The sequence below is a fragment of the Limanda limanda genome, chromosome 14 (genome assembly GCF_963576545.1).
Source record: "Limanda limanda chromosome 14, fLimLim1.1, whole genome shotgun sequence".
Taxonomy (NCBI): domain Eukaryota; kingdom Metazoa; phylum Chordata; class Actinopteri; order Pleuronectiformes; family Pleuronectidae; genus Limanda; species Limanda limanda.
This window is the reverse complement of record NC_083649.1, coordinates 3,509,446-3,581,534: the sequence shown is the minus strand read 5'-3', so window position 1 is coordinate 3,581,534 and position 72,089 is coordinate 3,509,446. Positions and strand designations below refer to the sequence as shown.

At 41.2% G+C, this 72,089-nt stretch overlaps 3 protein-coding genes and 1 pseudogene across 4 annotated transcripts; 2 read left to right on the top strand and 2 right to left on the bottom strand.

The window, feature by feature from the left end:
• Positions 1-6,894: 6,894 nt before the first annotated feature.
• On the bottom strand, positions 6,895-8,636 carry LOC133019825 (protein sprouty homolog 3). The gene has a single exon (XM_061086394.1). It carries the CDS (start codon positions 8,619-8,621, stop codon positions 7,725-7,727), a length of 897 nt encoding a protein of 298 aa, XP_060942377.1. The 5' UTR covers positions 8,622-8,636; the 3' UTR covers positions 6,895-7,724.
• A 24,587-nt stretch (positions 8,637-33,223) lies between these two features.
• Positions 33,224-58,877, bottom strand: pof1b (POF1B actin binding protein). Of its 2 annotated transcripts, none has more exons than XM_061085610.1 (13): positions 58,144-58,877; positions 54,855-54,929; positions 42,011-42,288; positions 39,858-39,891; positions 39,494-39,574; positions 38,898-38,990; positions 37,273-37,386; positions 36,825-36,977; positions 36,588-36,707; positions 35,033-35,164; positions 34,387-34,457; positions 34,011-34,131; positions 33,224-33,251 (listed from the first exon to the last, which is right to left on the bottom strand). In XM_061085610.1, exons 1-13 carry the CDS (start codon positions 58,579-58,581, stop codon positions 33,246-33,248), a joined length of 1,716 nt encoding a protein of 571 aa, XP_060941593.1. In that variant the 5' UTR covers positions 58,582-58,877; the 3' UTR covers positions 33,224-33,245. The 2 variants fall into 2 exon arrangements, with proteins under 2 accessions (XP_060941593.1, XP_060941592.1); XM_061085609.1 differs by having other exon boundaries at positions 33,234-33,296.
• Positions 58,878-61,599: 2,722 nt separating this feature from the next.
• On the top strand, positions 61,600-63,431 carry LOC133019579 (zinc-binding protein A33-like; annotated as a pseudogene).
• A 3,100-nt stretch (positions 63,432-66,531) lies between these two features.
• Positions 66,532-68,636, top strand: LOC133019580 (E3 ubiquitin-protein ligase TRIM35-like). Its single transcript, XM_061086111.1, has 2 exons — positions 66,532-66,846; positions 66,934-68,636. The coding sequence occupies exon 2, from the start codon at positions 66,951-66,953 to the stop codon at positions 68,331-68,333; it is 1,383 nt and encodes a 460-aa protein (XP_060942094.1). The 5' UTR covers positions 66,532-66,846; positions 66,934-66,950; the 3' UTR covers positions 68,334-68,636.
• Positions 68,637-72,089: the final 3,453 nt, after the last annotated feature.

The following is a 72,089-nucleotide window of genomic DNA, read 5'->3' as shown; positions in this document are numbered from 1 at the left end:
TGATGCAAACAGAGCGAGTGAGAGAGTTTGTGTTAAGGACTCGACTGCAGCTCAAACAAACACAAACCTAAAGATGTTTGCACTAAAGTGAAACCCCGGTTTACAGAGCTCCAGGTTCCAGTTTGCCTCGTGGTACTTGTAGTTTTTTGGGGACAGCAGTGTTTGTGTTTTTCGGGAGCGATCACCTGACCCGACTTGTAATTCTCCTCACGTTCCTCCGGGTTCCTAGAATTCAAGAGCGAGCGAGTTTGGCCCCGGGAAATCCCCACAGATTTAGAGCACCATGAATTCTCCTCCATATTAGATTAGTTTTATTCTTTTCTGGGAACTCGTGTAATCCCCGGTATCGGACCATTTGTCTATCAGATCCCAAACAGAAGTGATGCATAATGTTCTGAAGCAGACTTCAGGAGCAGGTCAGCAGTTTGAAGCTGTTGTGTTGAACAGGACCTGAGGCTCCAGGACCTCGACCGGAGCATTGAGGTTAAATTCAACATTTAGACGATGATGATGATGATGCTGAACTAATGTGAATTGATAAGTTTGTCCTCCATCACACACACACATCTCTCTACAGTGATGACAATTGGCTCAGGTCAGGGTAGAGCTCATATAATTTAGGGGCAGATTCGAATAAGGGGGTTGATACAGGAACTTTGTTTCATTCTGTATATTTGTGCGATGCTGACTTCAATGCTGCTTTCCCCTCTAACTTTATAATATTGTATTTTACAATTAAATGTAGATAGCCTGTTATATATTTGAAGACCGATGTCCTCTGTATGAATATGAGAATGAAAGAACAAGGAAATGTTTTGGACAATCTGAAGTGGTACATAGCTGTTAATATTGAGGTGATATAATATATAGTAATTGTTGATTTTCAATCATGAATACTGACGTCTGTAAATACACACTTAAATATATTTCCCATGTTATAACACTTATTCTTGCCAGAAGTGCCTTTTGAGTACTTAATGCTTCATGTACTAATTTCTAGATTTTTTCTAGTGAAATTGTTGACAATTTTCAACAATTTCACTGTTTTACGAACAAACGATTAATGGAAAGAACTGGGGACTGATTTCTATGAGCTTTAGGTGGATTGAATTCACAAGGACTGCTAGTCGTTCATTCTACCCAGGTTGCACATTCTCACTCAGTTGGTAACTAATGTATATTGATGATGCAAAATCCAGTAAAACTCCAATAGGACGTATTAATGTGATAAACATGTCTACACAATGTGTTTCAGGTCAGAATACTAGTAACTCGTATTCTAAATACGTTTATTCAGACTCTTGTCTTCACCAGGTTAATATCGTGAGCAATTCATGACTCTCACTTACTTATTCACTGTAGATCCATTTAACTACAGGGGTCAGAGGTCGGGGGGGGGGGGCAGCCTGCAGAGCAGTTAACCTGCAGCAGTGGTCAGTCCGTGGAATTTAACCCACAACCTTCTGTTTACGAGAGGAACTACGAAACGCTCACATATCAGAGTCCAGGGCTGGTGAAAAATGGGTTTATTGGTAAAAGCTTGCAGGAGGAAACATTCATGTATTATTCATTTTCTTTATCACACTTTAAACACACACACACACACACACACACACACACACACACACACACACACACACTGTCTACAGAGTGTTTCTGTGTCACACATGACATGAGGAAAGTGTGTGTTTATTATTTTATTTGTGCACGTTTATTGTTGTGTTTAGTCATATTCATACAGTAGTTTCCTGTAGTATGTATGTGTGTGTATTTGTGTGTCGTGTGTGGGTGTTGTTGCTTTAATGCTCTGTGTTTTTTTTTCCTGTAAGACTCCACACGCAAAAAACCCACACACACAAAAACCCACTTCAGTCTTCTTCATCTAATAATCTAGCAGCTCACTCACACGCACTCACAACACATCTGTATTCACTGCTCTGAAGCCATTAGTGTGACCCAGCCTTGATCAGTTATTTATGAGCCCAGCAGAGTAAAGTGAAGGGAGTGGAGTACCAGGGGGCCTCAATTATAAAACTGTTGTTTGACTTCACCCAGATCTCACCACAGCTGATGTTATCGGTTCTAACAATGTCAGCAGAAAGACCGAGAGGCCGAACTCTCGTCTGGAGATGGAGTGAGGAGGGAGGAGGAAACAGAGGAGTGAGGAGGGAGGAGGTGTTGTGATGTAAAGGTCTAATTCACTCTCTGATGGACTGAGACGTTAAAGGTTTGAATCATCAGCTCAAGAGTCAACAGACGCGTTTGAAAATATCTGGTTCTTTAATAAAACGACAAAAGTTGTCGACTTAAACATGTTTTGAGTTTTGTTTATTCTTCTTTACGCATTACAGTTTTTTCCTTTTGGTAAAAATGCAATGGAGCAGTGGCTTTTATATTTCATATTGCACTAATGCTCCATTACTTCAATTATTTGGCTTGTTCACCGTTGTTTCTGCGAATTTGATTCAGGCTCTAATCTCAACCTACAATTTCCAGAACCCATTGAAAACACCTTTCTACTTATTCAACCTAATGGAAAGTGCCACAATAATTTATTTAGAGTTTATCAAATGTTTACTCAGATTTGGCTCCAAACTAATCAGAACAAATCCGATTTAGCATATTTCAGTATGGCTGCTCTTATAATTAGTTAAAATAATTTAAGTTATGATGCAAATATAAGGTTTGTATTCATCATTTATTTAGATTAATAAGGGAAGAAGGTGGAGGGCACTAGATTGAGTTAATCTAGAGATAACATGCAGATTGGATTTTGATTTGAAGAGCAGAGTTTCTTGTTTTCTAAGATAATTAAGTCTTGTTGTCATTTACTACAAGTTTGTAATAGAAGATAAGATTGTATGTTTCTGATAAAGCTACACATTTGATAAAGTAATGAAAGTAAATATGTTAGATGTTGATATTGGACCTTTATCCCAGCAGCAGTTTTGATATGAAGTCGTAAGTCCACATGGGTGTTATCACATTTAATTGTGTATTTAATCTAAATAGAATATTTATTGAGAGAATGTTATAGTAATAGTTTTTTCATCCAATCCCAGAATGCACCACAGCCTCTAACCCTATTTAAAAAGTGTTTTGAGTGTGATTAGCGTTCTGTATTTTAATAAATGTGTTTAAACAACTGTCTTATTGAGAGGTGAACACAGAAGTGAGTTTATTTATGGGTGAAGCTGCAGATTTAATCACTCACACGGCACAAAGTTTATTCCGTTTGGAAATTCCTTTTTATTGGTTGGTCTTTAGCCAGGAGGGCAGCAGCAGCCGCTCCACACTGAGAGGAAGAAACAAAAACAAAAACAAACAACAACAACAACAACGAGGTCGGCGCTCTTCATTTCCTCTGACCACTGTCAAATAAATACTTCACTCGTCCACATCCTCCTCCTCCATGATTCGTGTTCCCGCCATTGTTGTAACCGTTCAAATAAATATCAACGAAGCAAATATCAGCGATGAAACAGAAAGTGTGAAATGCATATTGTTCCATATATAATATATTCATTTTAGATAGGTTTTTTTTCTATATATATTTGTTCCATATACTCTCCTTAAATTCTCTCACGACAGACACGATGCCAATTTGTACCAAAAGCGACGCTAAGACACGAGAGGAGATGTGTAGTGTAACCATGGCAACACCAGACGGTTCCTGAGCAATGCTGGGAACATCTGAGGAATTTAGAGAATTTACATATCGGAGTGATTTATGTGTACGTACAGATACTCGGATAGTTTGGTCAGCGGAGGTGAGGTGTGGAAGTTGCACCCCCCTCTATCACTGCCAAGGGAAATATCTAGAATTTTGACAAAAGTCCTCAAAACAACCCTTAAATTACACATTTTGTAATAACAATTCATCATTTCCCCTTAAATCTTGTCATGATGAGTTTGTTTCTTAAATGAATTGATCCCAAATGAATGTTGATGTTTTGTTTGCAGTGTATCTAGTAAAAAAAACAACAAAAAATCGCATTTCAGCAAAAACACATTTGTGCTTCATTCGTTAATATTAAATAAAAAAAATTATGAGAATATAAGATATTAAAACAATTTGGTTAAACGTAAAACTGAAAAAACTTTTTAGAAGATGAATGAAACCTGGGAGTCGATGGAAGTTTGTTTGACATGTGGCCCACAATGCACTGCACGAGTCCCTATGCGTATCTGACGTACGTAAAAAACATTGCATACTAACGTGTTTACGATCAAGCTGTGACTGTCAACGTTTATTTAAAGTCGCTCTGAAAACAGATGAACCAGTTTAAAAAATGTGCAACGTCTTCGACCCGGGTTCGTAACGTTCCTTGTGTTGTCTCCGCGAGCACAAAGATCCGACTGAAGCCATCCAATCAACGAAGAGGAGACCTCTGGGAGGAGCCAATCAAAGGCAACGCCCACAGTCATGAGGTTAGGTATAAAAAACGTTCTTCTCCACGTCGTCGTCTTTTAAACACCACAAGAATTCAAACAAATTAAAGTTATATGCAGATGATGGTCTGTTGTTCTGCTCACGGCTGCCATTGGTTTCCTGCTGTTTTTGAAGCGTTGTCATTCACAGAGCATGCATGCAGTATAGAATGTGCCAGCGAGTTATCGTACATGACCGTGACAGGCGACGTTAGCATCTTCTTTAAATTCTTTTGATAAAAAAACACTTTGTTTGTGGTGTTTTAAAGATTTTGGGACGTGCGGATGAGAGAAAGTTTTCACACTCATCTGCATCACTGTGGACGGGCCGGGCGAATAATCCTCAATTACAGAGATAAGGATTCTGGATTGCCAATACTTCTTATTAGTAATGATAACTATAAAGTAACAGGTAGGACTCAAAGTGGATTAAAGTTACAAACAAAATTAAAATAGAGTTGAGCGTCTGCTCCATCGTGAAACCAGTGATGAGCACAGAAACATTTGGGGCAACATTTACACATCGTGGAACCAAAGAGCAGCAACACAAAGAAATAAAATAAAATGTTATAATGCTTGATTTCAAATAATAAAACTGTTTCCGCTTTGACATAATGAATCACAAACTTTTGATCAGATGGAGGAGTTCAACTCATGCATAATTTAATCTTCGTCCAATGATTGTTCTTGAAAAACACCCCCACGATCTCTTTATGGCTCTGAAACCCGCCCCCTCCATATTGGAATTTGGGACAAGGAATAACTTAAAAGTAATCTAAGGTTCTTCTCCACTGATGTTTATTCTAACTCGTATCAAACCGTCCGATGCAGCAGACGTGGAAATTCAACTTCCCTCCATGTGTAATGACCTCAGCTGTATTTGTGTTACACACCTGAGGATTGTTGGACGAATCCCGATTTTGTTCTTTTAAACCAGATGAAAGATCCAGAATTCACCTGATTGACGTCTAAGCAGCTTTAGAGGCTTTTGGTACCTGATGATGAAAACATATATTTGGTCTGAAACGTGTTTAAACCAAGTGATGACTCTGAGTGTCTGCACAATAAGGGGCGTGGTCATGGCTTTTCTCCTAAGTCCTTGTTCAAAGTTTTCTGAGTTGCCCCAAAAGTTCCTGAATTGGTCGCGAGTCGACGGTAAATAAGTAAATATTCCCGATAATGGAAAACAGCCATAATAATATCAATCTCATGGGAACAAAGTAAAGCAGAATAAAAATAGTTATAGAGTTAATAGCCCATATTTACATATAAAAATATAGCAACGTAACTTTTAACAAATCAGGTCAGTGTGTGTCCGTGTCTGTGCTTGCGTGACTCATCCTGTCACACGTGCACACGCACAGAAAAGCCCACATGCATCCATATCCACACATACATACACACACATGCACCCGCCTGACGCTGTGTGTGCGTGTGTGTGTCCGTGTGTGTATGTGTGTGTGTGTGTGTGTGTGTTATAACAGCTTTGAAGCCTTCCTTCCTGGCAAAGTGCTAATGTTGCACTTTACCGTTCACCTGAAGTTCTGAGGAAGTTCCGTTAATGTAACGACGGTCGTCACACACACACATTCCTCATTTTGTCAAACACGCTCTCTCTCCATCGGCGTCGACTCCGTCTCTTTCCTTTCATCCGACTTCTCGTCTCTCCTCCTCCTCCTCCCAGCATCCCTCTCTCTCCCCATCTGCCAAACACCACAGCCCCGCTCCATCCGGTCTTCCCTCCCTCCCACATGCTCCATTCTTCTGCGGCCCATTAAGAGCTATCATGGAGCTAATTGCCTGTTTGATCAACTCTCGGTGGACCAGGAGCTGGAGGCTTTTAGCCCTCTGAGCGTAAGAGGAGAGACGGACGGAGCAGGAGGGGAAATGGTGGCTGTGTGGGAATAATACGCCTCGAGTCGGTCGGCTTAACTCGGAATCTCAGATCCCAGTTACCTTCTCTGTTTAATGTGTTTTAGTCAAATCTAATTGTGAGTTCCTGACCCTGAACACATCGGTGCACTGTGCATCCCCGACGGTTCAGTCGGTGTTAACGTGAATCGAGAAATTGAAACCGGTGTTTTTCCACCTTGAGTCCAGCCGAAGATGCTAATGGGCCTGAACGAGAGTGAGATGGGGAGTTTGATTTGACAATGGGAGGATAACAGGGGAGAAGATTAGGTGGGCTGGAAACGGAGGAGGAGAGAGGGATGGAGGTGGGGTGGGGGGGCGGAGGAGGGAGGCTGGCGACAGACTGACTTCAGGAGGAAACCCAACCAGACCCCGAGAGCTCCACTGAAGCGACACGGCTAAAAATACAACAAGGGAGGCTTCTTCTGCTGACAACACAACATACACACAGGCTCTACAATACACAGCTTGTTGTACAGGAGGAGGACACACACATAGACACACACACACACACACACACACGCTGCCTCGTCACAATGGATGCACCCTCCCTCCAGTTAAATAATCCCCATTCAGCTCCTTGGCTTTTGAGGAAAACATGTCCATCTACCTCACAGTGCGTTTCCTTTACAAATGAGCTTCATAGCATGGAGGTTCACACAGCTCGTACAGTGCATGGTCCCTTTTTGGTGTCAGACGGTTGTTGCAAGTGTCTTTGTTCCCACTTCGTAGCTCGGTGCTTCGCTCAGAGTCCCGGTCAGACTTTCTCTGCAGCACCACGTCGGTGTCTTCGTTCGTTGGACTTCAGCCTTTGTGGAGTCGTCGGAATGTCTCTGTCTCTAACGCTTGTTCCGATTCAAGAGGACAGAAACTGTCGGGCAAAGACCGTACACACCAGCACAGGCGTCTGTCCATCCTGACTCGTTGCCTCACTTGTCTCTGTGCGTTGTCTTTGCAAAGGGTGAGAAGGACAGAGGTGCAACATTAAATAAATAGATTTTAAGACGTTCGCACTACGCCACAGAATGCAGAGAGAGGTGATTTCTGTCTGGAAGCCCTGGTTCAGGTTGACGGGCGGTGCAGCAGAGCACGACAGCTTCCTCCTCCAGGGCGAGTTCTAGTTTTTTTTCGGCTTGAAGTCTCCAATATGAACAGGCACAGTAAAGCTTTGGTCCCTCCTGAGGTGGAGAATAAGTAAATTCAAGGTACATTAGGTGAACAACACTTCACGGTTGATTGGTTAGTTGGCTTGTCATATCTAGGTAGGTAGGTCACAATGGCATTGTCGTCACAATGTCAGCTGTGGCACTGTTGATTGGCGACAGCGTTGCTTTGGCCACGGCTGAGGAGAAGCGGATTTACCTGGTCCCCATCCAAGCCTGTCATAATGGCTTCTCCAGTGCTTTGCTGCGGAGCGAGGGGTGACCAGAGTTGGGGTTAGAGGCAGAAATCTTGCGGCACACAGTGTTGGTGTTGCTGCACCTGCAGCCGGGGCGCGTGGCCCGGTCGTGGGCACACTGGCACATGGCAAGGCACAGCCTGGCGGGGTAATAGCAGCAGAGGCAGGGAAGGCAGAGCGCCAGCAGCCCCATCGTGCCCCAGCGGGCACAGGCATGGGCTGCCGTACAGGAGCAGGGCCGGTCGGCGCAGTTGTCCTCGTCGTCCTGGGCGGAGCAGTGATAGAACAAGCCTTTAACGCAACACAAGCAAGTGACGTACTCCACAGCGCTCTCAGCAGAGCACAGGCAGCGCTGCCCACAGGCCCAGCAGGAGGGCAGGCGGCGGGGGGCGCAGCACTCTTGGCACTTGCAGCGACCGCAGCTCTCGCAGATGAACTGATGAAGGCCGAGCTCGACCTCGCCCTCCGTCAGGCCTTTACCGAAGGAAGTATCGGGTTTGAGTTCTCCTTTGGGTTGAGAACGGACCACTGAGCCTAACCCAGAGTGAGACGGCGTCAGACCTGCCAGAAGCCGCTGGTCTGACGTGGCACTGGTCCGAGAAATGGACGAGCTTATGGTACTGGAACGGCTCAGGTGGGACAGGTGAGCGTGCTGCTGCTGACTTTGGCTGCGGGGGAGGGCGGAGTGGAAGGAGTGCTGGGGGTGATGCGTGTATACTCCATGAGGGTAACGGTCTTCATGGGCATAAAAAAATCCGGTCTGGGTCGCCGGTTCCAGCGCCACGGGCCGCTCCACATAGTCATTGTTGGCCCGGATGGCACGGATCTGGTCGAGCGACAGAACCGGGACCTGCTGGAGGTCCAGCCCGTCCAGCTCCATCCTGAAGGAATGAGCAGGGTCCCTCCTGGTGAGCCTGAGCCGGGCCGGGTGGCACCGGGGCTGCAGGCGGGGGGGGCAAGGAGCTCCCAACACTCACGGCACATCAGATAAACCTGCAAACACAGAGGAGGGAAGTGTCGTCAGGGATGAGAATTCACTTAGTAAAGTTATCCAGTGTTTCCAAAGGTTTGTTGAGGGAATATAAGAATTCTCTTAAAGAGTCAGTTTGAGACAGAGGCTGAACAGAGGAGCTGCAGCATGGGAACCTTTTCAACACTTATTAGAATTATCAAACTAAATATGAAAATGATCTTATACATTCTTAGATTCTAGAGCTTCAACACAATTGACGACAACATGAAACACAGAAAAGCAGGATGTTCTCAGCACAGGAGAAATTGATCCGAGTGAACGTTTCCTTTATATTCACATGTGCCATTAATTGAATGGGTCACTGCTTTCCATTCAGCAGAAACCTACGTATTAATTTAAGCAGCACTTGATCAAACATGGATATCTGGCAGCACAGCTCCTGCACGACCATCAGCCATGTCACCGTGACAGTGAGGTTCTCCACTGCTCGAGCTAACGCTATTATTAGCCTGCCAGAGCCGGAGAGATACGACCATGAGATGCAACCTGTAATTTAGCATCTGTTGAACACAGCTGCAGCGGCCGCAGAGGAAACCCACCTGCAGACCGAGTGTGACGCCACGTGCAGTCTGAGAGGATCTGGAGAAGTTTGCAGGTTTGATTCTGAGTTTATTCATAAATCAACGGACACGTCTCTTGTGTGAAGGTGTCTTCAAATCACCTGCAAGGTTTCACAAGCCTGCTCCAGTAGATGGATCGTTTCCCATTCACAAAAGTCTGGCTTTTACTTTTTTTCAGAAAACCAGAAGATAAATATAAAGTAGGCGACACAGAGTTTTGGTTTGTGGCTTCCACCACGGCTAAAGACTGAAGCGAGTGCAGAGATGTTTTACAAGAAGTTTCTCCTGTGGCCGTGCAGCAGTATCTGCTTTTAAAAAAGTTATAAATCAACTGGTTTTCGTTGGAAAACACTTTCCACCAAGTGTTGAGCTGTTGGAGAGTATTTTGAGAACTAATACTGAAAGTTAAAACTTTGCAGACACAGCGTCTTAAAACCTGAAGGCTGAAAACAAAAGTATCTGCTGAAGAGGAAACATCTTGCAGTAAAGTGGGTGAAGTGACACACTGGTCTTTCTCACTGAATGTGGTCAAGCCAGGCTTCCTGCCTTTTGGCCAAATTCGGTTTTCTGATAAAGATGAGATTTTGAATCCAAAGACAGAGTGAATGTCTTTCCATTCACCTTGTTTCATGACTGCAACTAGATGTTTAAAAGCTCAATATAAATCTACTTCTAAGTGCAGTAAATACATGAGGACAAAACTAAATGAAATGAAAGATCCAAATCCAGTGGAAAACGCAGCTGATTTGATTCTTTGTCCAGACTTCAGCTTTGAGCCTTGAATGAAAAGACAAAACTCTGAGAAAAACAAATGATTGCTTGATGTTTGTTGTCCACTTTGGCCGGAAAACATGTTGTGTGTGTGTGTGTGCATGATAGAGACAGTGTTGGACATGCACACACACACACACACACACACACACACACATACACACACACACACTCACAAAGGAACTGCAGTCTTGCCAAGTGGCCAAGGGGGAGAGATAGCTGGCTCGCTCCTCACATGGGGCCGGTCTTCTCAGGGAGTAATGAGGCCAAATGGAAATGCATTTAAAGCAGCTCCGATCATGAGATTAGATAAAGGAGGAAAGTAAAGAAGTCTGACTTCACATCCATGTGAATCATTTCAAAAACACCGTTAATGCACCGAAAGTCTGGATTGTTTTTCCGATCTTTTTTCCTTTTTACGGTCAACATCTAAACAGAGCTTCCAGAACAGATTGATTAAACAGGAAGAATCTGACCCTCTCCTAAGTGAAGATGTGATTATTAAGGTGCTTCCTCCAAAGCTCAGTGTCTGAAACTCCCTGAGTCCAAATATCTCCCGGGTCAGCGTTCAGGGTTTTCATTTCAAATCACTGTCATGCAGCGATGGATCAGATGCATGTACATAAGAAATTAGGAGTTTAACGTGATGGATATCTTTGACGAGGATCTGTCCCTCAGTTTGTGACTTTAACTGCACATGCTGCATTTCCTTCTCTCTATTAAAGGGATAGTTCACTGAAAAATTAAAGTTCCCTCATTGTTGACTGCACCACAATGCTGATGGATGGGGGGGGATGAAGTGTTTGAACACTTCTGGAGTCTCAGGGGTAAACAGTGCTGCACCCTAACCCTTCTTCTTCCTCCATTCTGCTAGTGTGGTGTCATCCAAGCCCCGACATTCACATTCAACTCAAGCCTAAATTTCATCAGTCATAATGTTCAGCTGCAATGTGCATGGAAATTGCTGAAGATCTCCAGGACATGTGTGAAAAGTGAGTGGTGGTCCGTTGCAGGGAACAGAAGCTGAAGGACGATACACTAATCTCAACAACGTGTGTGTGCAGCCATATGTGTTGAACAAGCTGAACCAGATCATTGGGTTGTGAAGAGGACGCTCACGTTATATGTGAATGTTCATATTCACCTTAATGATGTCATGCACTGATTCCAGATAAGTTCACTCAGTTCACTCTTGTAATGTTACTGCTGATAATTGCAGGTTGTGCAAGTTATCGATCTGGATCCTTGTTTTGTTTTGGATTGAACAAATTCAGAAGAACCTGATACTTGTCATGACACGCAGTGACTCAGCAGAAAAATAAAACGGAGATGAAAACAGAAACTCTGACTCTGACGACCCCGAAGAAAGTGTCGAGCGTCCGACCAGTCCCGGATATAGACGAGCCAGTATACTGTCAAACACAAGGTGGCGCCATCACTATTATAACTTACAGAGTAATAGGTCTGTTCAAGTAGAGGCTCTGATGTAGCGTGAGTTCAATTTTAAGTCGATTGGACAATGTTACAACAACTTCATTTTTACACTGATCAGTAAATGATTATATCTTCATCTTGTTGAGATGACACTCATCTCAATAGGCCACTAAAGCCAAAATGGCGGGCTTCCTGTTTGGTTTAGCATATCTATCCAAGAGACTTTTTTGTTTTTTATGTAAAAACACATGTTCCTACCAATTTTTGTACATGTCGGCCAATCGTGGTGCCGGGGCTGCACTTTAGGGGGCGCTAGTCAGTTATTTTGCCACGCCTATTCCTTTAAAGTTACTCTCTGGAAGTGTCTCTGCAGCCCTCCCCCCCCCCCCAGCAGATAAGAAGCTCCAGGTTGGTTATAGGCGAGGATGCATTTTCAGATTAGTCCCGAGGAGAGAGGAGAAGTCCCGGTGACTAATCTCATCAGGCAGCGCGGTGGCTCGCTCTCTGCCGCCTATCAGACCATCTAATTGTTAAAAGGAAGAGGCCTGCCGTCCATTTCCATGACCTCATTTTTTACTTACTGGTCGAGCAAACTCCAGCCAGCTCCCCCCACCACCACCACCACCACCACCACCACCGACGACTGTGACACAAATACTGCAAGTCATGTCGACAAAGTTAGGACACAACGGCGACTTGGGTGGAAATACGTAGAGAGTCTGAATATCTGAAATATGTGCAAAACAAACAATTTAACTTTTCTCGTATCTACAGTTATAATAATTTGCTCCTTCTCTGTGTTTGACATGATTGGAAATTTAATCTCTTTTATCTCTGGACCTTGGTCAAGCGAATATCCCAAAACTAAAATAAAGACATGGCCTTTTTATGGTGGCTGAGATGTGATGTTCAGTTCAGGGACACGTGAAAATAACTGGAATATGGAAATCTTCTGTCAAATCTGATTATCGTACAAGTCACTGTAATCTGAAGTGTTTTTTCTCGTTGGATCAGACTCTTTCCTCAACGCTCACGATGGTATTTCAGGGGAAAGTTGACGCAGGTTTATGGCAAACACTGAACTATCATGGCCGTCAGCACAGTGAGTGTTTTATTTAGTAGATAATCCATCTGGCTCCGAGGAGAGAGGAGGGAAGACGAGAGGCAGCCGTCCTCTCTCCATCTCTCTCTCTCTCCATCTCCCTGTTCCTCCAACCGGTGAAAACAGCATCGCACTGTCGTCCCTCTGCAGGAAAAACAGGAAACGAGGGAAACTCAAGTGTCTTAATTGTTGTTTCTCTGAAGCTACGGAAGATGTGGAAACGTGAAGATGGATGTGAGAGGAAGGAACCAAAGTGAAAGAATAACAGTCGGAGGGAGCTGGTGTTTCAGGAGAGCATCAGAGGTAACCTGAGGATGGAGCTCTGTGCTGTGGGAGTATCAGTAATGAGTGCACACACACACACACACACACACACACACACACACACACACTCCTGCTCCTGCTCCATCACTCTTTTCTGCAGAAACACTCTCTATACACTCTGTGTTTGCCGCCCAATCAACGCTCAAACTGTCGCGGTTTAGCTGATATTTGGCTTTGAGTCACTTTCTCAGAAATGTGGCGTTTCTATCAAATTTTGTTTTAATCTCAGTCCCCTCGTGGATTTAAGAGTTTCCTGGTTTCCCTCTAATTTGTAGATAAACTTTGAATTATTTTAGGATGGGATCTTTGTTTGTCTTCATCCGATGTGTTTGTGGTTTGTAGTGAACATTAACATTTTCTAGATTTGTGATAGAACAGAGATGAGAAACAACTCAAGCGATGCATCAGCAGTGAAACACACCTGGAGCTACATGTGTCCTGTTCTTTTTGTTTCCTCTGCAGAGAGTTTTCTATAAAGTTTACACAAAAAAAACTTAAAGGATTTCCACAAAACTGCAGAAGAACGAGTTCTGCATCTCTTCTTTTACTTTCATCATTTGCAAACTTCTCGCCTTCAGCTTAAAATTGAGTGAAACAACTTGACCTTTGTTACATATTCTGTGCGGACACATTATCCCACATGAAATAAATCCATGGAAAATAGTCCTCAACAAATAATTCACTAGTGTGATTATGTTATATTATGTTTGTCTGGAAATGCATTACAATAACACCAACTTTAAAAGTTGTATAGTAATTTAAATCAATAGGTTAATAGTCAACTACCTTCATAAAATCAAAATCATTTAAGTAAAAAGACGATTATTGTAGATGACGATTGTGAGATATGTTTTAAATTATCTTGTCATTTCAATATTTTTTAAGATAATGTAAAAAGTCGTCAAAGAGAAGAAGAATCTGCTGGTTTGGTTAAAAACTCCCTGATCCAGAGAATCCTCTGATCTGATCTCGACTCCCTCACTTCCGCTGAGTCTCGACCGCCCGACGCTCGATGGAGTTTCATGGACGGAGCGTCGCCGCATCTCTCGCTAATGACATCATGGTTTCAGGCTATTTTAGAACCGACTGCAGTGACCCTTCGCCTCGGAATGAGGAGGGGTTGCCCTCGCCGCTCCTCTTCTTTCCTGTCTTCCTCTCCTCCTCTCGTTTCTCCCCTCATCCTCTCGTCTCCTCTCTCCTCCTCCCTTCATATCACCTTCACCACCTCCCTTCGCGCTCTCCCGTCCTTCACTCCCCCAAACTTTTCCATCCTGTCCTGTGACGTATTTCTGCTCCTTTCTCTCCACAAAGTGAAACATGTTCTTAGAGGAGAACATGAAGAAAACACTGCAGCTCATCATCAGTGGCCGTTGTAGTTTATGAATCATTCCTAAAGTTTTGGGCCAGACAAGTTACAAATTGGCTTCAGCCCTCTCCTGACCTCAGTCGGAGAAACGGCCCAGTAGCACTATTTATTTTTCTTTAGTTATATTAGTTGTAATGATTTAAGGATGTAAGGATTTACCAGGTATCGGGGTGGGACTTCCCTGTGTTGTGTTTGTTTTAAAGTTGGAATCATTCTTCTCCAACGATTCGTGAAAGCATTTCTGTGAACTCGTACAGAGACGGATGTTGCAGGTAACGATGGGTGAAGATAACAACTTCCATTTTAGATCCTGTTACGTTATATAGATCTTAGTCTCTTCTGCCATTCACACAAAGTCAAGAACAACAACAACAACCGTGGAGGATTGTTCCAAAGTCGATGAAACGAGACCAAGAACTCGTCCTTCTCAAGTTATCAAACCTAAGTTCTTACTTGGTGGAAGGTGATTTAACCATAAGAGCAACGTGCAGAATCAAATGAAAAAAAACAACTAAAACCACCAATGATTTGTATGTTGTACTTGTTTTAAAATTACAAGACACAACAACGATGTTTCTACATCTTTGACCAAATGTGCAACTTCCTATCGGCCAGAGACTGTCAGTGAGTTTATCAACAAACAATCAGTGAGTATGAAATCTCCTTTTGAATGTAAATTTGAGTTTTGCAGATTCGCCCATTGTTCAAGTGCATTAGAGTCAATGAAAATACTGGAGTAGTAGGAAGCTGCATGAGTCCATCACCTTCTAAAGCCAAGAGCAACTGAAGTAATGGATTATTAGGTGTGTCACATTAAGCTCTTTAAAAACACGGCTCATGAAATCAATGAAATCCAATCAAGTCAAAGAAAAGGAGAATGAATCAGCAGCTGCACGAGGTCGGAGCAGCTGCTCACAGTCGAGCGTGAGCCGGGCCCGTCGGGCACTAGGACCCAGGGGCCTTCCTCCTCGTGCCCTCCGGGAGCACAGCAGGATTGAATGACAATAAACTGGATGAGATACCGGATGTGCCGAATCTGACCCCAACGGAAAGACTGAAATAGACACTGCAGACCAGCAAGTCCAGGCCCGGGGGGGGGGGAGAACAGGGGGAGTGAATGAGTGAGGGATGGGGACACTGGAAAGGATTCTCAGTATGAAGGAGCCTCATGAAGGGAGAGGAAGATGGAAAACGTGCAGAAGAAGAAGGAACATTGTGATGTTTGGAAGCTTTGAATAAAAACATGGATTCTTCTGAACTTTTGCACAGATTCAACAATAAATGTTTAAAAAGAACAAACCGACTTTAAACCCTTTTAGTTTATTAGTTCTGTGAAAGTATAGCTTCACATTTTAAACTAACTTAACTGTGCAATTCATGGATAATGTCTAATCCATGTCACTGTATTCTATTTACACTTTATACATCATTTCTTTTCCTTTGAAATTGTAATATTTCTGTTTATTTCTTTCTATTTCCTTGTGTTTATTACTTTCCTGTCTTTCATCTTTGCTGCTGTAATCCATTAATAAAGTATTTCCTGACATGCTCTCTTCACCATGCTTCAGTAAATTATGACACAATTTCTGCCGGTGTTTAATTGCACATATTTAGTCAAGGTCTTAACTTTCTTCTTGTACAATATCTGCTCATGGCAACTAGAGAACATAGCACAAATCTAATGTTAAGCAATTTAAAACTCTTGATTAAGGTTAAAGAGATTAAGATTCTGGGCCTGAGATCAAAAAATGGAGATTAACTTTTTTGTTTATTTAAATATTCAGTTTTTGTGCAAGAACAATAAATCCTCAATTGTTCTTTTCCGGTGTTTCTCACCTGATCCTCGTCCGGCAGCAGCAGCAGTGATGTAAGTCCCTGAAACCTGAGATCGACATGATTTTCCTTCTCACTTGTTCGTCAGGTGTCATTTGTCCAAGGTTCATTTTGTTTTAACATTCAGCTTTTTGTGATTCCGCTGCTTTGGTTTTGTTCATATTTAATAGAATATTGATTCTTCCTGTGAAGTAGTTGGTTGATTCTGTGCGGATGTTCCCGTTGGTCCCTTTAGGATTTAAACATTTAAATTGGGATTTTAAGATCATCATCGTCCAGAAGAGAGTTCAAATGTCAGTATGTGACAAATCTGTTTGTCAAGAACGAGAAACATAAACATGCCGTCTGGAAGCATTCCATTCTGAAACCAAAATGGGTGGAGCTACAGTCAGGACCCGCCAATCAAACACTTCCTCAACCATAGACTTTAGTGATCACTAGATTAATCGTATCAGAAAGTGGAGAACGCAGAATACGTCTGTTTTCGTTTCTGTATTTAACGTTAAGTGCAAATGAGCCTTCAGCCTTTATCACTTCTTATAAAAGCACCTTTTAAATCATAACCCAGAGATTATTGTTATTTATGAACCTCAGATTTTTTATTGCCCAACAGTCTAAAACCCAAAGATTCTCAATTCACATTCCTCTTGAACATAACGATAAATGACAAATAACTAGGATCAAACTATTCAATCAATAATCAATGCAGTGCAAGATGAGACACCTAGTGGCCTTTGGAGGAACTACAGTGACAACTCTGCCTTTTTTTTGTCAAGTAATGCTTGCGACTCCTTTTCGAGAATTTCTTCTGATTTAGGTTTTGAATGAGTTGCGACAGGTGGCGCTATCGACTCTGGAGTTTTGTCCTTTCAGCTTCACTGGATGTTCCTGCACATCCTGCTAATTATTGACCTTTTTAATGTTTCTACTTTCGCTCTCTCGAGTGGAAAAGACCAACAAGATCTTACTGTAGCTTTTTTTTAGCTGTAAATACTGAACCATAAATAAACATATAAAGAAAACCCTCTGTTCTGTTTCATATAGATTCAGCTGGAAGTTTCTTATTCTCTTACTGTGAGTCTTTCCTCTCACGTTCCACAACTTTGTGGTTCTTTAGTGCATTAGTCAAAGCATTAGCTCCCGTCTCTCCACCTCCATTCATCCCCTCCCTCTCTCCATCCCTCCGTCATCCGTTCATCTTTCCGCCTCAGTCCTCCACACATGTCGTCCCCTCCCTTCCGTCCGTCCGTCCCTCCCCGGTTGGCCCCTCCCCCTGACGCCACCGCTCCTCACGTCCCATTCACTTTCTTCCTCCCTCCCGTCAGTCCGGCCCATCATTTGCTCATCCGCCCGCCCCGCCCCCCCCAGTCCCACCCGGGTGGAGATGGGTATTGACATTCTGCATCCGACCTTGAGGACGATCAATCCCAACCCCACATGTCCCCATCGCAGCTACACACATGTACACACACACACACACACACACACACACAGACATTAACACACATCCCAACAGTGACTCATTACTCTCCTTCTCTCTCCTCAATGATTCATTCAGGTTAAAGTCGTGTAACTCTTGCTGCAAATAGCTGAAAATCACAAAGTGCATGTTTGTGTGCAGACGATCAAACCGTCAACTCGACTAATTCACCTTCACTTCTGATAAAACAGTTATCGGATCAGTCCGTCCACCAACACGTCTGCAGACACACGTCCAACACTTCATCCGTCCACAGGCTCAAACACACAACCAGATATTGGTAAAAACCCTCAGGAAGAATCCCTCAACTGTGTGAAGTGTATCCACCAAGTTAAAAAAGGTAAAACATGTGGTGAAGATCCTCGTTCCTCCACCCGGCTCTCATGACAAGAGGTGGAAAACCGGGACAAGACGGGAATGTATCTTATATTTCATGCATTTAAATCCCAAGATATTTAGAAATCTCTTTCCACATTTAATGCATCATATGCACAGGATTCATGAGGTCAACCGGGAATTGAATTCCAGTTTCCAACAGGGATCTTTGCACAGTTGTGTTCTTTTGATTCCACGTCTTTATGAGAAATTCTGTGTTTTAGAAACCAACTCAAAGTTTATAGTAACATTTCGGCCAAAAAGTCTCTAAAAGTAGATCCAATAAGACTAATTTTACAAAGTTAAGATATTCACTCGTACAACTGCATCAGGATTATGTTGTATTTCTGTATTTCCTGCAGCTTTACTGTATTTCCGTATATAAAACCTTTTTGCAGAGGTTTAAATAATTTCTAATTTCATCCGATGGAACTTTTTCACTTCAAGGTCGAACAAATCATCAATAGTTCCTCAGCAGATCGGATGGCGACAGGATGAATTGATGCTTACCTCTGACTGGTGGGAGATCCATGCTGCGGCGGCTGGTCGGGATGTCCTTGGTGTGTGTTTGTGTGTCTGTGTGCGTAGAATATTCCTATAAAATACCTTTAATGTCCGTTTAACAACTTATAACACTTTGATGAATGTGCCTTGTCCTTGTTGTACTTCTGTGAGTTTTCCAATCTTGCTTTTAGATCTTACTTTGTGATAATGCAGTTTATTCTGCTGAAATACTGGATATTTAATCAGATTACAGGAGCAATGTGCTGCTGAGGGCGTGTGAGTGTAAGGACGGATCAGGCAGGGAGGATGCTCTCTCTCAGCTCGACGCACCCTCCTCCTCCTCCTCCTCTTCTTCCTCCTCCTCTTCCCGGAGATCTTCCAGGAGCGCTCCGGTCCCAGTGCGTCCTCCTGAGGTCAAAAGAAAAAAGAAAAGAAAAACTGAACAGTCCTCTTTAGAGACGCTGCATGGAAAGGCTCCACGCTCTCTGTCCGAGCTGTGGAACCATTCAGGCTGGAGACTGATGCGTCTGGTTTAGATCCTTCTGGCGTTTGGAGAATATCTTCTGGAAATGTCCTCGGCTGCAGGGGAGGGACGTGGAATTATCTTCACCCAGCAGAAGAAGCCAGGGATGTAACAAAGACAGGATGATGAAGAGGAGATCTGCAGCCGGAGGTTAAAGTTCCTCAGTCGCAGATTTAATGCAGAACTTTGTAAAAGATCTTTTTTCTTTCTCCTCTCGTCCTGTTGTAGTTTCCTCTCCTCTCCCCGAGAGATGAATGACTGAGAGCTGGATGCACTCTCTCTCTCTCTCCCTGACACACACACACACACACACACACACACACCACTCACCCCTCCTCCTCTCTTCCTCTCTCTCTCTCTGTCTCACTCCTCTCTCATCCCTCCCTCTCCCATCATTCAGTTCTGCTTTATGAACATGACGGAGCAGCAGCTTCCTTGTCGATCGTATCAGGCAACGTTAAATTAAAAAGTGATTTATATAAATTGTTTTAATTTATTTTTAATTTATAAACGTTTCACCACACAAAACACAAACCAGCACAAGAGCAGGAAATCCAGTTCTAGCGAAGTGGAAATGTCCTTTATATAAATGAAAGTAAATTTAGAAATAATAACAGTTTTATTGTTTTACTAGTGTCAATTAATCTGATTTAATCTGATTTAATCTGAAGTACAGTTTTAATTTTTGTTTGTGCAGAGACTTCACATAAAGATGGACGATGCATCTCCTCTTCCTCTCGTTCTACCAAAACAGAAGCTAAAATATCTTGGATCTAGTTGCTGCCATCATCTCGTCAATCATCATCTTTTTATTATCATCAAATAACTGATTCAAAACTAAATTGATCAGAAACATGAACATCAGGCTGAAAGGAACGACATGAAATGACAGAAACCACCTTTTTTGTATTTGATTATATATTTTAGGTGTAGTTTGAGTTTTTAGTTTGGTCTGTGTCCCGTCCGTTAACATGGAGAAGACATAGATTTTGACCTATACCGTAGCCAGCCACAAGGGGGCGATCCACATGTGTTGGCTTCACTTTCGTCCATCTTTATGAGGTGAAATTAGGTTTGGTAGAAGTTTGTCTCCTCAGCATCGAGGGGTTGTAGGTGATGATAAACTTTCAACAGTGACTCTTTGTATCATGAGTACAAAAATACACTAGAATAAATAAATCAACGTATTAGTATTATTAGCATTACTTTTCTGCTGCTTCTGCAAACACGACCTGTGAACAGATAATGTTCTGACACAGTTTTTTGAGTCTTATGGCTCAAATATTCACGATACAAAGATTTGTGTAGAGTTTAGAAACATGATTCTGATTCATCCTGAACAAAACCTGATTTTACCAAGTAACCAACAGTGGTGTCATCAGTTCACTTGATGAGCAGTTTCTTTATATTTTAATGTGAAGAGTTCCATATCATCAGATTTATAGTTATAACATATGAAACGGTAAAAGATTTGTGACTCGTCAGTGTGAGTTTGAACCTTGTACAGTATTTGCACTGAGCTCTTGTACTGTAGACACAAGGGGGGGGGGGGGGTGGACTTTCATTCATCCTTTCATTGGTTCCATAAGGACGAGTGACATCACTAACATATTGCTGCACGACTGTAATATGAGCCTCCTTCCTTTGTCTCTGTGTGTGTGTGTGTGTGTGTGTGTGTGTGTGTGTGTGTGTGAGGATGCTCATGCGTGTGTGTGTCTGCGTGTGTGTGTGTGTGTATGTGTGAGGATGCTCATGCGTGTGTGTGTGTTTGTGCACGTGTGCTCTCGTCTCTTTTGGTCTGTGCTCTTACTCAGCAACTTGCAGCTACAGCGAGACACTGGTTTAGGTGCACAAACGTGCGCACACACACACACACACACACACACACACACACACACACACACACACACACACACACACACATTAAGGTGAGCGGATGGTCCCTAATGGTGCTGGAGTTTCCTGTTGAGGGAAAGAACGGAGATGAAACAAACTGCTGATAGAGAAACACACTGATGGAGAAACACACAAAGAAACACACTGATAGAGAAACACACAAAGAGACACACTGATGGAGAAACACACTGATAGAGAAACAGACAAAGAAACACACAACTCGCTCCTCACCGTCTGTTTCAATGAATTGAGATGCTGAGTTATGTTTTCATGTCATATTTAATCCTTTAGTTTATATAATTAAGCTAGAATAAGCAAATGGAGGTGTGTGTGTGTGTGTGTGTGTGTGTGTGTGTGTGTGTGTGTGTGTGTGTGTGAGAGAGATGGAGCGATGTTCTGGGTCAGGCAGGGATCAATGTCAAATGGCCTGGTTAACGGCATACAGCTGACAAAGTCATTCATTTCTGCCGGCGCTCTGAACACACTCTTCCTGTGTGTGTGTGTGGGTGTGGGAGTGTGTGTGTGTGTGTGTGTGTGTGTGTGGGTGTGTGTGTGTGGGTGTGTGTGTGCGCCTCTATGATCCGGTTGTGTGTCATTGTGCTGCAGTAACAACGCCTCAGAGATGGGCCGGGTGGGCGACCCACCCATGAAGCACATGGGTGTCAACTTACACAACACATTACAGAGTGTCTCTCACGTGAGCAACACTGCACACGCACACACACACACACACACAGACACACACTTGCTCTTGACTGAATGCTTTTATCTGAAGTGCTTGGCTGGACAGGCAGACAGGAAGCGAGAGGAGATTTCTCCTGACATGATTCGCCCTGAGGTTAGTTTTAAAACTGCGCTGACGACAGATTTAATGAATCGATGTCACACGACCGACGACTGCAGAGAAACTTCTGCTGGTTTCAGATCCACGGCTTTTTAAAGGTGTGAAATGGTGAAAGTGCTGAACTGTCATCGCCGGGGTTCCATTCGGTTTGTGGGGCGATGTTGTGATGTTGTGATATTGTGATGTTTAACCACCGACCACCTCCGACCTGGGCAGAGCTGGAGAGAGACCAGCACCCTGGTGATATCATGTTATTGTTTCACTGCAGATGTTCTGTGAGAAATGATGAAGACGATGTGCGACAGAGAAAGATGATGGATGGACAGGAAGTTAGGGATAAAATCTACACACTTCCATGTGTACTTAACATCAGATGTCGTGCATGAATACTGACAAAATAAATGCAGAGTACGGACAGAAAGCTCTGTTTCCGTATATCATATCCAGTGTTGCCACAGTTACTTTGAAAAAGTAACTTAGTTACTTTACAGATTAATTGATTTTAAAAGTAACTTAGTTGCTTTACAGATTACTTGATTTTAAAAGGAACTAAGTTAGATTACAAGTTACTTTTTTAGTTAAATTCAGCAGCTGCCGATAACACCCCCGTCGCCTCAACATAAAAATGACAACCGGTTTTGCCAACACTCACTTTATTAGAAGTGCATTTTTAACAGTAATGTTCACAACAACAACGTATAATGTATCTCCTGACATTTTAAGTTGAACTTAAAAACTATTTCCTGAAAAAATACATGTTTTTATAAAAATAAAATAAAGACAGTCTGTCTTGACCTGACATATTTAACTGTTAACACTGAAATGGAAAAACTTACTATTTATGATCTACATTGTTTATAAGTGTAACTATTGAATTCTTTTCAACATGTTTTATGAACATTGTACCTGTTGTTCACAGCATAAGAGAAGCAAGGAGTGGTTTTACAAAAAGCTGTTCTGTGAGGCAGCCTGGCATTGACAAGTAGGGATCTTGTTTATTATGGCACGAAACGAGGGCGATTCAACTTAATTGTCGCATAGGCTACATGACCTCACTCCCAGAGACGCAAGAAGAAAATCCAATATATTGTAACGTACTGGGTTTATGTTTATGTTTGGATTTGACGTATGTTCAGTAAAACACTGTGTTGAAGGAGCGTTCCGATATCCTGAGGGTCAGTGAAGGGGTCGGGGTGGGACATGTGACTGTTTGGACCAATAGGATGGGGTTGTTGGGAATGTCAGGCCCTCATTGGCTGGTTGTGTTGGGGATCGGGGAGGCAATGAGGAAGTGAAGGGTTGTTGATGTGTGCGAGTGACGGAGTGCGAGTGACGGTGCGAATGACGGAAGATGATAATAAAAGTAACAAATAGTAGACAAAATATTAACGCACAGTGACTTGGAGGAGTAACTTAAATCTGATTACTGGTTTGGAAATAGTAACGCGTTAGATTACTCGTTACTGAAAAAAGGGGTCAGATTAGAGTAGCGCGTTATTGGCATCACTGATCATATCTAACGTTGAGCATGAAGCAATGAAAGTTTTTCCAGACTGAAACTCAGAGGATGAATATAATTATATATATTCATGCATCACCAGTAGGTCAGACTTTTCTTTCCTGTGGAGAATATCTTCTATATAATTTAGCCAGAAAAGGTCAATAGTAATAACTTCAGAGTTCCATAATGTCAGTGAGATCTTCAAATGTACATGGAATCAACCAGTTGATTGTAAAACATGACACAAGATTCAGAAAATGATTTTAAAAGTGATCTTGCAGTTTGCAGCATTCTGCAGAAATATCACAACATCATCTGCAAAGAGACGTTTACAGTGTTTTACTTTATGAAATGGTCATAACTCTAATTTCTAGTTTTCCATTACACACTAAGATACTGAGCTGCCTCCTCGGGTCCATGGTGTTTGTAACAATGTTTAGAAAAGTGTTGTATAAATAAAGTTTCCCTTTTATATTATTATCAATGTTTTCACCCAAAATCAGAATTTCCTTGTGTTTTCACAAGTGCTATAATCAACACGCTTCTATGACTGTTGTTTTTAATTTAATAATCCATCACTGAGAAAATTATTTCCTCTGGTCAAATGGGTGAGATGGACTTTTACTGGTTTGATTCCTTTTTTTACTTAATGGATTTTAAATGCCACAGAAACAAAACAATCAATAATTAAAGTGTCACCGTATCGATTCAAAAGAAAAAGGACAAATCAATGCTTGATATTGAAGAAAAGTTAACATTATATATATTTTACTTGCTTTATTTGTCTTTTCACATGGATGTAACCGGCCAAATTATTAATCTATCACTGATGTGACTCTTTTCACCACAGCTCAGGTCGTGCTGGTTCGCACACACACATACACACACACACACACACATACACACACACACACACAAACACGGTCTAATTGTTGCTGATATTTAGGTGTAGAGCCACTGATCCATTAACCGACCAGGCCCGGTTTGATTGGCTCCGGACGAACCCCTGAAATAGCCGGATTGGCTGTCGGCCAAGGAACCATTTCCTGTGTCTGACAGGAGCTGCAGCCACTGGGGCTCAAATGCATTTCCTGACTGTGTATAAAACTTTTATTAATGACCAGGAGTGCATCAGTGGATGTGCCCGCTCGCCCGCACTCACCCACCCACTCGTTCACTCTCTCATCCAGAGAGAGAGAGAGAGAGAAAGGGATGATGGAAGTAAAAATGAGTTGCAAAGAGACATGATGTGAGAAGAGGAGGAGAGTGTGTGTGAGAGAGAGAGAGAGAGAGAGCGAGAGAGAGAGAGAGAGAGAGAGAGAGAGAGAGAGAGAGAGAGAGAGAGAGAGAGAGAGACTGATGGATGGATCAGGAGATGAGGAGATAGAATTAAGTGAGACAAACCAGAGACGAGAGAGAGAGAGAGAGAGAGAGAGGTTTTTCTCTCTAAGCTCACAAGCTCCAGTATCTCTTACAGTGTAACTCCATTACACACCTACAGGACGCAGGTCGCTCAGTTCACCTCCACTTCCTCGTTGTTCAAACATCCGACGACTAATCCTTTCTTTTCTTATAGAAGCTGCAGCAAAACTCTTCCCTGACCTGAGCTCCATTCAGGTGAAACCAAATCGTCTCAGTACTTTTAACCTGTGTGGATCCTCATTAGAGAACGTGAGCAGAAAACCTTCCTCTGTGTTGTGCAGGTGTGAGATTCAGAATCTGGTGCCATAGGTCATGTCTGAAATCGTCTTATGTCATTTGTAGTTATTAATAAAATGTCTCAGGGACTTTCAGATGGACTGCTTTTAAATTTGACACGTACGTCTATGTCAAGACATTGAATTACAATTACAAATCATTTCTCTTTTTTTATGGCCACCTTCAGGTCAAAACTTGTCCAATACTTTGGTTTATGACCAATATTTGGCCCTGTTTGATTGATTGATTATTTATTTAAGCCTCGGAAAACACATTGAGGAATAAGACCCTCATTTACAATGGTGCCGAGGGTACAATGAAGAGTTAATACAAATACATACAGAAAAAATAAATAAACAAGAATGAAATAAATATGCATATATATATATATATATATATTTGCTTGTTATGCTATTAATAAACATATTCATACACAGAACAAGCTTATTTTCTTCCCTAGTTGACCTCAAGATATAAATGTCATGGAGCTTAATAAAGTAATAATAGGTCAAACGAGTACTTTTACTTATTTTAGTCCAGAGACCGAAGCTAAATGGTACAAAAACTTTTTGAGATTAAATGTACCTGTGAGTAATATCAGTTATTAAAACCAATCAGGCTCATTACTCTGCAGGTCAACAAGTGACTCTGCTCCTCTGATGTTTTCTAATCATCACACTTAGAACTGATCTTTATAAAAAAAGCTGCGGAATTCATATTTAAGCTCCAAAATATACAGGGCGTCACTTCTTCTGTAACAATGAAGTTAAAACACTGTGTTGTGTCTTATGGCTCGAGAAGAGTCAAACATGGAAATGCTTCAGTTTGGATGAATGAGCAAAGTATGAGTTCCTCTTCCTTCAGCCGACTGTGACCTAATCGTGGCCTTAAGGAAAAAGTTTGGACGTGTTCACCATGAACGATACTGTCCACGAAGAACAAGAGGTTGGAGCAGCTGAGACAAACTGTACGTGGTCCTTCATCAGCCCATAAAACGTGAATGGAGAGTTTCAGATGCACGCGGAGGAACCGAAATCACATCAGACGGATGAAAGATGAGAGCTGTCAACACTTTCCTGGCAGGATGGAGAGACAGAGGAAGAGATGAGGGAGGAAGAGAGAGAGGGAGGAAGAGAGAGAGAGGGAGGAGGGAGCGTTCTGAGTCAGAGCCGGAGATGACTGGTGGAAAAGTGAACACATCCCGACTGATGAGATGGAACCTGGAGTCGCTCTGTGTCTCACCTGCAGCACATTAATTCAATAAGTGATATTTCACATTTTAAATACAGTTTTTTTCCCAGATCATACTGTTGATTGTTGCAGTTTCCATTGAGATGTAAAGTCTATTGTCACGGTGGATACTGGTGCTGCTGGTGTGGAGCTGCCTCCGTGGTTTCATGGTGGATTCTCATTAATACTTGTGGTGTTTGCTTGAGTGGTGGAAAACGTCTTTCAGCTGTGGTGAGCGGCCTGTGGGGGGGCGGGGCTTCGATGAAACTCTACAGCCACACCACAACCTTTTCATTTGAGAAACAGTGTTTTCAAACTCTCCGTTCTCCTTGTTCCCACATCTAAGAAATTAAACCTTAAATACAGTAATATAAAATGTTAATATCTTACTGCAACTACTTAATATAAAAATGATAAAGATTCTAAGATTCCAGAGCTTTCTTTAATCTCACCTGCCCATTTTAAAGTCATCTTTATCATTTTGTATTCATATTGTTTTGGTTCATTGTGCAGATAATAACAAAATAAGTACATCAAAGTTAAATTATAATTGTGTCACGACTCAGTTCTTTGTTAAGAGGTTTGGAAACCAGCTGCAGCTCCGGCTGGATTTGCATCGGTGTGAACTGCAGATTTTTTGGCTCAACAACTGCCTCTGCATGTGCCCCAGTGTGGATGTGACACACACTCACACACACACACACACACACACACACACACACACACACTCGCTTCCCGACCCCACAGCCAGGCAGGGGGCCTCAGTGGGTCACTGACCCCAGGCAGGGGGCCTGGTTACTGGGAGAGCGGGGTCGATAGGCCTGGCTGTGGGGGGGGAGAGGGTCAAAATGGATGACAAAAATGTGGTTTTCATTTGACTGATTGTTGTATTTAATCTATTTACTTAATTGCATACATTCATATACTTTTATATTTGAATATTTCTGCATTAGTATACTGTTCTCTTTATATTTTCAGAATATCTGAGAGCATCACAAGTTGTGTTGAAAGCTGCAGCTGCACAATAAATATAAAGAATCTTTAATCTTTAATGAATTATACATTAACTTTAATTTTAAGCATCTACATGTACTGAGAAAACCACTTGATAATACATTGGATATAAAATCCTTTTGTATTTATTATTTTATGCTTTCAGGTCATTGAGTATAGCTTCAATGCAAATAAATAAATATATATATATTTATATCAACAGTCTGAAATAATAAGGATCAGCTGTTTCTTAACCATAGAAATGTTGAACCATCTTTTTTCTGTGTCGCCACCTTCTCATGATGATTCCCCCTGTTTTTCTTTACCAATATTAATATCATACCTCCATTCATGCCAATAAAGTGTATTGATCTGATTAGAGGGGGAGTGGGAGGCTGACTGCCGGGTGTAATGGGCGAGCCATTGATTATGGCTGATAACTCCGGCTCTTTGATGTGGATAATGCAGTCTCTGTCTTCCTGCCTCTACACTCTGAAACCCCGGGCCTCAGAGGAGATTGGGTTTACACAGAGAGAGAGAGAGAGAGAGAGAGAGTTAGAGAGAGAGAGAGAGAGAGAGAGAGAGAGAGCGAGAGAGAGAGCGAGAGAGAGAGAGAGAGAGGGAGGGAGAGAGGGAGGGAGGGAGAGAGAGAGAGAGAGAGAGAGCATCTCACCATATACAGCCTCTGTCACAGTTAACCTCATGCACCTTAAAATGTGACGGATGTACACAGAGTATTTCTGATAGTATTTTGTATATAAGATCCAGAGTGTAGTATTTAAGGGATAAAATATAATATCCATAATTATGTTTTCATTAGTGTCGGATCACCTGACCCTAGGTACTCTGTACTTTCTGTGATACTCTGTGATGCTCTGTACTTTCTGTTATACTGTGTACTTCCTGTGATACTATGTGATGCTCTGTACTTCATGTGATACTCTATACTCTCTGTGATGCTCTGTGTTACTCATTACTCCCTTTGATACTTTGTGATACTCTGTACTTCATGTGATGCTCTGTACTTCATGTGATGCTCTGTATTTCCTGTGATACTCTGTAAATCATGTGATGCTCTGTACTTCATGTTGTACTCAGTACTTTATGTGATGCTCTGTACTTCATGTGATGCTCTGTACTTTCTGTGATACTCTGTACTTCATGTGATGCTCTGTACTTTCTGTGATACTCTGTACTTCATGTGATGCTCTGTACTTTCTGTGATGCTCTGTACTTCATGTTTTACTCAGTACTTCATGTGATGCTCTGTACTTCATGTGATGCTCTGTACTTCATGTGATGCTCTGTACTTTCTGTAATGCTATGTGTTACTCAGTACTTCATGTGATGCTCTGTACTTTCTGTAATGCTATGTGTTACTCAGTACTTCATGTGATGCTCTGTAGTTCCTGTGATACTCTGTACTTCATGTGATACTTTGTGTTGCTCTGTACTTTCTGTGATGCTCTGTACTTCATGTGATGCTCTGTACTCCCTGTGATGCTCTGTACTTCATGTGATGCTCTGTACTTCATGTGATGCTCTGTACTTCATGTGATGCTCTGTACTTCATGTTTTACTCAGTAGTTCCTGTGATACTCTGTACTTCATGTGATGCTCTGTGATGCTCTGTACTTCATGTGTTACTCTGTACTTCATGTGATGCTCTGTACTTCATGTGATACTCTGTACTTCATGTGATACTCTGTACTTCATGTGATGCTCTGTACTTCATGTGTTACTCTGTAATTCATGTGATGCTCTGTACTTCATGTGATGCTATGTACTTCATGTGATGCTCTGTACTTCATGTGATACTCTGTACTTCATGTGATGCTCTGTGTTACTCTGTACTTCATGTGTTACTCAGTACTTCATGTGATGCTCTGTAGTTCCTGTGATGCTATGTGTTACTCAGTACTTCATGTGATGCTCTGTAGTTCCTGTGATACTCTGTACTTCATGTGATACTTTGTGTTGCTCTGTACTTTCTGTGATGCTCTGTACTTCATGTGATGCTCTGTACTCCCTGTGATGCTCTGTACTTCATGTGATGCTCTGTACTTCATGTGATGCTCTGTACTTCATGTGATGCTCTGTACTTCATGTTTTACTCAGTAGTTCCTGTGATACTCTGTACTTCATGTGATGCTCTGTGATGCTCTGTACTTCATGTGTTACTCTGTACTTCATGTGATGCTCTGTACTTCATGTGATACTCTGTACTTCATGTGATACTCTGTACTTCATGTGATGCTCTGTACTTCATGTGTTACTCTGTAATTCATGTGATGCTCTGTACTTCATGTGATGCTATGTACTTCATGTGATGCTCTGTACTTCATGTGATACTCTGTACTTCATGTGATGCTCTGTGTTACTCTGTACTTCATGTGTTACTCAGTACTTCATGTGATGCTCTGTAGTTCCTGTGATACTCTGTACTTCCTGTGTTACTCTGTACTTCATGTGATGCTCTGTACTTCATGTGATGCTGTGTACTTCCTGTGTTACTCTGTACTTCATGTGATGCTCTGTACTTTCTGTGATACTCTGTACTTCATGTGATGCTCTGTACTTCCTGTGCGACCATGTGTGCAGTGAGCAGTAGATGAAGTGAACATGGTTAATGAGCAGCCCAGCGAGCCAAGCCCTACAGAGCTGAGATGACCTCATTCTGTGTCTCTGCTCCATCAGCTCCACTCATTGACCCCGAGCAGGGAGCGAGACAGAGAACTCTGGCTCCCTCTGCTGGACACGTATACAACTACAACCTCACCCTGGAACTGAGGACAAGTGCCAGAGTGTCTTTTACTCTGAGAAACTCCTGCAGTCCTATACAGTCTATGCAGCCGACATGTAAAGGACAGGAGATCAAAAGCAGTCGTTTCTTTTTGAAAAATGTTAAACATTAAAAATCGTGTTTAAACATTTTAACATAACTTTGTAATGTATCACTAACTGCTCTGATATAACTCAGCTTGATTCTTTAAGCACCTGCAATAGATCTGGATGCAGCAGCAGTTTTACAAGTGATTGGTAAGGTTTTCAGAAAAGTAGCTGTGATAACAACGCACATGAAGTTTCCAGAAGATTTTATTAAAATGTTTAAAACAGGTTGTGTTTACAATTTTATTTGAGTTTTTTTTCTTCCCTAATCTGACGCTTTAAAACGGCAAAACTAAAGAAACAGTTCACACAGTCGCTGCATGTTGAGGCGCAGCAGAGTCGATAAGAACGATTTTTAATAAAGAGGAGACAGAGTGAAGCATGAACAGATGTTTGTGTTTGTGAAGTAAAGATGGACGACAAAACATCTGGTTCGCCCCCTAGTGGCTGGTAGCAGTACCGGTCATAAACCACGTCCACAAATGGTCTAAAGTAAATGTTAAATAACTTGTTTTAAGATGGGTTTGGTTTTAATTAGTTATTTGACGATATAAAAACAGTGTGAAACGTCATGATTGATTGATTGACAGCTGAGGCTGACTTATGACGTCATAAGAAAGAATAAAATGGTGTCACCCGTGTCCCAGATGTTTTGGGACAGTGGGACGGAGGGAAGACGTGTCGTCCACCTTTACTTACAGTCTATGGTGTGTGTGTGTGTGTGTAGTATCAACATGATTCCACTGTTGTCGTCCGAACCAGTTACAAATATTTACATCTACTGCTGGTAAAAATTATAATGTACATATAGTGTTAATCTATTACAACATATTAACTACTTCATGGTGTAAATAATCAGGATGAAACCGGTTCAGGAGACAAGTGGGTGAAAGGTGAACTGTCAGGAAAGTGTCTGTGAGTTATTTTAGGCTCCGTGGAGCAACGATAAGAACTCAGTGTAAAGTTTAGAGTAAACTTCAGCTGCTGCAGCACCTGAGAGTGGCGCCCCCTGGTGGACACACAGCTTCAACATGCTTCCTTATGTGAACAGAGACAACTCAGGGAGAGAGAGACTCACTATACAACATAATATTGTGCTATAACATTTTCTTCCACCATCATAACCCCCATTAAATCATGCTCCAGTTCCACACGTCCAGCATAACTCGTAACCCCGCCCCCCCGACCCGCCCACTGCGATGCACGACACCCATGTGAGTCGAGAGCGCCCTCTCATGGATGTGAGACATGACGCAGCACCCCCGAGCCAGATCCCAGCGTCATGTACAAACAAACCAAAGAGAACATGTGACTGACACGCTCGCATGCACCTCCGAGTCCATCAGCACGTACAAACCACAAAGTAAAAGAATTAAAAACAACAAAATGACATAAATCTACGTTATAAACCATTTAGCACAAAGCAGAAGCAGAGGAAACAACCCGATGGGAACAGTTTCACCTGTTCCTCACACCACACAGCAGGAGGGCTGCTCTTCTGAGGAGAACATTCACTGAGCGAGCACCTCTCATCAAATATATATACTTCTACTATATAAATATTTACATGCAGAGTCGAGATCAGAGTGACGCGTCCACTTCCTCGTCCCCGGGGCTGACGTGGCTGTGGTGGCTCTGGGGAGGATTTCATGCTACATGCTACATGGTACCAGTACCTGTGCTAGTACCAGGACCAGTACCAGTACCAGTACCAGTACCAGTACCAGTACCAGTACCTGTACCTGTACCAGTACCAGACTCGGCTCGACGTGCGGTAGCAACAACTGGGAGTTGAGACGCTTCGGTAACATTTGGTTCCACAGAAGTATATCGTCCTCATATTGATCTTTAGTTGGTTCGACTCCTTACTTCCTGTTTTTATGTCACTAAGTTCTTTTGTTTGTGTTTGAAACTTGACAGATTTTGTAGATTACGTTCATATTGCTCAAAATAAGATAATAAGAAACCTGAGGATTTTGTATTAATTCTAAAAATCAGGCTGTTATTGTTTGATATGTTTAATGAAGGCGGAAGGAAAAACTGTTTGAACAGCGTTATATAAAACCAGGGATTATAAAATCCAGTGTCATCTGTCAAAGTGTGAAATCTGATATATCGCTTCACTTCAGAGAGGAAGCTCATGTTAGATCATGTTATCGTTGTCAAAGTGCAACTTTTAAATATTGACGTATATCCATCTTTTCCTTTACAAAATCTTTCTGAAGCCGTTTCATTCAGAACTATATTTTCCTACAAGACTTAAACTAATGAACATGCAGGATTTTACAGAATCATAATGAAAACTTGGACGAGAGGATTCGAACATCGCTGTGGAACCAAACGCAGCCGGAACTGTAAATTAATAACTTGATGCCGAGAAGGGAAGAGACAAATAATCCACACAACAATATATCACAACACAATCATCTGCGACTTTTTCTCTCTGGCACTTTGTGTTTACTTTGAATCTCAGTTGTTGATATAGGAAATAATTAAAACAAGAAATATCAGCTTTTTGAGAAAGGTATCACAGATGATTGTCTTTTAATATATCACAGAATCAACTCAAGTCAAGTGATTCAATCAAAAGAAACGTGTCTCAGTTCCCGACCCGACACAAAGCTGTGATGTTTGCACCTGTAAAACAATGTGTTTTACAATGAGAGATTAAAATATGAAGGAAATTATCATACTTGTATTTTAGGTCGTTAGTTTAGGAGCCAATCAAAAGCCAGTTTGAGACATTTGTTGAGATGTTTTAGACCTTGAAACATTTACTTCTCAAATTAGATTAAATGTTATTTAAAATAATAAATTAAAAAGATGAAATCTCGTCCAGTTCCCAGTTGTCATGACTCCCAGATCAAAGCCTCTTGAATCCATCACACAACCAACTGGCTGCAGGAGAGTCTGAAAAGACTTGATCCTTGTGTTTTCCTTTATTTTTTCCCCTTTTTATATATATTTTATATTTTTAAAAAGCCCAAACGACAAAGAATCTGAATCAATGATCCCATATTTAAAAGGAGGGTAGACCACCACCAACCCGTGGAGCCCTGAGGATGAGGGAGAGGAGACGAGGGGGGGGGGCACACATGCAGAGGGGGAGGGAGGAGGGGGGGGGGGGGGGCGTCTTCTTGTCGTTCGATCATGCCTGTCGGAGAGAAGCAGTGTGTCTTTAAGGTGAAGTAATGATTTCCTGTTCCGAAATAAACAGAACACAGATACAGCTGTTATGTTTCCAGTCAAAGTTCATAAACAGAAAAAAAATAATAAGAAGAAGTTGTGTTTTTATGATTTTTCAGCTACAGTTAAAGTTACTAAACTTACCTTCAATGTCTGAATCACCAGTTTGAACCCTCTGGTGTCTAAGGGCAATTTTTACCTCTTCTTAAATGTAAATCAGACCTAGAGCCTCGTGTAAAGAGATGATTTGGTTCTAAAGCTGAAAGATTGAAATGCATTTTATAAAATTCTGCAAATCTCTTGTGAAATTACACTTGATTTGTTTTTCAATGGGTTTCAATGTCTCAGGCTCCCTCGTTCAGAGAGAAGATGCCCAGGCAGCAGTTCCTTTATTATTCATTTTACATAGAACCTTCCACTCTTCAAAGTGTAAAGTTTTAATTTAATTAATATCCGACATGTAGAGAAACTGTAAAAAAGTTCAGATAAATTATGAGACATTTGTCAAGTTTTAAAACCTTTGTCGTCTCAGTCGAGACCCAGAATTATTTTATAACTGTTCTTTACCTCTGTGTTATTTCCTATTTGATCATCTCCTGTTCAAACGAATCAATGCTCCTCCTCCTCCTCCTTCTTCTCCTCCTCCTCCTCCTCCTCCTCCTCCTCCTCCTCCTCCTCCTCCTGCTCCTCCTCCTCCACCTCCTCCTCCTCCTCCTCTTTTGTTTACCTGTTTGATGATCTCTCCAGTTGTTCTCTCGATGACGATGGTCTTGTCCTCTTTGATCGGTGAATGACTCGAAACGTAGTCGTCGCCGAGCAGCCCGAGGATAGGGTACTGGTTCCTGTATCTACACACACACACACACAAAGACACACACACACACAATTTTAATTAATGAACAACCTGCAAATTATTGTCTCAATTAATTCAAAGGAGTTACTGGAGTTACTGTAAAAGACAAAGAAATTCAGCTGCAATTAAAACACTGAAACTAACAAATAATTATTAAAATATCTGTTGAATATTGTTTTCGACCAGTAGACTGATGATGTGTAGTAGATGACACCTGGTGGGATGACTGACAGTTGCCGTGGCGACGTACCTCTTGGTGATGACGGTCTTGGTGGTGTTCTTGGAGCTGTCGTTTTTGTCCCTCATCAGCTTCTTGATCTCCTGAAGGACGCAAGAGGTCAAAGGTCAGAACCTCTGAAGTCTGTCAAGTAACTTCTACGTATTAAAAGTTCACCGAAAAACTATTGTGAATTTAATTTGTTTGATTCACAATTTGGGACTTTTATTGAGTGTTTTTGTGAAATAAAAAAATATAAAAAAAAGGTCTTTCCTGTCAGCTTCTCTTTCCAGTTTTTGGAGCCTCGCTTTTTTTTTAAAAATCACTTTAAATGTAAAGTTGTTGCCTCCGATCGTCCGTTTGTGTGAGAGACCACAGAACGTGTGTGTGTGTGTGTGTGTGAACAGAACATTCCTGAGGTTTGAATGAACTGACGTTTCGAGTCGACGCTGTCAGAATGCTGTCGGACCTGAAAGGTGAAAACTCTGAAGAGGTGGACGAGCAGTTCCTCTGAGTTACTGCAGGACTGAAGTGTTTGAATGGAAACCTGTGGTTGTGTAAAATGTGTAGTTTGTCTCTCAGGAGCTGAAACGTTAAGACCGTGGAACAGGTTCTTCACGGTTTCCTTGATGATCCTATGTTAAAAACCTAAATGTTAGTGTGTGTGGGGGGTTCAGACCTCCTCCTGCCGGGTGATGGTGGTCTGCCGCTGCTCCAACATGACCAGCAGCTCCGAGATCTTCAGGTGGAGGCTCTTGTCCGACGACGACTGCTCGCTGGTCGTCTCAGTCTGGATCCGTGTGATCTGGGTCTGGAGGCAGAACAGAGACGGGACCAGGAGGGTTTTAAAAAACATTCAAGTGAAAAAACTATTTCGTCTTTTCAGCTGAAATCGTGTTTTCCTGCCAAAATGAAGCTACATGCTAACGTTGGCAGGCTGACGTGTGGCTGGTATCTCATCCATCATGTTAGTTTAGTGACTGTTAGCATGCTAACGTTTGCTAGATAGATAGATAGATAGATAGATAGATAGATAGATAGATAGATAGATAGATAGATAGATAGATAGATAGATAGATAGATAGATAGATAGATAGATAGATAGATAGATAGATAGATAGATAGATAGATAGATAGATAGATAGATAGATAGATAGATAGATAGATAGATAGATAGATAGATAGATAGATAGATAGATAGATAGATAGATAGATAGATAGATAGATAGATAGATAGATAGATAGATAGATAGATAGATAGATAGATAGATAGATAGATAGATAGATAGATAGATAGATAGATAGATAGATAGATAGATAGATAGATAGATAGATAGATAGATAGATAGATAGATAGATAGATAGATAGATAGATAGATAGATAGATTACTTTATTCATCCCCGAAGGGAAATTAAGTCGTCATAGCAGCCGGTATATTTGAATACAATAAAATACAAAACAATAGAATAAAATAAAAAATATTGAGGTAGAAAGAATAAAAACAGAAACACAAGATAAATACGTAGATAAGGTGCAGTGGCAAGATGATGGTAATAGTACTGATGATATGATGGTAATGTTATTGTTAGACAGTATATAAAAATAGTACAGTATATATAGTATATAATATAACATAATATATATTTATATATGATAGTAATTATACCAATATAACAGCAGTATATAGTAATAATGGCAGCAACAGTATATATAACAATAATAGTAAATATAATAATAATAACATGTACACATGTATAAATATGTGTATATAGACTTATATATACTAAGAATATACAAAGAGTATGATATAACATGATATGATATATAGTAGAGGTATAAATATAAGTATTTGACTATACAATAGATAATATAATATACTATGAGTGTAAGAATATGTAGACAGAGTGTGCAAAAGACAATATTGTTGTATAAAATGATATATAATATCAATATGGTTTATATGAACACATATCACATATGATGTAAAGTAAGTGTTCCAAAGTAAGTATTGAAGATTAAACTACAGCTAGTTACAGGTATATGGCAAAAACCTGCATATTAACAGTTTGGTCTGTTGACTGCGCAAGAAAAGTTTCGAAGATTTCATGGGTGGATGGATGAATAGATGAATAGATGGATATTTGGATATTTGGATGGATGGATGGATGGATGGATGGATGGATGGATGGATGGATGGATGGATGGATGGATGGATGGACGGATGGATTCTCACCCTGAGCCTGGTTATCTCTGAGTCCTTCTCTTGTCTCATGGAGCTCAGCTGGTCGTTGTACTGACGGGACAGCTCCTCCGTCTTCAGGTGCAGGGTGGTGCTGCTGCCCTGACCGGCCACCTGGAGGACGGGAGGAGAAGAAGATGGAACATCGTCACATGGCTTCTGTGCAAAGCCGACAAACACTCATGGTAACTAAGCAACCAAATGTTTTCCTCCCGCCCGTGTGAGTCTTACCTTGGTCCGAAGCATCTCGTTCTCTTTCTCCATCGCCCTCATCCTTCCCTCCAGCTCTTTGACCTTGAACTCGCGGCTGGAGTCGGTGTTTCTGCTGCTGGACAGCTGAGTCTCCAGGGAGCGCTGGGAGGAACTGGTCTCCTTCAGGGACAGCTGGGGGGGGGGGGGGCGGAGCACACACAGGAAGTCAGAGCGCTCACTTCAAATAGCAGCTTACAATATAATCTGCTGTTAGTTGTTATAAACCTGAATTTATCCTTTAATAAGCAGATTCTGATATTTAACAACAATCTATGAGTCACTGAAACTTTACTTTGACCCAGTTACTTTGAGGGAACTTGTCAATCTGCTTCATGAGTAGTGTAGCTACACCCACATTCCACACACACACACACCCACACACACACAGACACACACTGGGAGTATAGCCAGGTGTGTGTGTTTGTACCTGCAGCTGCCTGTTGTTGTCCCGGACGGCCTCTAGGAGGACGTCGTACTGCTTGGCCTGGTCGGCTTTGAAGCTCAGATCTCGCTCCAGGGATTCCTTCTCCATCTCCAGACGCTGCAGCAGCAAACAGTTTGTGTTCATGAGCCTCATCTCTATTTGTTTCTTTTTATCTGATCGGCTGATTGTGTCTCTTCGTGAATGTTATCACACGATCGGAGAAACTCCCTCACATCAACAGAAGCAGTTATTAAAATCTGGCGTGATGCCGGCACGTATCTATTATTGAAAACATTTTATTGACTCACACGACTGAAAAGCTCGTAATGTGATCTACAGGCTGCAGGAACAGCTGCAAACATCTGGATCTGTCTGCACACGTTTGTATCAATGAAACCTGAACATCCTCACGGATCATTTTTTTACTGGTGAACTTGATTTTTATCTAAAACACTGTCGATGTTCAAAGTGTTTCTCTTGTATTTGTGAAGGAAAATGTGACATCGATCCTTCAGAATAAGAATGAAAGTCACTCTGACAGATTTCAGACATGCACCGGAGTCTGGAGTCTTCCTGAAAGTTACTGGAGTTGGTGAGAAGTAGGGTTGCAAAGGGGCGGAAAGTTTCCATGGGAAGTTTGGCTTGGGAGTTTTGGGAATTTTGAAAAAAAAAAAAAAAAAACGCAAATTAAACGCTGAGCAATAAAAACGTCATTCAAAACTCTATTTTAAAGATGTATGGAACGTTGAGTTTCAACCCTCCACTGTGCATTCTTCCATCACATGCACAGATAACTCCCAGCATCCTTCACTCTACAGCAGGGCTACTGAGGCCTGCTGTAGAGTGCAGGACTAGTCAGGTAAGTTTCCATGATATTACTGGAGAAAATATATTAGCATGCTGATTGAGGATTGTTCATCTGTTCATCTAGCCTATTTCCATTCATTTATCCATCAATTGTAAAATATGTTTACAGACGATTCCAATTGTTTGGCTAACTATTCATATCTCTGGCATTGCATTAGTGTTTTTTACAAACGTTTTTCTCATCTTATTCTACAGAACAATGCCACGTGCACTCTCTCATGTGTGGAGACATTTCACCTCATCCAATGTAGAAGGAAAGGCTGTGTACATTTGCAAATACTGTGCAAAGACCTATGTTAAGAATGACACAACGATGCAGAAGCATATAGTCAAGTGCCCAAAGTTTCCTCAGGGCTCAAATCAGCCTATGACAAAACAAAATGTTTATATTTATGTCTGTATATGACAAGGTAAATACAGTTAGTATAAAATACCCACAACATTTCCAGTTTATTCCTGTATATTCCCATTAATTCCCGTTAATTCCCATGGAAAGTTTCCAACTTTGAATATTCCCGGAATTTTGCAACCCTAGTGAGAAGACAGATGTTCCTGCAGCCGAGTAACATGTCAGAGTGAGTCCATGTGAGGAACCAGCAGGACAATGTGTGGAAGCTTCCCAGTGAGCAAGTGTACGAGGTAACTGGAAGAACACAAACATCTCATGTCCTGGTCTGAACTGGACGTTAACGTGTTTGAATCTGACTCGTGAGGTTGGTTCTGTTTCCTCCTGTGTGGCAGCGGGGGGGGGGGGATCTTACCCGCAGGTCCTCGGACATGTGGAGGAGCTCCTCCCTCAGACTGCTGAAGGTGGAGAGCAGGAGGCGCATGCTCTTATCTGCAGTGAGACGAGTCTGACACACACACACACACACACACACACAGAGGACACACAAGGTAATGAAGTAACCACGTCTGTGATAAATATGAAGCTTTAGGTTTATATAGAAATTAATAAACATAACATTATTTAACTCCACCTCCATATTTATAATTTTATAATGAGTGAAGAGGAACATCACAAACAATACTGTAATAATGTGTTTGTAATGACACAAAACACCATTTAAATACAAAGCAGCTCAATAAATAGTTTTAAAAAAACACAGATTGACTGATGAAGAACAACATGGTACAAGTTTTAAAATGTATTAATATTTAATTAACAGTCAAAGCTTGTGTCAGTGGAAGATGTGTAAAGTAAAAACACTTCAGTTTGTCAACAACAACAACAGCAGCAAGTTATCATGATATGTATGAATACATATATAATATGATGATAGATATGTATGAATACAGAATCTGTCTGTGTTACAGATTTAAAATAAGTGAGATGATATTGTGATCTGTGTCTCACCTGCAGCAGGTAACGGATCTGCTGCTTGGTCAGTTCAGTTCCTCCTTTGGGAATCAAGGCCTCCACCTCCTCCTTCTCCACCTGAACACATACACACAGACACACAGACACACACACACACACACACACACACACACACACACAAAGAAAGGAGGAGGGACAAACACACAAGAAAATAATCATCAGCAGGTTTTAATGTGAAAGTGACGAATCAAACGACTAAACCAGATGTGAGGAACTTTTTAAACATTCAGCTTCAGAGTGAAGACAATTGATATCCCTCCACCACCTGCCATCTTTTATTATATTTCATGTTCAGGTCCTAAGTTGAGATTCATTCATAGGACGTGTGTTTGTCTCTCACCTTGTAGTCGTTGCTGGGATCCAGCTGATGTTTACTGTAACACACACACACACAGGAAACACAGACAATGAGGAGGTGGGCATGACTGCAGAGAGAGTGTGTGTGTATGCGTGTGTGTGTGTTTGCTGAGTGATTTAGAGCCTCATGTGTTTAGTCGCTGACAGAGAGGTGAAAGGTGGGAGGAGGTTTACAGTTTTATGGGTAAACACTCAATCAGCTGGGGAGACAAAACAGAAGCTGCTCATTGGCTGCCTCACACCACCTGACCTACATGTCTGTGACCAAGAGTGGAGGGTGAGTTACACTGACGTCTGTCTGCAGCACATTGACAACTAGAGCAGATCTGTACTGAGGTTTATTCTTTATCCCACCACATCAAAGTAACAAATAATAACTGTTAATCTGGAAATAAAGATGAGGACGGAGGTGATAAAGAATCTTCAAGACGACTCAGTCTTTTTATAGAGATGGGGACGATGTCGCTATCATGATATTCACAATAACATTAACCTGATAAAAGTTTAAAATGTGATTTATTTAATTTTTGGAAAATGTATCCTGCTCAAAAAAGTACCAAACTAAAACCTGCAGCTGTGAAGAGGATGAATTTATTGAGCACAGATGTTCCCATGAATACATGAAGTTAGTACTTTAATCATAGTTCTAGAATCTAGTTTCTTTAAGGTTTCTCTAAGGTTTCTTTTAGATTTCTTCAAGGTTTCTTCAAGGTTTCTTTAAGGTTTCTTTAAGGTTTCTTTAAGGTTTCTCTAAGGTTTCTTTTAGATTTCTCCAAGGTTTCTTTAAGGTTTCTTTAAGGTTTCTCTAAGGTTTCTTAAAGGTTTCTCCAAGGTTTCTTTAAGGTTTCTCAAAGGTTTCTCTAAGGTTTCTTTAAGGTTTCTCCAAGGTTTCTTTAAGGTTTCTCCAAGGTTTCTCTAAGGTTTCTTTAAGGTTTCTTTAAGGTTTCTCTAAGGTTTCTCCAAGGTTTCTCTAAGGTTTCTCCAAGGTTTCTTTAAGGTTTCTTTAAGGTTTACTTTAAGGTTTCTTTAAGGTTTCTCCAAGGTTTCTCTAAGGTTTCTCCAAGGTTTCTTTAAGGTTTCTTTAAGGTTTACTTTAAGGTTTCTTTAAGGTTTCTCTAAGGTTTCTTAAAGGTTTCTCCAAGGTTTCTCTAAGGTTTCTCCAAGGTTTCTTTAAGGTTTCTTTAAGGTTTACTTTAAGGTTTCTTTAAGGTTTCTCCAAGGTTTCTCTAAGGTTTCTTTAAGGTTTCTTTAAGGTTTCTCTAAGGTTTCTCCAAGGTTTCTCTAAGGTTTCTCCAAGGTTTCTTTAAGGTTTCTCTAAGGTTTCTCCAAGGTTTCTCTAAGGTTTCTCCAAGGTTTCTTTAAGGTTTCATTAAGGTTTCTCCAAGGTTTCTCTAAGGTTTCTTTAAGGTTTCTTTAAGGTTTACTTTAAGGTTTCTCTAAGGTTTCTTCAAGGTTTCTTTAAGGTTTCTTTAAGGTTTACTTTAAGGTTTACTTTCAGGTTTCTTTAAGGTTTACTTTAAGGTTTACTTTAAGGTTTCTTCAAGGTTTCTTTAAGGTTTCTTTAAGGTTTCTTTAAGGTTTCTTTAGGGTTTCTTTAAGGTTTCTTAAAGGTTTCTTTAAGGTTTCTTAAAGGTTCTTTAAGGTTTACTTTAAGGTTTCTTTAAGGTTTACTTTAAGGTTTCTTTAAGGTTTCTTTAAGGTTTCTTTAAGGTTTACTTTAAGGTTTCTCTAAGGTTTCTTTAAGGTTTCTTTAAGGTTTACTTTAAGGTTTCTCTAAGGTTTCTTTAAGGTTTCTTTAAGATTTCTTTAAGGTTTTCTTTTAGGTTTCTTTAAGGTTTACTTTAAGGTTTCTTTAAGGTTTCTTTAAGGTTTCTTTAAGGTTTCTCCAAGGTTTCTCTAAGGTTTCTTTAAGGTTTCTTTAAGGTTTCTCTAAGGTTTCTCCAAGGTTTCTTTAAGGTTTCTTTAAGGTTTCTCCAAGGTTTCTCTAAGGTTTCTTTAATGTTTCTTTAAGGTTTCTTTAAGGTTTCTTTAAGGTTTCTTTAAGGTTTCTTCAAGGTTTCTTCAAGGTTTCTTTAAGGTTTACTTTAAGGTTTCTTGAAGCTTTTCTTAAGGTTTCTTTAAGGCTTCCACACTCACTGTCCACGGATCTTGGACACGTGCTCGGAGATGCAGGAGTGGATGTCGCAGTTCTTCCGGTAGACGTCGGCCAGCAGCTCGCCGAAGTAGCGCGTGTCCATCTTGGTCGGCTGCTGCACCTCCCTCAGCTCGCTCCTCACCTCCGTCCGGGAGATCCTCTCTATCGCCGGCGGAGGCTTCTGCTGTATGATGTTGATGACCTCCACCTCCTCCACCTCTACCTCCTCTTCTTCCTCCTCTTCTTCCTCCTCTTCCTCCTCCTCCTCCTCTTCTTCCTCCTGGAAGAAAAAAGGCAGAAAACAGATTTTTACTCACATTCAAGTGCATGAACACATACATGTTATCCCCTCATCCGACACATTCAGTCATCTTTAATCTTGACTCACACTGATATGAATCTTCAGCTGTAAATGCAGATTAATCCGACTTTTGCACTCAAGAAATTAGAAATAAACAGCTCCCAAAACTGAAGCCTGATCATTGTGATCGCCCCCTAGTGGCTGGCTGTGGGATAGCTCATAAGACCCAGACAAGGACAAGTCAAATAAACGTTTCCCAAAGATGGTTTCAGTCATTTCAGGTCACAATGATGTTTGTTCAAGTTTTTATGTTCCTGATCATTTTGGGTTTGATTCGTTATTTGATGATGTACAAAAGCTGTGAAACCTCATGATTGACAACAGACTCTGGCTCGTGATTGGTCGGGCATGTGGACTGGGAAATTCTTTTCTTTGTGGATCTGGATCCAGGAAACTTCCTCACATTACAGATCCTCTTACACGCTCAATAGAACTGAACCACACAGAAGCTCCCAGGGTTTCCACCTGCTTCAGGGTTTACACACTCCACCTGCAGTTGATCGGAGCCACACACGCCCCTCAGCCGCTCTTATCTGCGTGTAGCAACAGAGTCGAGTCAAACATTCACTGCAGCAAACACTCACACAGTTGCATAACCTGTTATCTGAGGTAACGCTGATCTGAGCTCTGTGTGTGTGTGTGTGTGTGTGTGTGTACTCTTCACACAGAGAGCACCTTCACTCTCTGCAAACACTTGTCTGTCAAACTCTGACACACATGACAGGTCAACACCAGCAGACCTATATTTGTCTTTCTCATTTAAAGCTGCTCTTTCTGGTCACGTGTTGCACTTTAGGACGAAGCTGGTTGTTAAGAACCTCTTTTATAAATCCTTCCTCGTCAGTTCCAGAGTTCAACCACCTGTAGCAACACGTCTACCTCAGGTTCTATCTGTTGTTAAAGGAAATCCCCGGTGGGATTAGGTTCTATAAAGAGTAATGAGAAGTGTGTCAGTGGTTTTCTGTGTGAGAGACAGGTTGGCTGGGGTTGTTGATTCAAACGTTTGGTCTGATTTAACCTGCTGGATCTTCAACACATGAATCTGTGGGTGCAGCAGCAGCAGCTCCTTGTATCGAGGAGGCGTTCGGCCCGAGCAGGACTGGACCTGTCCCTCTGCATAATGTCTCATATGTGAAGAGCTGCCGGACGAGTTAGGAGGGTAATGATTTATTAATTGGTTGTTGTGAGTCACTGATGAGAGTGATTCATGTTTCTAATAGAAAGTTACTATCTGCAATACTGCGATAACGCCTCTCTCACTGCTACACAAGCTGGACCCGTCACGACAAAACCCAACAGGCCCAAACTCAAAATGATGCAACGTGCAGGTAAAATAATCGGCAGTGAGTTTGTGTTAAACTCCCGATTACAGATAAAAATCAGCCAAGAAAGTGTGAGCGACGCCAAACATAACACAATATCATTTCAAACGCTTTGTCTGAACCTGTCCACATTTTACAAGACAACTTTAGGAAAGGTTTGATCGTGTGATTCAAAGATCCTGAAGCTCAACTGCTTTCAGATCAGCTCAGAGCTGCGGTTCACTCCTTTTAGCTTCAGACACAATCTAGGATTCAAAGCTTAGCTCGGATATGATCTTAAAGATTTGGCAGAGACACAGAGACAAAGACACAAAGACACAGAGACACAGATACAAAGAGACACAGAGACACAGAGACACAAAGACACATAGACACAGAGACAAAGACACAGATGCAGAGATGCAGAGACACAGAGACACAGAGACACAGAGACAAAGACACAGTGAAACAGAGACACAGAGAAACAGAGACACAGAGACACAGAGACACAGAGACACAGAGACACAGAGAAACAGAGACTCACAGACACAGAGAAACAGAGACACAGAGACACAGAGACACAAAGACACAAAGACACAAAGACACAAAGAAACAGAGACACAGAGACACAAATACACAAAGAAACAGAGACACAGAGACACAAAGACACAAAGAAACAGAGACACAGAGACACAAATACACATAGACACAGAGACACATAGACACAGAGACACAGAGACACATAGACACAGAGACACAGAGACACAGAGACAGAGACAGAGACAGACACAGAGACACAGAGACACAGAGACACAGAGACACAGAGACACAAATACACATAGACACAGAGACACATAGACACAGAGACACAGAGACACATAGACACAGAGACACAGAGACACAGAGACAGAGACAGAGACAGAGACAGAGACAGAGACAGACACAGAGACACAGAGACAAAGAGACAAAGAGACACAAAGAAACAGACACAGTGAAACAGAGAAACAGAAACACAGAGACACAGAGACACAAAGACACAAAGAAACAGAAACACAGAGACACAGAGACACAGAGAAACAGAGACACAGAGACACAGAGACACAAAGACACAAAGAAACAGAGACACAGAGACACAGAGACACAGAGAAACAGAGAAACAGAGACACAGAGACACAGAGACACAGAGACACAAAGAAACAGAGACAAAAATACACAAAGAAACAGAGACACAGAGACACAAAGACACAAAGAAACAGAGACACAGAGACACAAAGACACAAAGAAACAGAGACACAGAGACACAGAGACACAGAGACACAGAGACACAGAGACACAAAGAAACAGAGACACAGAGACACAGAGACACAAATACACATAGACACAGAGACACATAGACACTGAGACACAAAGACACAAAGAAACAGAGAAACAGAGAAACAGAGACACAAAGACACAGAGACACAAAGAAACAGAGACACAGAGACACAGAGACACAAAGACACAGAGACACAAAGAAACAGAGACACAGAGACACAAAGACACAAAGACACAAAGAAACAGAGACACAGAGACGCTGAGGGGACATATTTCATCTGGATTCATGTCTTGTTAAAAACTGGGTGTGCACATTCCACAGGAGCCAGAATTTCACATCCAGAGAAGTTCTCACTATCGTGCTACTGGAGAAGCCTCAGGACCCACACAGACACGCAACGTTTCAATATACTTAGTTTATCTGATGATTCTCAGACTAAATCATATATTTTAGTTTTAAAGGCTTCACATTTAATACATTTACACCTGAAGTCCAAAGTACTCTGGAGATTTTGAGTTCCTTAAACTCAGAAATGTATGGAAACGTTCAGACGTGTGACAAATATCTCCTGGTGAAAAAGCGACGTCACACACTGATGAAGATGTAAAATCGGTATCAAGACAATCAGGTGATCTCCACCTCGGAGTTATTACATCACTTCCTGTCTCATGTCTGCTGCACCCGGCTGCTCCACCTCTCGCCTGAAGAATGCAGAGGATTTGTTGCTGTGGCAGACAAACCTCCCTCTGTGTTGTGCATGTGTGAAAAGCAAACACAACCTACATGATTCTCTGGAATTCACCCGCAGGTCATTTCTGAAAAAAGCTTATGTCAGACTTGAGAAACCTTCCCTCAGCATTTTGAGGCCGGTCTACAAATGTTGTTGCTTTCTTTAAAGATGGGAAACTGGATGTTTGTTCACCAACACTCAGTTCCTCATCTCCTGTGGTTCATGTTGTTTGTGAACTCCATGGCCCTTAATGCTTCCTCATGCAGCCGAACCAATGGAAGAAAGACTGAACCATGATGTCACCGCTACCAGGAAACACTGGCACAGCAGCTGCATTGTCCGAAAGAAAGAAAGAGACGCAGCAGACTGCAAAGAATAAAACAGGAAGCGGAACAAAAAGGCCTGAAAGCTCACAGATTAAACCAGAGAATAAAAAAACAGGCTGCTATAGGAATTTGATTCCTGCTGGAAACCTGTTTTTTGACTTTGGGCCCGGGGGGGGGGAAGAAACTCAGGTAACGTGTCAATTCTAATCCGGTGGTTTTACATGTGTGAGAGAAACCTGACTACACACAGTGTGTGGGAACTCCAGCTGGAGCGTGACCGTGAAACCACCACAACAACAAATGATTAACAGTGAATAAAGGTGCATGTTTTATACGGGAATAACATGTGAAGTTATATTTACTGAGTCAGAACTCAAAGTGCATGTTTGGATAACAGCTTGCGACTAAAATCACAAAAGTCAAAAGACGCAGAGCAGAGCAACATGAGGGGTAAGAAGCATACATGTGTGATCACATGGAGGTGGGCGTGTCCCAAGCCGCAGGGCTGTGGCTGCCACGGCAACATGCCGCTCATTCCTGCAGAGAAAGGGAGAGCGACTGACTGAGAGACGTGAAGCAGCCCAGAGAATAAAGGTCAATGACACCCGGCTGGATCGTGTTTGTTGTGTTGTCACGAGCCGCTGAGGTTCTTCAGGAACAACTTCTACATGTGATATTTACAACAAGAAAATAAACTAAATCCGCTTGTTTTCTGTGATTGTAATATTTGTTTCCTTTGAATTAGTCGACCACAACAATGGTGAATTTGTAAGGTCCCGCTCTTATCACATCCTCCTCAAACTCTAAAAGTTTGTCATGAACAAATTCCTCTTGTGGCCTTAAAATGACTCATGTCTTTTCCTTCCTTCCTCATTTCCTGAATGGATCTGTGAACATGTTCATATTCACTCACCCTGGCTGAATGAGCCCCTCCCACGAGACAGGATCGGCTTATTTGGTTAATATGTTTTACTCTTTACTGCAGTTAAGGTGGAAATAATTTCACTCAAAATATACCGTATTAAATAAAAGGCACAAGAAGGGACGCAATTGAATTGCACTTTTATATTGTACACACCTTGTCCACACTGACATCAGACTGTTAAGGTTTTGTTTTTTTAATTGGTCCAATTTGTAATACAGATTAATATGTTTAAAAAAAACTGGCTATTTAAAAATACTCCTTCTAAAGATGCCATGAGAGCGGCACCTGAACTTTTAGGGAAAACAGCTGTTGTGCATCTTCATTGGTGACCCCCCCCCCCCCCCTATGATATAAAATCAAACTTCCCACGCTTTAAATCCCTCTACAATAAAATCTGATTCCATATTGAAGTGTCTGCAAAACTCACGTAATATAAAGTGAATTCAGGGTTCAGGGTGAGAAGGAGCAATCGGGCTCATTGAGGAGCCGACGTGCACATGAAGCCAGAGCAGCACTTAGACAGAGGTCAGGTCGCTGACTCGGCTCTTTTCTGTCTCTGAGACGTCCTAGTACTGGTTAGAGAAATTGCTGACTCGTCACTTTCAGGACACGAACTCTGTCGATATGTCACGCTGAACCTGCTTCTGTTGTGACCAGGTCTGCGTTGGTCTCTGTGTTTTCGGTGTGAGAAGAAGAATGTGACTCATATTAAACTGTGACAGAGTTTAATATGAAGCTGACCTGCAGACAGACGCTAGATTCCAGCGAGTGACTGCAGCACCGAGCTCGAACTGAGGTGAAGAATGTGAGGGAGGACGACAAGGACCTCATGATGAGAGGAGGGCACAGTGTGAGTGTGTGTGTGTGTGTGTGTGTGTGTGTGTGTGTCAGTGTGTGTGTCTGTGTGAAGACCCACAGGGACTTGGTTTTAAGATTCATGTTACAGTTGGTTTGAATGTGAAGCAGCATTCAGTGGAGATGGTTCAGGTTAGAGTTCGGGGTCTTTAGGGAACGAGTGGAACAAACCTATGTGTGTGTTTAAGTTGAGGTAAACTGACGTAGAGAAGAGAGCAGGTCAAAGGAAACATGAAGTCATTTCTAAAACCAGAATTTCCTTTCTTTCATTTGACTTAAAGTCGATTAATAAACCTGCTTTTACAAGTAAGTGTCTGTTTATGGAGAAAAAAGGGAAAGATTAAGGTTTCACGCTTTACTACAATAAAGTGCAGATAAATTGGACTTTCTGAAAACTACTTCCTGAAATACCTTAAAAAACTCAACAGCATTTTCAAAACGGGCTGAAATGGCAGATTTCATGTTGGCAGACATAATAAATCATTTTAGAATCTAAGCTTTGCAGGTCAGATGAGTTCAGACACGACCAGACGTCCACAGGTCGTTATCAGGTTTATTCATCTGGTTCAACTCACAACAACAAATCCCTCAGACTTCATATAAACACGAGGTGATCACAAGTTCACGGCTCCGAGTTCGTCAGTTCACACTCGGCGTCAGAATGTGTCTCCACTCGGGTCTCCAGTGACCACGTGTGAACGGATCTCACTTCCAAGCAACTTCATCATCATCATCATCATCATCATCATCATGATCATTGTTTGCAAAGACCAAATGTGTTGTTGTTAGCAAGTGCGACTATAGTGGGTGGATTATGATGTCAGTGTGTTCGTGTGTGTGTGTGTGTGTGTGTGTGAGTGTGTGTGTGTGTGTGTGTGTGTAATGTGGGTCATTGAGCTCTCAGGGCTCAGGTGACACTAGTTGCCACTGGAGAGAGAGAGAGAAGAGTCATTCGACCTCACACAGCCTCTTTGTGTGTGTCCCTCTGTGTGAGTTCTGCAGAAAATCTCTTTGTGTGTGATTCACTGTGTCGCTGCAGTGAGAACATTCCACTTTCAGTTCACTCTTCTGTGAACATGTGCTACTTGTACTTTTCTTTATTAAACAAAGACAAAGATATGAAGTCAGCGAAGAAGTATTGTTTTGTTTTCCATTAGTTTAAAGAAGAAGGAGAAATTTTATTTTATTATTTATTTGCCTTTATTTAACCAGGTCGGTCCCGTTGAGATACAATGACCTCTTTTCCAAGGGAAGCCTGGCCAGGACAGCAGCATACAATAATAATTTAGCAACTGATCTTAGACAAACAAACAAAGGGTTGGAATAACTTCAACAATTGTTAAATTCAATTTAGATATTGTGGTGATTTATCTTGATAACTCTAAGTTGAAAAAGTTTATTTCCTAAATTGGTAAATCATTTTCTTCTTCAGTGCAAAAAAACATAATTTTCTGGGGAACAAAATTGAATAAAAACAAGAAGGAAAAATGAAAATAATACCACAAATAACAAACACACATACACTCACTCAGCTACACTACACCAACACAAAATCACAAATCGTTCCCGCCTTTATTGAACTGCAGCTACAGATTCAAATCAGCCTCTTGGAAATCAGACCTGCTCCTCCGCCTCTGAGCTACGTCACATTTTAATCATCCCGTCTTTTCACCGTTCACACGATCTGTCGAACGAGCCGAGCATCAAAACCACCAACCGCCGGGAGATGATTACACAACAGCAGAAATCCGTCTGCACACAAAAGGGATCAACCCTCTCAGCGACGGAGTTGTAAGTCAATGAATGAAGAGGAAATATCGGTGATTCATTTGCCGGGTGAACAAATTGAGACATTTGCTCTAATGGAGCAGAGGTCGGTGATTAAAAGCAGTTATAATATCACAGGCGTCACCATAGCAACAGAATACAGCATTGAAAAAAGGGAGGTTATGTATTTGTGTGTAAGAGGGAATGTGATGTGTGTTTTTATGTGATCAGTAAATCAGTGAGTTGTCCACCTGCTGTAATCTATAATATTTAAAATTAGCTGTTTTAACTTTCTGTCATATTGAGGTTTTTTTGGCAGCCGTGCATTCTCTTCTCGCTCTTTAAACCATTTCATCCACAGCGATATATAAAATTCTGAATATGCAGAGAACAAATATCTAACTCCAGATAAAGTTGAGAACTATAACAACACCTGATAAACCCACATCAGCAGGATCCCAACTTTTCTTCTTGATATTTAAACGTGCAAACAGGGAATTGATGCCCGACCTGAACACTTGACCCGGGTTCTCACCACAATGCGACGCCCCCCCCCCCCCCCCCCCCGCCAGCGTCCTGTCATTAACTGAGAATACCTCACATTCCCTGCAGTGGTGACAAAAGCCTCGTGTAGGAAACAGCTGATCTCAGACAAACAGATAAATACTTTAAGAAGGAACAACGCTTCAGGTCAAATCATAAATTACAGTTTCTAACAGTCACGTAATCCTTGGATCTGCCTCTGAGGTGCAGACGCTGAGAAGACGAGAGATTTGATCTTCACGGGGGGAAAACTTGTCCGTCAACAATCCTGCATAAACGCACATGAACCTCAACACTCTCGACAAACATCTACACACCATCACTCAGTGCTCTTGACTTTGACCCCCCACTGAAGTGAAGTGTTTACACTGGGAGACGTCTGATGGTTTATGTCTCAGGCTGCAGATGTTTACAGATGACAAGTGAAGTGTGAAAAAGTCAAAGATCGACACAAACTTCACTGAAGCTCAACTATCGACTGAACCTGCTGCCGATGAACAGACACAAACTAAATCATTACGATAAAATGTGAAACTAGTGAAAGAAGAAAGAAAAAAGAGAGAGAGAGAAGTTCTGCTCATTAGCTCGACCTGCAGAGACGTTATGTTTTGTCCGTTTCTTTGTCATTTGTCTTTTAACAGGATTATGCAAAAAATGTCCGTTCCCATTTTTTGGGTTAGAATCTATATCGGTTGTTTTACATTCAATCCATATTTTCTTCCAGATGTGGCTGTGGCCTGTACAGACGTGTGAACATCAGCAAACAGCTGGAGGCGGAGCTGCGGTCTGATCTGTGAGGAGGGCACCGATTGGTCGAATGTTTAGGGTGTGCTCACGATTTCTCAAATCTTTTTTTATTGGGATCAATTCAGTTTCTCAAATTGGTTGTTTTTTACTTTATTTCACCGAACCTTCCATCGTTGTTAGTCACGTGTGTTGATTTTAGAGTTTTCTGACACTGTAACGCAAATATTTCAACGTTTAGTATTTTAATTTATACTCGATAACATTCAGATGTTTGTAGGATTGTTTCTTATGAGCGTCTTCTACAGGTAGATTGAAAACTGAGCCTCCTGATACTTTAAAACCTCCAAAGATTTATTTGACCTGTTCCCATGCTCACACACACACACACACACACACACACACACACACACACAGGCATATTTTTAGCGCCTCACTCCTCCTCATGCAAGGTTCTGTTTTCATTATAAACACATGTTGTAAGAAAACGTCGAGAACCTCCTGTTTCCAAAAATATTAAATCCGTCGTCCCGAGCAACGGCAACACTGAGCCGTCAGAGAAGCTTCTTACAGAATCAGAAATAAGTAAATGATCATTACAAAATAACACAAGGAGTTGCACGTCTTTTCCTTTCATCCCTGTAGGAACAAAGAGAGGTGACGATAAACGATCTCATCCTGATCTTTATCTTCTCCTCACTCCTGTTGACTTTATTTTGGACGTTTGTATCGAGAGAGTCGTTGAAACATGTTTTCATTGTTTTTAAAATGACCTCATTGAGAAAACTAGTATCACCAGCCTGCAGGTGCACGCCTCCGCCCACCAGGGCAGTTTCAGTCTCAAACGGGTTTATTTCCCAGACTCATCGTGACCTTTGACCTCTGAGATCAGTCCATCTTTGAGTCCAACAACAGCTCAAAATGTCCCTAAAGTCAGACTTGAGACATCGTGTCCACGAGGCAAACAGGGTTTCGTGTTCCACCGTGACCTTCGACCTTTGACCTATGACCAACCACATCTAAGTGAGTCCAACTCAACCTTTCTACCAAATTTGAAGAAATTCCCTCAAGGTGTTTTTGAGAAAAATTCATAATCCAGACATCCGGACCTCAGGCCTCGAGTCGGGATTCCTCCTGAGCGCCATCCATTGGAGGTTCACTGGGTACACGCCCCCAACTGGGAGGAGACTCTGGGGTAGACCCATAACCCGCTGGAGGGACTACAAATCCCATGTGGCCCGGGAACACCCCCCCAAACAGGAGCTGGTAGAGGAGCGTCTGGGATGCCCTACCTCTGGGACCCGAGCCCGAATTATTTGTTTTTTACTATTTTCTGCACATTTTATTGACTAAATAATAATCTGACCACTAAAACAGTTAAAGTAATACATTAAAAATAATTGCCGAATTGCAAGTGACAAGTTGGGAGAAGTTATTTCAACCTTTGTTTTGTCGCAGGACGTTTATCACCTCCTCAGTAGATAACAGCGTGAACTCTCAGCTCTGATTTCCCCGGCAGTTTCCAGCTAAGACATCAAAGCGCCATCAAAGCGCCATCACAGCCGCCATGAGTCCGAGGAACCGCCCTGTTTTGACAACAGTCGTATACATGACGCTGCAGGTTCCAAGGAAGAGGAATGCACCCGCCCGGCGTGAAGGCCTGTGGGAAGTGGCACGCACACAGCCCCCCCCACCGGGTTCTACACACGCCCTGAGCGGCTCGGTGGCACCGTGACAGTTGAAGCTCCTGTGATCAGGAACAAAGTGCTGTTGTAACACTGGAGGCAGGGTGTAGCTCCCTGTGTGTGTGTCTGTGTGTGTCTGTGTGTGTGTGTGTGTGTGTGTGTGTGTGTGTGGGTTTGAACTGAGATTTATAAAAAAAAGAAAAAGACACTAAACGACAGTGATTACTTTGAATCGACGTGTTTAGGTTTCGTGCTGACGGGCGTGTCTGCTCCGAACCGACAGAAGGATTCTCTTCTTTCTTTCTTTTTGTTTCTCACTTTAAAGAAAAACTCTACATTTTAAATCACAGATCACATAGAGATCAACTCACAGGCTGAGATCAGACAGAGGAACAAACCTCAGCTATTGTTCATTCGCACATCAAAACATATCAGGATAAAATGACATACTAGAGTTAAAAAACTGCAGCTACAAACTTCACTCAGGTGCAGGATTCAGTCTTGAAACTAGGGCTGGACAACAAATACTATCATTAACCATCGTGATGTAATTCTAATCATTAGCAAGAGTCCATTGTAATGATATATTGCTTATAATACAGAGTTACAACACGTAATTGATCGAGTTTAAAGCTAGAAACTTTACTCAGGTGGAGAAATCAGTTTTTAAATCGAACAGTAATAATAAAGAGACATTTATCGTGGTAATCATTGATATGAAATATGTATCTCAATCTAGTTCTAGTTCAAACTGAGCCTGCAGCGATGCAGCACAAAGTGTCATTTCACAGCAGTATATCATCCGACCTGAAGTCAGTGCATTGCTGTTGTCACTGTTATTTCTCAGGTGTCTCCTCACGACAGTTGAATGCTGCAGCGGAGGGGGGGGGGCCACAGCGTTGGTACATTCTGCAGGAACACCTGGTTCCATCAGAGACATGTGAGACGATGCTCTGATTGGTTTTATGAGCCTGTTACACCCAAACGCTGCTGGGACTTCAATGCAAACCTTTTGATCCATGCGCCGGCTGCCGCTGCTTTAATTTATGTCTTTTGAATCAACAAAATATTTGGGCACCGCTTCAATAAACTTGTTTTTATGAGCTCAGGTTGTTTAAAATTAAGCTCAAGGACTTTTAGACTGAATACGGACGACTTTTATGTTAAAGATTAAAGATTAAAAAACATCTATGTTAAATACTGAGCGGGATCTTGAATCTTTGTTTTTAACAAGTACTGAAAACTTGTCAAGAAATGAGAGTAAGAGTTGCACGTCTCATCGAATTCATATTCAGGAAGTTACTTATGATTTAATCTGATCTTAATTTAAACAATTTACCATTTTGCAAACCAGGCAGAAACCTCTTTCAGTTCTTTCACCAGATTTTGGATTTTGTTTTTGTATAATTTTGCTTCTTGTCTTTGATGTTTTGTTTACTTGTTTTTATTTGTCCTCTTTGTAATGGTTGTTGAAAAGGTGCTATAAATAAAGTAAGTTTTATTACTATTATTATTAGTGCTAGTAGTATAACTATTGTTATCATTCATTCCAAATAATCTATGACTAAATGCACACATACATGACTATAATAATACAGGTAATTACATAATTACAGGTTAAAAATATAATCCCTGAATATGTGTTATCTATATTTTCTGTAAAATGGACATCTACAAAAATATATCACTTTCCAACTGAATGTAAAAGTGTAACATATGTGAAGAAATCATTTTCTGCCTCTGAATTCTGTGGACATATTAATGATGTGACTCGTGTCTCCTGGCTGCACATCTGTCTGTATCCGTCTCACATTAGTTCTGAAGGTAATTGAGGAGGCGTTCCTCTGCAGAGTTCAGGAGTTGAACTCTTCACGATTTCATGCATTAAATTGTTTTTTCTCTTCCATGATCTGACGCTGCCGAGCGTCTCACTTTCTCTTATCGGTTTGACTGACGTCCTCATGAGTGGGATCAACTTTAAACTTGCTGCGACAAGTTAAAGACTTGTTTCTCCAGATGTGTTCTAAAGGCCATGGACTTCATTTGCATTGTGTCAGTGGAGTTTCTACTTAAAGTCGGGAAGTTTGTGTTGTTGACATTTGATAATTGGCTTTTTAATGCTCGAAAACACTTCACTGAACAATTCTCAAGCAGGACAAGATGCTGCTGCTGCTGCTCCAGTAGAGAAAGACTCATATTTGCATATTTGTGTGTTTGCCAGACGACAAAACGCTTGAATTTGTAGTGTGTGTGTGTGTGTGTGTGTGTGTGTGTGTGTGTGTGTGTGTCCTTGCCTCCTCAGCGCTCGGCTCAGGGCTCTTGACAGGACTGGACGACAGGCTGTACGACGACGACTTCCCGCTGATGCTCTGAAACCACGGAACAAAAGGACGGAGAGATAAAGAGGAGAATGTCGGATTTAGACAGAAAGAGACGAGACTCAGTCTGCGAGACACCAGGGTTACGTTTCAGTAGAAAAGAAAAAGACAAACTTATCATGAAACCACATCGAAATGAAAGCAAATAAATAAAAATGTTAAATATCGTGGATCTAGTCGGTGTAGTTTTGTGCAGCTTGATTGGATTTAAAATACTTTTCGGCCTTGAGCTCTACCGGTTTCCTATTAAAGTTAATGGGAAGGAACTGTTGACACTGCTGGTCCATGAAGCACCAAGTGAAGAGAAACGGTTTTAAAAAGTGACACTTGAGATCTCAGTGGAAATGTGTTCCCTCAAACTTAACTTTGACTTTAGACTCGACTTGGAAACGTGACGTCAATCTTGATAAACTCAGGACCTGCGACATGTTTGAAATGACACAAACCAACTTGGGCAGATCTCGACCTGTTCCTTGTTCTGATCGATCCAGAGGTTAACTTTTAGTTTTATTGGATAACTTGAGATTTGACTTGTTTTTTATGATTTGCGACTTTTAACCTCTTTACCCTGACTCTCCCTCATGTTGTCCCTCTAATCTTGAGTAGCACAACCTCAAAAACGACTTGTGTCCCAGCCTCAGAAGTTACTCTGCCAGTTTCTCCTCTGCTTCAACATCCGCTGTTATCTAACTCTCAATAAAACTGTGCAATACATGAAGTATGAGTTCTTAATAAGCCTTTGTGAACAATAACTGTTTAAACTACACTGGATCATTTTCTAACTCCAGATATCTGGGCCTGTCTGTCTGTGACTCACATGCCTGTGTGTGTCGTTAAGGGCCCAAGAAAGTGCACTTTTGAATTTGGTGCAATTTGGACACGTGATACATTCGATATTAATAAACTTTGACAAAACAGACCACCGATCTGACAGTTTCAGACCTCACCACAGACCGAGAAAACAGCTAATTACAAACAGGCGGGTTGAGAATCCACATTTCACAAAATTAAAGTTTGTGCGGTTGCTCTGGAGCAACACACACCAACCTCAATTACAGATCGGTATGTAGATACTGAACTGACAACAAAGGAGACCTCCAGCCAATCACCATGAAGTATTCTTAAAGGGGCTTTATATACAGTCCCTGAGACAATGAACTGAAGACACCATGGGAACCTCTGTGTCCCCGCCCCTCCAGGCTGGACTGTGTCTGAGTATCAGGAGTCGTCTGACCTCTGATCGCTGCAGTGTAATTCAGCTGAGATAATCCATCCAGGTGCAGGAATGTGTTTGTCTTCGAATGTGAGGGAGTGCCACCGCGGCCGAGTCAGAGCGGGCGTGGCACGGCGTCTCCGTCAAACACTTCACGACCGTTTCACTCCCACAGAAAACACTCACACTGCAGAGATCACTCCATTGAGTAAATCATCAGCGGGAAAAACTTCAGACGCAGTTATTATAATCTGCTCGGGAGAAGACTGAGATTTGATCAAATGAGGATCTGAGGAAACTTGTTTTTAGTTTTTGTTAGTTATTTTAATAAACGTCAACAGTCGACCTCAGTTCCACGACTGATACTCACAGAGGAATAAAGAAGGAGAGGGAACTCCTCCTCCCATTTTTCTACTCTCTGTTGCATCAGTGTTTTATTGTGCTTGATCTAGGGCCGGGCAACAAATACTATCATTAATCATCGTGATGTCATTCTCATAATTAGCAAGAGTCCAATGATATGATATATTACTCATAATACAGAGTTACAACATGTAATTGATCGAGTTTAAAGCTAGAAACTTTAGGAGAAATCAGTCTTTAAACGTAACAGTAATAATAAAGAGACATTTCCTGTGGTAATCATTGATATGAGATCTGTATCTCGATAATCTTTTGGCCGATATCTTCCTGTTCTACTTCAAACTGAGCTGCTTTGAAACAACAAAGAGAAACGTAGGGTGAAATGAGAAGAATCTGAACGAAGAAGTCCGACACGATTCTTTCTCCTCACATCGTTAAACTTTGCATTTCTCCTCGTTCATAAACCGGCTGTCGGGTTAGAGAGGAACAGGTTCAGAGCACAAACTCAACCAGAAACAGTAAAACTCAAGGCCATAAGAACAACAAGTCTCTTATAATGTTACTGTGGCTCCACTTGTTTCCTTCTTCACTCGACTGCACTTCTCTTACAACTCAAACTGGTTCTGACTGACGAGCCCCTGCTCTACAGGAGGGTGTGTCCCCGTTCACCGGCTCAGGCTGGGACTCACACACAGGAGCTACAGATGTGGACAGATGTTTACAGAGAGACGACCACTGAGGGAAATCCAGAAGAGAAGTGAAGAGGGCTGCTCACATTCATCTGTGAACTCCAGAGACTAAATCAGATTCTAAAAGCTCAACGAATGAAACGAGCTGCTTCTGAATCCACGTTGGGGCCGTTTACACACAAGTGAACCAGGAAACTGAATAATTAGACTGAAACTCTAATACTGAGATGTAAACCAGCACAAATATGATAAACCTATAGTACAATTACTCTTTTAATTCATAGTTTCTCATTCATAACAGACGTTTTTCTACTTTAACCAAGTTCCAGCCCAAATTGACCCAATTATCTGCAAATACCTGTGTTTATTTCACTTAATTAACTATTTTGAGTCACTTTACCTCATGTTTTTGTCTGAATCAATCAGAAATACATTGATTATTGATCCCAGCGGAAGGAGGGTTTAGAGGATTTTGAAAAATATATAAATATTGATAAAACATAGGCCAAAGCAAACATATGTATGTGCATTACACCTCATAAACGAGTCTATGTTTCTGTCAATAGATTGTGTATATTTTTGGGGTCAATGGTGGAAAACTAAATGATGAATAAAGTTAATCATCATATGTATAAAAAGAGACATAGAGAATATAGACAAATGTTACAATGTGCATTAATGTAGTCTATGGCAATGATTGATCTTCATAATAAAACAAATTGGTAATTATGTAACTATTTATAACATGGTAATAAACAGATATTTGTTTATATAGGGTTAATAAAGTAGTTTGGTGAATCTAATTCCTCTTTCTGTCTGTTGTTATTCATGATCAGTTTATGAGGTAGTTTGTCACATTCTGCAGATATTATAATAATAATAGTGATGTGTGTGGTTGTGTGTGGTTGTGTGTGGTTGTGTGTGGTTGTGTGTAGCTCACCTCCACGGTCTGCTGCTGCAGGTACAGGTCGGACTCCTGGCTGCTGACGCTCAGCAGCTGTTGCCGGGGCAGGGTCTGCACGTACATGGGGGACACGCACCGGACCATCTGCTGCATCATGGGCTGCACCATGGGCTGCATCACCTGCTGCATCATGGGCTGCACCATGGGCTGCATCATCTGCTGAGGCATCATCACGAAGTTCTGGTGGTGCTGCTGCTGCATGCCCTGCTGCACCGGAACCAGGTACCGGACCGTCTCGTAGGAGTAGTCGCTCTGAGGGGACACGGACCCGGAGGACAGCAGGGTGGTGGACACCTGCTGCTGGGGAGCCAGGCTCAGGGTCCGGTAGGAGGTGGGGGACACCTGCTCCTGAGGGGCCACGTTCACGGTCCGGTAGGAGGTGGTGGTCGTCTTCTGGCTGGTCTTCAGAGACATGGTGCTCGATGGGAGGATCACACCCGAGGGGAGAAGAAGAACACCAGCAGCAGGAAGCTTGTCCGGAAGTTCAAATGGAGATGTTCCTCCTCCACAGGTTCCTCCGGGAAGAGTCTCAGGTTCAGCAGAGAGGTGAGGAGAACCGCCCCGGGCTGCACTTCCTCCTCAGGCGGGCGAACGGGAGAGGAAAGTCCGGTTAGAGGAAAGTCCGGTTAGAAGAAAGTCCGGTTAGAGGAAAGTCCGGTTAGAGGAAAGTCCGGTTAGAGGAGTGCGTCCATTGAAAGTTCAGCCTGAACTGCGGAGGGAGGCGTCTGCTGCTCGGTTTGCATATCACACAGAGAGGAGGTGAGGAGGAGGAGGAGGAGGGAGGGACCAGGGAGGAGGAGGAGGACCAGGGCTGAGGGAGGGACCAGAGCTGGGGGAGGAGGGAGCATGGGAGTGAGGAGGAGGGAGGAGGAACCGGGACTGAGGGATGGGTGGATGGAAATATAGATAAGTAGATTTTACTTATTTAAACTTATATTGAAGTACCTTTAAATGTGTTTTGATATTTACTTTTATTATTTTATCATAAGTACATGTATTGAAATTATATATATCTATATATATAAAAATATATACTAAATTGATGAACAAATAGGCACTGGAAATAGAGGTGTAATAACTAGTATATGTGATAAATGTAAGGCAAAGGATCAAAATAATTTGTATTTAGTTTTAAATATTTATGAAAAGTATGTTTTTATAATGATAATAATTTAAACATTAATATAGGCTTTTTTTAATGTATAAATTATGTTGTACTTTATAACAAGAGAGGAATTATTTTAATATTAGAGCAGGATGTCTATTTTGCACTCATTTAATATTGTCATCATTTACATTTTATATTTTATACTTTATATTGTATATTGTGTATTTTATATTTTATATTTTATATATTATATTTTATATTTTATCATTTACATTTTATATTTTATACTTTCTATTGTATATTGTATCATTTACATTTTAAATTTTATATTGAATATTGTATATTGTATATTTTATCAGTTACATTTTATATTTATATTTTATATTTTATATTTTATATTTTATATTTTATATTTTATACTTTATACTTTATACTTTATACTTTATACTTTTTACTTTATTTAGGGCCCGAGCACTGACATGAAAGGTCAGGTGAGGCTCTATTGAAATTGGAAGGATTATTATTATTATTCAGGCAAATGAATTGGCTTTTTGAGGGCTTTAACATGCTCAAATTCTTACCAAAATTTAGAAAGTGGTGAAAATGAACGTATTCTGAAAGAATTTTTAATGGGCGTCGCAAAATGGCTCAACGGTGCCCCTCGAGACCCCCGGAACGTGTTCACATTGACCGATCTTCACAAAAATCGATACACAGGTGTATCATGACCAGGATTTCCAAAGTCTGCAAACATTTTTAAATTTTCTTTTGTTTTCTTTCTGCGACACCACAAACTCATGAATGTCTCCAAATGACTGAGTACATGCTGCTGCCACTATAACACACAACCTGTGTATCTCTACTCAAAGTACTCCTGAGAGATGTGTATCGCACTATACGTGACATCGACTGTCTCCACTCTTCTGCACAAGTCTGTTGATATCATTATTTTCAGCTGCATCAGCATTATGGTATTATATCAGATAAATATCAGCTGAAAATCATCAGCCAACCGTACAACACGGAAAGAGATCTCATGACTACACAGGATTTACCCCAGGGGCCAAACATATGTGGGAAATAAGAGGGAAACCAAAGTAGAGCCTTGGGAGACACCACACACCTATAGGGGAGAACAAGAGGAGAGGCCAAGGCTTACAGAGAAGTTAGATAGATAGATAATAGATAGATATTAGATATTAGATAGATAATAAATACATAATAGATAGATATTAAATATTAGATATTAGATAGATAATAAATAGATAATAGATAGATAGACAGACAGACGGATGCTTTTATTTTACAAACACGCTATCACCTGTGCCGATGAAGCTGCAGCACACTCTCTCCTTGAGTCTGCCCCCCCCACACACACATACACACAAACAACACACACAGATACACTCACGGCTGTACATACGTTCTGAAAGAAGGATTTCATTGAAAAACCTCAAATCTGCCGAGAGAGAGAGAGAGAGAGAGAGAGAGAGAGAGAGAGAGAGAGAGAGAGAGAGAGAGAGAGAGAGAGAGAGAGAGAGAGAGAGAGAGAGAGAGAGAGAGAAAACATGTAGATAAATAAATCAAAGACATGACAATGGTTGTGGATGGAGAAGTTGGTTTTCTCCCTCCGGTGGCTGGGCTCAGCTCGGGGGGGGGGAGCTCGGAGTAGAGCTGCTGCTCCTTCTCGTGAAAAGGGTGAGAGGAGGTTCAGCGTTTTATCAGGAGGTCTCCTGGGTGCTTTTCTGATTCTAATTTTCTGACATTGTTTCCATTTGTTTGCACTTTTGCTTCTGTCTCTTTAATAAGACTTCAGCTCTGCAGTTACGTCACAGACTCCCCACCCCCCCCTCACCCCCTTTTAATATTTAACTTTCACAAGCAGAACGACCTCTGAACATTGAACACTCAGCAGATAACAATCATATTCAAGCAGCTATTTTACAACCAGGTCTCTTGTCTGTGTGAGCTTGTTGCTGCCAAATTACTTTTGACCAGTTATCAAATCAAAGGCTTGAGTTACTTTTTACAATCATGTCCTGACACACCAGAGAAACCAGGAAGCATCTGTTCCTCCCTGAAGAGACACAGGCTGAAAACCAGACGATCACATTCACCTTCCAAACCAAACTGAACCAAACCAGACCAGACGTCCTGAGTGAGTCCAGCTACAGGAGAGAAGAGTCAAACTACAACCTGCCGACGCTCCACACACTGACCGTGAGTTTAACAGACACCTCGACTCAGAGGGGAAGTGAACCTCAGTGAAGTTCATGGAGCTGTGACTGACTGACTGTCTGTTTTCAGCTTCACCTGGAGACTCAATGGCTTCCAGATCAGAAGAGGATCTCTGCTGTTCCGTCTGCCATGATGTCTTCAGAGATCCTGTCATTCTGTCATGTAGCCACAGCTTCTGTAAAGACTGTGTGAAGGGCTGGTGGAAAGACAAAGAAGTAAAAGAGTGTCCACTTTGTAAGAGAAGATCTTCAAAAAATCATCCACCTTGTAACCTGGTGTTGAAGAACCTGTGTGAGACCTTCTTACAGGAGAGAGATCAGAGCTCTTCACATGCTCTCTGCAGTCTGCACTAAGAGAAACTCAGACTCTTCTGTCTGGACCATCAGCAGCCAGTGTGTGTCATCTGCAGAGATTCAGAAAAACACACCAACCACACAATCAGACCCATCGATGAAGCTGCACCACAACACAAGAAGCAGCTTCAGGAAACTCTGGAGCCCTTGAAGAAGAAGTTACAGTGTTTTGAACGTGTTAAGGTAGAGTTTGAACAAACAGCAGAACACATTAAGGTCCAGGCCGGACTCACAGAGACGCAGATCAAGGAGCAGTTTAAAAAGCTTCATCAGTTCCTGGAGGAGGAAGAGGAGGCCAGGATGGCTGCACTGAGGGAGGAAGAGGAGCAGAAGAGTCGGATGATGAAGGAGAAGATTGAGGCTCTGAGCAGAGACATAACAGCTCTTTCAGACACAATCAGAACAACAGAGGACGAGCTGAGAGCTGAAGACGTCTCGTTCCTGCTCAATTACAAGGCTGCAGTGGAACGAGTCCAGCAGCGCCCCCTGCTGGATGATCCACAGCTGGCCTCAGGAGCTCTGATAGACAAGGCCAAACATCTGGGCAACCTGAGCTTCAACATCTGGAACAAGATGAAGGACGAGGTCTCCTACTGTCCTGTGGTTCTAGACCCAAACTCTGCTCATCCAGTACTCGTCCTGTCTGAAGATCTGACCAGTTTTACACGAGGAGCGAGACAGAAGCTTCCTGACAATCCAGAGAGGTTTGATCATTACGCCATAGTCCTGGGTTCTGAGGGTTTTAACTCAGGGACTCACAGCTGGGACGTCCTTGTTGGAGACAGTACACACTGGGCACTGGGTGTAAGAGCAGAGTCTGTCCAGAGGAAGGGAGAAGATCTGTCTGGAACATGGAGATTATTGTTCAAAGAAGGTAAATACAAAGCATGGTCACCATCAGCATCATCTGATCTCTCTGTGGAGAAGATCCAGAAGATCAGAGTGAAACTGGACTGGAACAGAAGAAAACTGTCATTCTATGATCTTGATACTAACACACAAATTCACAGCTTCATACACACTTTCACTGAGAAGATGTTTCCATACTTTAGCATTAACGATCCCTTAAAGCTGTTACCTGTGAAAGTCTCTGTGACGCTGGATCAGAGACGTAAGAGATAAAGATTTTATTCATCATTATTTCTTCAAGAGAAATCTGCTGAATGCAAAGTTAACCTCGTTATTCTAATGCTTTGTTTATTTCTCCTTTGACTTTTCCACATGTGTAAAAATATTTCATTATTTTCTGATCTTTATCTTTGGTTTTAACTTTCATGGAAAATGTTTTCTATTATTTAGATTTTGTGTGGATCCATGAAGTTGAGCAAACTGATCAAGATCAACATAAAAACACATTTATCAATAACAGCTGATCATTGTTCACATTCAACAAACTTTATTAAAACTCACACATGAGACATGATTCATGTTTAATCACATAAAGTCTGTTCACATATGAAATAATCCAACATGTATGAACATTTGTCTGTTTGATGTGATGAAGCCAAAATGATTCTGTCTGTAAAAGTGTTTATTCAACAGCAGCCTCGTGATGTGATTTTAATATTGTGATAAAATAATAAAAACTATGAAACAGAAACAGAGTTCTGACCTTTTTTAAGTTGAAATGTAAACATAACATTATCTGTAATTTAGTAGGATTTAACACTCAGATAGTTTCAGTTTTTTAAATTGAGTTATATAAACGTGTATTCATTACTGATAACTTTTAAATAAGTTAAACAATTAAATCAATCAATCAAACAACAAGCTGCAGACGTGGACCGAGGAGAGGTGCTTCAGTTAAACACACACACACACACACACACACACACACACACACACACACACACACACACACACACACACACACACACACACACACACACACACACACACACACACACACACACACACACACACACACACACAAACACACAGTTTCAGGTGAAGCTGTTCTTCAGCTGCTCAGTGGATTTTTTTTTTTCTATTTTTTTACTGTCTTTGATACATGAACCAGTTTATTATTAATTATAAGATGAAGAAACGCAGCGGACAGCGAGCCAGACTGAGAGGATCAACCGACAGCAAGATTCAAGAGTTTATTGTCACGTACACAACGATTACATTAAGCAGTCGCTTGCAATGAAATGTTTGGGTCACAGGCTCTCTTATGACAATGCTCAGTGTATTAAAAGCAGACAAAATAATTTAAATAAAATAGATATCTAAAATATATATTTATATTTTGCATTGCTTATTGCTTATTGCATATTTTATATTTTACATTTTATATTTTATACTTTCTATTGTATATTGTATTTTATATATTGTATATTGTATATTGTATGTTGTATATTGTATATTGTGTCATTTAAATTTTTAATTTTAAATGTTGTACTTTATATTGTATATTGTATATTGTATATTTTATCATTTACATTTTAAACTTTATATTGAATATTGTATATTTTATCATTTACATTTTATATTTTATACTTTGTACTTTATACTTTATACTTTATACTTCATACTTTATACTTTATACTTCATACTTTATACTTTTTACTTTATTTAGGGCCCGAGCACTGACATGAAAGGTCAGGTCAGGCCCTATTGAAATTGTAAGAATTATTATCATTATTCAGGCATATGAATTGGCTTTTTGAGAGCTTTAACATGCTCAAATTCTTACCAAAATTTAGAAAGTGGTGAAAATTTACGTATTCTGGAGGAATTTTCAATGGGCGTCGCTAAATGGCTCAACGGTGCCCCCCCCGAGACCCCCGGAACGTGTTCACATTGACCTATCTTCACAGAAATCGATACACAGGTGTATCATGACCACTGTCAGGATTTCAATATTTTAGCTGGTGTGGCTCTGACTGAACTCTATGCAATAAAGAAAGGCGGGGGGGCATGAACAGTTTGGGTCAGATATTATGCCTTCACACAAATGATTAATAATAACCTTTTATTTTCCTAGTGTGTTATCTACAAATTAGAATGTATGTGCGTCACGTTGTTGTTGCCTTGATTTGATTTAGTTGTTTTGAATGTCTGTACAAACAGAACGTACAGCCGATATAACAGAAACATAATAATCTTTTCTCCAAATGTAAACACCATTGGCCCTCACAGCCTCAGCTGTGTCAAGGCCTTGGGAGGGGCTCCTTGTCCCCTTCCGAGGAGGAAGAACCAATATCTACTGTTATAAATATATCAAACCCCTTCTGTCCGGGGCCATTGTTGACTTCCTATTGCTAACTTAATTATCATGGGCTGTGATAATTGTCCATTGCTTTGCTGATCCATACCTGTTCATTGCTTCCTAAATAAATACTTGATTGAATAAAACCGAGTTCAGATCTTCTCATATATAAGGATACAAAGAACACGCCTGACACCAGACAAACAAAAAAGTCTTTAGGTGCAATTGGAAAAACGCAACAGGTGAGCTAGATACAGCTGAGCACTTTTATGGCTCATTATAAGCTCTAACAAGGCTTCAGTCGCCGTATGTGTGGAGCCCACTGGGAGCTGCTGTGAACACCTTTTCTCACAGGGCAGCTGAACACACACACACACACACACACAGAGAGTAAAGAAAACAATTACAGGCCGTCAGGCTGTGTACACGCTGGATTTCCTAAGTCTGCAAACACTTTTTAAATTTTCTTTTGTTTTCTTTCTGCGACACCACAAACTCCTGAATGTCACCAAATGACTGAGTACATGCTGCTGCCACTATGAAACACAACCTGTGTATCTCTACTCAAAGTACTCCTGAGAGATGTGTATCGCACTATACGTGACATCGACTGTCTCCACTCTTCTGCACAAGTGTGTTGATATCATTATTTTCAGCTGCATCAGCATTATGGTATTATATCAGATAAATATCAGCTGAAAATCATCAGCCAACCGCACAGCACGGAAAGAGATCTCATGACTACACAGGATTTACCCCAGGGGCCAAACATATGTGGGAAATAAGAGGGAACCCAAAGTAGAGCCTTGGGAGACACCACAAACCTATAGGGGAGAACAAGAGGAGAGGCCAAGGCTTACAGAGAAGTTAGATATAAAGATAATAGATAGATATTAGATATTAGATAGATAATATATAGATAAACAGACAGACAGATGCTTTTATTTTACAAACACGCTATCACCTGTACCGATGAAGCTGCAGCACACTCTCTCCTTGAGTCTGCCCCCCCCCAGCATACACACACACACATACACATACACATACATACACACACAAACAACACACACAGATACACTCACGGCTGTACATTCGTTCTGAAAGGAGGATTTCATTGAAAAACCTCAAAGACATGACAATGGTTGTGGATGGAGAAGTTGATTTTCTCCATCCGGTGGCTGGGCTCAGCTCGGGGGGGGGGGGGGGATGAGCTCGGAGTAGAGCTGCTGCTCCTTCTCTTGAAAAGGGAGAGAGGAGGTTCAGCGTTTTATCAGGAGGTCTCCTGGGTGCTTTTCTGATTCTAATTTTCTGACATTGTTTCCATTTGTTTGCACTTTTGCTTCTGTCTCTTTGATAAGACTTCAGCTCTGCAGTTACGTCACAGACTCCCCCACCCCCCCTCACCCCCTTTTAATATTTAACTTTCACTAGCAGAACGACCTCTGAACATTGAACACTCAGCAGAAAACGACCATATTCAAGCAGCTATTTTACAACCAAGTCTCTTGTCTGTGTGAGCTTGTTGCTGCCAAATTACTTTTGACCAGTTATCAAATCAAAGGCTTGAATTACTTTTTACAATCGTGTCCTGACACACCAGAGAAACCAGGAAGCATCTGTTCCTCCCTGAAGAGACGCAGGCTGAAAACCAGACGATCACATTCACCTTCCAAACCAAACTGAACCAAACCAGACCAGACGTCCTGAGTGAGTCCAGCTACAGGAGAGAAGAGTCAAACTACAACCTGCCGACGCTCCACACACTGACCGTGAGTTTAACAAACACCTCGACTCAGAGAGGAAGTGAACCTCAGTGAAGTTCATGGAGCTGTGACTGACTGACTGTCTGTTTTCAGCTTCACCTGGAGACTCAATGGCTTCCAGATTAGAAGAAGATCTCTGCTGTTCCGTCTGCCATGATGTCTTCAGAGATCCTGTCATTCTGTCATGTAGCCACAGCTTCTGTAGAGACTGTGTGAAGAGCTGGTGGAAAGACAAAGAAGTAAAAGAGTGTCCACTTTGTAAGAGAAGATCTTCAAGGTCAGAACCACCTGTTAGCCTGGTGTTAAAGAACCTGTGTGAGACCTTCTTACAGGAGAGAGATCAGAGCTCTTCACATGCTCTCTGCAGTCTGCACTCAAAGAAACTCAGACTCTTCTGTCTGGACCATCAGCAGCCAGTGTGTCTCATCTGCAGAGATTCAGAAAAACACACCGGCCACATATTCAGACCCATCGATGAAGCTGCACAACAACACAAGAAGCAGGTACAGGAAACTCTGGAGCCCTTGAAGAAGAAGTTACAGAGTTTTGAACGTGTTAAAGTAAAGTTTGAACAAACAGCAGAACACATTAAGGTCCAGGCCGGACTCACAGAGACGCAGATCAAGGAGCAGTTTAAAAAGCTTCATCGGTTTCTGGAGGAGGAAGAGGAGGCCAGGATGGCTGCACTGAGGGAGGAAGAGAAGCAGAAGAGTCGGATGATGAAGGAGAAGATTGAGGCTCTGAGCAGAGACAAAAAGACTCTTTCAGACACAATCAGAACCACAGAGGACGAGCTGAGAGCTGAAGACGTCTCGTTCCTGCTCAACTACAAGGCTGCAGTGGGACGAGTCCAGCAGCGCCCCCTGCTGGATGATCCACAGCTGGCCTCAGGAGCTCTGATAGACGAGGCCAAACATCTGGGCAACCTGAGCTTCAAAATCTGGAACAAGATGAAGGACGAGGTCTCGTACTGTCCTGTGGTTCTGGATCCAAACTCTGCTAATCCACAACTCGTCCTTTCTGAAGATCTGACCAGTTCGAGATGGGGAGAGAAACAGAAGCTTCCTGACAATCCAGAGAGGTTTAATCATTACGCCTCAGTCCTGGGATCTGAGGGTTTTAACTCAGGGACTCACAGCTGGGACGTCCTGGTTGGAGACAGTACTGACTGGGCACTGGGTGTAAGAGCAGAGTCTATCCAGAGGAAGGGAGACAATCTGTCTGGAACATGGAGAATAGTGTTCTATGAAGGTAAATACTACGCAGATTCACCATCAGGAAGATCTGTTCTCTCTGTGCAGAAGATCCAGAGGATCAGAGTGAAACTGGACTGGAACGGAAGAAAACTGTCGTTCTATGATCCTGATACTAACAAACACATTCACACCTTCATACACACTTTCACTGAGAAGATGTTTCCATACTTTAGCATTGGAGATCCCTTGAAGCTGTTACCTGTGGCAGTCTCTGTGACGCTGGATCAGAGCCGTTAGAGATAAAGATTTTATTGATCATTATTTCTTCAAGAGAAATATGCTGAATATAAAAGTTAAAGTCGTTATTCTAAAGCTTTGTTTATTTCTCCTTTGACTTTTCCACGTGTGTAAAAATATTTCATTATTTTCTGATCTTTATCTTTGGTTTTAACTTTCATTGAAAATGTTTTCTATTATATAGATTTTGTGTAGATCCATGAAGTTGAGCAAACTGATCAAGATACACATAAAAACACATTTATCAATAACAGCTGATCATTGTTCACATTCAACAAACTTTATTAAAACTCACACATGAGACATGATTCATGTTTAATCACATAAAGTCTGTTCAAATATGAAATAATCCAACATGTATGAACATTTGTCTGTTTGATTCCAAAATGATTCTGTCTTTAAAAGTGTTTATTCAACAGCAGCCTCGTGATGTGATTTTAATATTGTGATAAAATAATAAAAACTATGAAACAGAAACAGAGTTCTGACCTTTTTTTAAGTTGAAATGTAAACGTAACATTATCTGTAATTTAGTAAGATTTAACACTCAGATACTCAGATTTTTAAATTGAGTTATATATACATTTATTCATTACTTATAACTTTTAAATAAGTTAAACAATTAAATCAATCGATCAAACAACAAGCTGCAGACGTGGACCGAGGAGAGGTGCTGCAATTAAAAACACACACACACACACACGAACACACAGTTTCAGGTGAAGCTGTTCTTCAGCTGCTCAGTGGAGTTTTTTTCTCTATTTTTTTATTGTCTTTGATACATGAACCAGTTTATTATTAATTATAAGACGAAGAAACGCAGCGGACAGCGAGCCAGACTGAGCGGATCAACCGACAGCAAGATTCAAGAGTTTATTGTCACGTACACAACGATTACATTAAGCAGTCGCTTGCAATGAAATGTTTGGGTCACAGGCTCTCTTATGACAATGCTCAGTGTATTAAAAGCAGACAAAATAATTTAAATAAAATAGATATCTAAAATATATATTTATATTTTGCATTGCTTATTGCATATTGCGTATTGCATATTTTATATTTTACATTTTATACTTTCTATTGTATATTGTATTTTGTATATTGTATATTGTCATTTACATTTTAAATTTTATACTTTATATTGTATATTGTATATTGTATTTTGTATATTGTATATTGTATATTGTATATTGTATATTGTCATTTACATTTTAAATTTTATACTTTATATTGTATATTGTATATTGTATATTGTATATTGTATATTTTATAGAGCTGTCAAAGTTAACTCGTTAATCTATGAGATTATTGTGACCTAGATTAATGCGATAAAATATTTTTACGCAGTTAACGCAGCTTTGTTTACATCCGGTGTGAGGAAGAAAATTCAGCTCCTCGAGCAAGCTGCCAGCGTCGCCCTTCAAACACAGCCCGTCAAATGATTAGTCCCGTCTGAAAGCACAGCAAACTGCACAAGGACAGCAGGAAGAGTTGCTAGTTCAAGATGTTGCCACCCGGTGGAATTCTGCCTTGGAGGTTATCAAACGGATCCAGCGAAACAAGGGTCCGCTCGCTGCTACCCTGGCTCAGCGCTGGCTGAACTGTATTTCTTTTATTTTGCCGTGTTTGTCTTATTTTGAAGGCCCACAGCAGGAACTAGTTTAGCAGTGCACCCTTTATTATCTCAGAAGCAGATTCCCCCGGTCTGAGTGAGCTGTGTCGCTCTGTCTGTTAGTGTATTAGTTAGTTTCTAATGGTTATTTTAGTGTATGAAACTTGTTTAGTAATATGCAACTTTTCTTTTGTAGATAACTGTGACTGTGTCCCGTTATATGTTACAGAAAATAAAGTTAAACTGTTTCACTAAGCATGAGTCAAGTGAAGTGGATGAAGAACGCAGCAGTGCAAACAGAGACCGTCACACAGGCAACTCCACTCTTTCCGTCCTCTCATGTGCATTTTTTTTAACTTCCCTGAACTATGTGTGTGATTGTGCGCATGTTCGTGTGTGTAGTCCTACTCTGCACTGCTGAAGCGCCGCGCAGCGCCAATAATATCACATACCTTTGCTGTTATCAGCCTGCAGTAAAAACCGCATTTAATAAATTTTTTCAAGCATATACTTACTTGTTGCTCCAACATTAACTGCAACAGCGTCCCAACGTTTGTATTTTTGCCTCATATGTGCTGAGGATCATACAGCTCACTTTACTTCTCCACTTCAATTATTAATTTAATGTCATCCATCTTCAAGAACTTGTCCGCAGTTTGCTCCGTTCAATGTCGGGTGTGGAGGGTAAATTACGTATTCTTCACTCAAGCCTATGTGGAGAATACGTATTCGTAATGGTGTCTCAAATACACCTTTTTTTTTACCTTTTACTAATCTGGATGTTTCACTGAAGAAAGAAGCAGTGTAATTGTTTCCAAGGAGAAGGAATATTTTCAGCTGTTGTTTTTAAATATTTTTTTTTTACACAATTTATCATACATGATATTTAACAACATGGCTGCCACTTTATAGGTAGGTGTTATAGGCCTGAGTCTCTTTGAAAACACAGCATTGTGTAAAATACAGGCTGTCTGAAGTGATTACTTGTTAATTCATTAGATTTAGTCTTTAGAAGAAAAACAAACTTTTAATCGCGATTATTCGCGATTAATGAATTTCAAAATGTAAGATTAATTAGTTAATTTTTTTTAATCTATTGACAGCCCTAATATTTTATCATTTACATTTTAAACTTTATATTGAATATTGTATATTTTATTATTTAAATTTTATATTTTAAACTTTATACTTTATACTTTATTTAGGGCTCGAGCACTTACATGAAAGGTCAGATGAGGCCCTATTGAAATTGCAAGGATTATTTTTATTATTTAAGCAAATGAATTGGCTTTTTGAGGGCTTTAACATGCTCAAATTCTTACCAAAATTTAGAAAGTGGTGAAAATTTACGTATTCTGGAGGAATTTTTAATGGGCGTCGCAAAATGGCTCAACAGTGGCCCCCGAGACCCCCGGAACGAGTTCACATTTACCGATCTTCACAAAAAAATCAATACACAGGTGTATCATGACCAGTGTCAGGATTTCAATATTTTAGCTAGTGTGGCTCTGACTGAACTCTATGCAATAAAGAAAGGGGGGGACATGAAGAGTTTGGGTCAGATATTATGCCTTCACACAAATGATTAATAATAACCTTTTTCTTTCCTAGTGTTTAATCTACAAATTAGAATGTATGTGCGTCACGTTGTTGTTGCCTTGATTTGATTTAGTTGTTTTGAATGTCTGTACAAACAGAACGTACAGCCGATATAACAGAAACATAATAATCTTTTCTCCAAATGTAAACACCATTGGCCCTCACAGCCTCAGCTGTGTCAAGGCCTTGGGAGGGGCTCCTTGTCCCCTTCCGAGGAGGAAGAACTAATATCTACTATTATAAATATATTAAACCCCTTCTGTCCCGGGCCATTGTTGACTTCCTATTGCTAACTTAATTAGCATGGGCTGTGATAATTGTCCATTGCTTTGCTGATCCATACCTGTTCATTGCTTCCTAAATAAATACTTGATTGAATAAAACAGAGTTCGGATCTTCTCATATATAAGAAAAGGACAGTCAGGACTGCAGGAAAGATCATCGGTGCCAACCTGTCCACCATCCAGGACCTGTACACCTCCAGAGTCAAGAAACGGGCAGGAAAGATCACTGCAGATCCTTCTCATCCTGGTCACAACCTGTTC

What these genes read in the sequence shown, in the direction of transcription:
- LOC133019825 (XM_061086394.1), bottom strand. Translation starts at nt 8,621, where the DNA reads ATGGAGCTGGACGGGCTGGACCTCCAGCAGGTCCCGGTTCTGTCGCTC.
- pof1b (XM_061085609.1), bottom strand. Translation starts at nt 58,581, where the DNA reads ATGTCTCTGAAGACCAGCCAGAAGACGACCACCACCTCCTACCGGACC. An exon ending in CCATCACCCGGCAGGAGGAG is followed by an intron (nt 34,458 to 35,032) that starts GTCTGAACCCCC and finishes TGCGTCCTTCAG; the next exon opens with GAGATCAAGAAGCTGATGAG. An exon ending in AAGACCGTCATCACCAAGAG is followed by an intron (nt 34,132 to 34,386) that starts GTACGTCGCCAC and finishes GTGTGTGTGTAG; the next exon opens with ATACAGGAACCAGTACCCTA.
- LOC133019580 (XM_061086111.1), top strand. Translation starts at nt 66,951, where the DNA reads ATGGCTTCCAGATTAGAAGAAGATCTCTGCTGTTCCGTCTGCCATGAT.